At 35.4% G+C, this 72089-nt stretch overlaps 2 pseudogenes; both read right to left on the reverse strand.

Annotated features, from left to right (window-relative positions):
• Window positions 1–23069: 23069 nt before the first annotated feature.
• LOC145046900 (transcription factor DIVARICATA pseudogene) lies at window positions 23070–28097 on the reverse strand (annotated as a pseudogene).
• Window positions 28098–28139: 42 nt separating this feature from the next.
• LOC144998335 (transcription factor DIVARICATA-like) lies at window positions 28140–29151 on the reverse strand (annotated as a pseudogene).
• Between the last annotated feature and the right edge of the window lie 42938 nt (window positions 29152–72089).

Genomic DNA, 72089 nt, shown 5'->3' on the forward strand with positions numbered 1-72089 from the left:
AAGTAGTTTGACTCGTTTGCACCCCTAATCGTAGTGATGTAGTCGATCTTCATTCCATAGAGACATAATTGTCAACTTCTACCCCCCCCCCCCCCCCCCCCCCCCCCAACTCTATTCTAACGAGATTCTTGGGGCTTCTTGTTGTTGTTGAAAATTTAAATTTTAATCAAAATTAAATAAATTTTAAAAATTAAAAAAATTAAAGTGTGACATCACTCTTTTAATATGACAAGAAAATTTGGATAACCTCGTAGCTATAAAATGATAGTATGATAGACAAAACCCATGACAAAGAGTGACACCACTCACAGTGGTTTTACTTGTGTCAAATGCCATGTTATAAACTATTTGAGATTAAGTTTGTGTTTGTTATTTAAGGTTAGCAATTATGCTTATAGTGCTCATGGTCACTTTTGATGGGTAGGCCCGCCCGTTACACTAAGTTCTTGGGATATCAAATCTATTTTGATTCTACAAAATGTATAGGACCCGTCTTTGGTACGGGTGTATCATATCTTAACAATATGCATGTAACATCTCTATAAGAGAATCAAAAAAAAAAAAAAAAAAAAAAAAAATCCAAATCAAACAAACTTTTATACAAAGAATCCGAATGTTTACCAGGAATAGTCAGTGGAATTAAATAACAAGTAGACGTGCCGAAAGTTATAACTTGTGGTGCTACCTATATAGTATCAATCTAATGGTGGTGACTAGTGAAATCTAGAATAAAGTGTATATGTCCCCTTTTTGCTCTTGCTCCTTTCCACATATAGATCTTTATCATATAAAATACAAGTTATTATGAGTATTAATATTTCGTCGATGTAATTTGTATTGGATAAAAATATATCATTAGTTGTTTGGAATGTTGCTCCATTAAAAGATTCACCTTTTTGTAGATATCCCTAGCAAGTTGCAAGAGAAAACACAGCTGCTTTGATAAATTAGAAAGTAGTTATTTTGTCATTTTACCTTTCTTTGGGTTGTGGGTGGGAACTAAAAGTGAATAATGAACAATGAATATGCTATTAATATAGTGTGCAAGTGGCATCGTTTTGGTTAACGTGCTTCTGAATGACATCTGTTCTTTAATTGTGAATTTGATATTTGAGAAGTTATTTTGGTTTAATAAGTATAGAGGTAAATCAAAATGTCTCGTAAAGCATTGAGAAAATACGTTACGGAGAGTTTAAAGAAAGAATTGAATGAGATAGTAAACCTAATTGTTATTTTATGGATGAAAATTGATCATATGAAATATCATCTTGACATTCTATGAATTTGAAGTTCTATGATCGTGGAATCCTGCAATGCGAAAAATAAAACATTTCTAATTCTTAAATAAATATTTCAGTTTGTTCTATTGAATTTTGTAGAAAAATTTGATAAAAGTACATGGAATATAAAATGATCAATATGACAATATATTGAACTTTATATAGTTCAATGGATTATAAATGCACTGACATTGATATACAATTTGAACATCAGTATAAAATCAAAGATGGTAGCATTCCCGAACTCGAGATATCATTAATGGATGTCAACTTACCATAAAGTCACACATGCTTAAACTGATATAATTGATTATTAAGCGTACAATAGATAGTGTAAACAAAACACCCAAATTGTAAATTATATAGTATATGACATTAATGGAAGGCTTGTTTCTTGATATGTCATATTTTTTTTTTCACAAAAATGAAATCCACCTCTTGGGACCGTGAAAAGCTATCTAGAACAACGTATTTATAGGGTGTAAATGGATGTTGTAAACACATATTATGTTTGTATTAGATTATAATATTAGACTACAAGTGAGTTCAAACTTTAAAAGTTAATTCAAACTTTATTATGTTCAAACTTTATTATGGTGTTTTTCCTTTTTGACTTAATGTAACTAATGTATAAAAAACTTAATGGACATGGTTGCCCTTACAACGGTCTGGTCTATATTGTCGTTTCGCAATGCTTATATTTTCCAAGATTCCAAACTTTGTGATGAGCTTATTTTTGATACAATTGTTTCCAACTCATTTAAATGGATTTGAGAAGGTGTCGAACAAAAAAGTTAAAGTGAATTAGATGTCTTAAAGACCCATGTATGTATTATGATTCTTTGTATTTCTCTAGCACCTTGTTAACTTCTAATATATACCCGAACAGATTTGGAGATATAGGTTTTTGTGTTTTTAGTTATCTAAAGTTCTAAACATGATGGTATATTCGAATATTTACATAAAACGTTTTGGAAAAGGAAGATAAAAATAAAGGGACAACATAACTACAAAAACATGTGTGATGTGTACATTGCTTGTGGGGCCTATTTCAGGCATATAACTCAAATCACGTGTAAATCGCCCGAAATATATTGACGTACGACATTTGACTGGACATTCAAAGGTAAAAAAAATACTATTTTGGTATGAACAAGATATTAATATGAAATGAAGGGAAACTCTGAATACCATATATGACCTCAATATAACAGCAGTCAATGTGAGACTATATACGGGAGATAAGCTTCATTGATTGTAGTGAAGTTTATGATAAGGCAGTAATAAATGAGGTAGGTGTGCATGTATAACATAATTCTCTTATTAATGGGTCGTTTTATTGTATAGAAACGAATTTGTTTAGTCGATATATATATAAAATGTAACTTTCACTTGAACTTAGATTAATTATGATATATAAAATTAGGGTGTTGGTGGTGTGATATGGTATGGTACGGTTTAGATTCAAAATTGCAAACTGCACTGCATATGAATGTACTTAAACCACAATATATAATGCGATGCACACAGTTTTTGTGTGGTTGATAACCAAATTTTAATATTGTGTATTTCATTTTTATATGCATTAGGCTAAATTTATTTATTTATGTTTAAATATGTTAAATATAATATAAATATCATTAAGTTATTTTTTTTAGTTCAAGTACAGGTTGAACTAAAACTCAAAATGTACCATATAACGTTGTGTACAAAAATTATAAACAGTAAACCACACTATGAAAATCGAAAATTGTATTATGTGGTGTTGAGATGGGTAAGCAGAGTAGAAGAAGCCACCCTACACGCATCAATACTAAGATAGTGGAAGCACTTGAACTCTTACACATTGATTTGTGTGGACCTTCTGCTATAGAGAGTATCGGTGGAAGTAAGTACATTCTTGTTATTGTAGATGACTTTTCACGCTTCACTTGGGTTTTCTTTCTTAAACAGAAATCAGATGCAACTCCCAAGCTGAAGGTGTTCATCAAGTAAGTGGAAGTGCAATTAAGGAAGATGGTCAGAAACACCAGAAGTGATAATGGACTAGAATTCAAGAACAGGGATTTTGAAGACTTTCTGGCTGATAAGGGGATTACTCACAATTTTTCGGCCCCTTATACACCACAGCAGAATGGGATTGTTGAAAGACGAAACCGCTCGTTATGTGAAGCAGCCAGAACCATGCTTAGTTACGCTTCTCTACCTTTATACTTCTGGGCTGATGCCATTGCTGTTGCTTGCTATACTCAGAACCAGTCCTTGCTCAACAAGCGATTCTCCATAACTCCTTCTGAGATCTTAAACAATAGGAAACCGAACGTCAAATTTTTCCATATTTTCGGTTCAAGGTGCTTTATTTTTAATTCTAAAGAGAACCGAGATAAGTTTGATGTTAAAGCCAATGAGGGTATATTTATGGGTTACTCTCTGTCATCAAAAGCATACAGGGTGTTGAATAAGCGTTCTAGAAAAATTGAAGAGACTTATTATGTCACCTTTGATAACAATTATATGAAGAAGGTTTAAAGGACTGAAAGTGCTTCAGGAGACATATTCCAAGAATCTGAACAAGTCTCGGTTCCAATATCCAACCTGTTTGAGGAATACATTCGGCTATTCGATGAACCAGAAAAAGCAATTCATTCGGAGGCAACAGCAGCAGACAACAAAGTAGATAATCTCAAGAAGATCATAGACGAAGCTACAAAAGAGATGGAAAGCAAACCACCAAGTCCTAAGTCAACAACAGGCTCTCCAAACAAAGATTCAATGTTCCAGGGGGAGAGCTCTACCACTTCAAAGACAACCGAAGTTTCTATTGAGGGGGAGAATCCAAGTTCATCCCCCACAACTAAAAGTTAGAGAAACAACTGATTCAAAACTAACAAGTGAAAGTCCAATCAATGGGGAGACACCCACTTCCACAAGCAATGCAGACTCTGATGGTGACAAAGATTTCACTTCGCCAGTCGAGGGGGAGAAGGAGAAAGCAAGTGATAGTTCTACTGATGAAGGTGAAGGTGATCAGTCATATGTTGAAATAGAAGTAGAAGCTGAATTAAATCCAGAATATGATCCAAGCTATCCTCCATTAGTAAAATGGACAAAGGACTATCCCAAAGAGCAAATTATTAGTGAAACTTCCGAATGTGTTCTTACTCGATCTCAACTAAAGGCGAAACAAACTGCATTATTCTCTAAAGTGGAATTTTGTATGTTTAATTCGTTTATCTCCAAAATTGGGCCGAAAACTGTAAATGTTTCACTGGATCATTCTGATTGGGTTCAAGAAATGCAGGATGAGCTCCATGAGTTCGAACGCAACAGATTTTGGAGGTTGATTCCTACACCGAAAGATGCCTCTGTTGTCTGCCTGAAATGGGTTTTTAGAAATAAGCTGGACAAAGAGGAGAATGTCATTCGTAACAAGGCTCGGTTGGTAGTAAAAGGTTATTGTCAAGAAGAAGGGATAGATTATGAAGAAACCTTTGCTCCAGTAGCAAGGTTGGAATCTGTTAGAATCTTTCTTGCATATGCTGCTGACAAGAACTTCGAAGTTTTCCAAATGGATGTCAAATGCGCTTTCTTGAATGGAGAATTAGAAGAAAACGTCTATGTCGAGCAAACGCCTGGTTTTGTGAATGAAAAATACCTTGATCATTGCTATGTACTAGATAAAGTTGTCTATGGGCTAAAACAAGCACCGAGAGCCTGGTATGAAACGCTAACTCGCTTCTTAAAAATGTCAAAATTTAAACAAGATTCGGTTGACCCAACCTTCTTTCGTAAGAAGGAAGGCGAACATTTAGTGATTGTTCAGATTTATGTTGATGATATCATCTTCGGATCCACGAATCCTAGCTTTACAGCTAAATTCAGGAAGTTGATGGAGACTAAATTTGAAATGAACACAATTGGTCCAATTAACTTTTTCCTTGGTTTGAATATTAGATAGGGACCAGAAGGTATCTTTATAAACCAGGAGGCATACACCAAGAACTTACTGACAAAATTTGGAATGAATGGTGATTCAAAAGTGAAGGTTCCTATGAATATAAAGAACGTCGAAAACGGAGTTCGTATGAACGAGTTACAAATTATAATAGCATATTTACGTATTAAAATAAAGTATAAATCATATATACGTACACATGTATATACATATGTATATATCATTAGAAAGGTATCGACGATGCGGTCATTATAAGACTAATGTTGAGTTCTTTCGACATTAGTTTAGTACAAATATCATTAAATCCATTTAAAATAGTATTATAGAGGGGTGTTTAGTTGTTTATATAACTAAAAGGTCATTAATTAATTATGGAGAGTAGTTTTTGAAAATTCAATTAGTATAAATAAGAGCCTTGCGCTCTCATATTTCTTGCACCATTATCTTGATTCAAGAGTCTTTCTCTCCTTATCCCCCGAGCATTCGGTCCCTCGTGATTCGACTTCTCTTTCTATAGTTTTAGTATAGTAAGGTAAGCGTTGAAGCACTGCACGAATCTTTCTTAGAAAGATTCAGCAATGAAGTTCTGCCCCTGCAGAGCCCGACTCCTAGCTAAAATCCCCTTGTAAGTAAGTTATGCTTACCCTATTTTAAATATAGTTTATATTTAAAATTAATATTGTTATTATAAATTTATAATAAATATTTGAGCTATTATTATGACTTATATAAGTGTCGTTATAATATCTTTTTAACTACTCGCGGTACGGGGAATCTGGTTTAAAGGGCCGCATAGGGTTGTTTGATTTCAGAAGTGCTATACGCCAAAATGGTCCTGCCCTTCGGTGTTTTATGTATGGCCCCTATCTGTACATAGTGGTTGGAAAGTATTGTTTAGACGCTTATATAATAATAATAATAAGACTAATAATTAGTCACAGTAAATATTAGACTAAAATCTAGTGGTAATAATACTAGGTTTCGTCGAAGGAAATTATTTTAAAGTAAACGAAGCATTGTCCGAGTACCGAGTCACCACCTTCTCAGGTGAGTGCATAATTACTTTCATCTTACACATAAATATGAAGTATTTTATATAAACTACGTGCTATGTGTGCATATTATCTGAATACTTTCTGTCTATGCTGGATGAACGTTTTTTTATACAAGTTTTAAATGATTTGAACTGTATACGTATTTTAAATATACAAGTATGTTGGGTATGAGACGGGTAGATGAATGATGAGAGATAAAAGATGATGTGAGTAAACATTGGCAGCTATAGACTTAGTGCCTAACAAATAACATCAGCAGCTATGAAATTAGTGCCTATTGGACAAACACTGCTAGCTATGGACTTAGTACCTATTAGGAATTGGTAGCTATGGACTTAGTACCTATTAGATAAACACTGGTAGCTATGGATTTAGTACTCAGCAGCTATGTAATTAGTGATTTACGAATGAGCATTGACAGCTATGGATTTAGTGTCAGTCCTATAACTCTGGAAGCAAAGGACTTCAGAATGAACGAATGCGGGATAGATGACTCTTAGGATAGATCCTTAAGAGTAAAGAAGATAATGGGGATGGGTAATTGGGTCGATTGTTTGATTGTTTAAACATAATAATTATATTATTGTGGGTTGAAAACCCTATGTACTAACCAGGTTTCCCAACCCGACCCACTCAATTTATTTATATTACAGGTGTTGAGATGAAGTCACATTACACTGAGATATTAAAGAGATGTAGATCACTAGTGTAAATAAATGAAAGTTCTGTTTATGCTTATGTTTCTGTATTGATGATAACATCCCAAATGTTTTAAAACGAATTAAAAATACTTTTCTTCGGAAATGCTTAGATAACGTATTGATCATGTTTTACTGGGAACAAATTCCGCAACATTTTTATTAAAAGAGGTACTCTGATTTTTATAAAGCATAAACAAAATCGGTCTTTTCTGGCCGTGAAAATGGGGATGTCACATTATCTGAAAGTGTTTTTATGAGTCAACCTGAAGGGTATCATTCAAAGGGTGATATTAGAGTGTGTAGACTATTGAAATCTCTTTATGGACTTAAATAGGCCCCTAGAAAATGGAATGAGAAGTTGTGCTCTTCTCTTTCCAGTTTGAAAAGAAGTTGTGCTCTTCTCTTTCCAGTTTTGGATTCAAACAAAGTATAAATAATGATTATTCTTTGTTTGTTAGAAATTTCCAGGATACTTTTGTTGTTCTTCTTGTGTATGTGGATGATATCATCTTAACTAGAAACAATATAACTGAATTAAATAATGTTAATTTTTTTTCTTAAATCTCAGTTTTTAATAAAAGATCTTGGTGATCTAAAGTATTTTCTTGGTATAGAAGTTTTAAGAACTGATAATGGTATCTGTCTTAATCAAAAGAAATATTCTATGTAGTTACTTCTTGAGTTTGGAATGCTTGCATGCAAACATGTTAAAACTCCTCTAGAGTCCAATCTTGTTATTAAAAGAGAATCATATTTAGACATATCAGATTACTTGGTTAATATAACTGAGTATCAAAAGCTTATTGGAAAATTGATTTATCTAACTATTACAAGGCCTGATATTTCTTATGTTGTTCAGCTGTTAAGTCAGTACATGCATAGGCCCTACAAGTCACATGTTAATATTGCTTTTAGGTTATTGAGGTATTTGAAAAATGGTCCAGGTATGGGTGTTCATTTGTTTAAGTCAAATTCTTTTGATTTAGTTGGGTTTGTAGATGCAGATTGGGCTAAATGTTTATTTAGTCGTAGGTCTGTGACGGGTTATCTTGTGTATTTAGGAGGTTCATTAGTCTCTTGGAAGAGCAAGAAACAGAGTATTGTTTCTTGCTCCTCCACAGAGTCTGAATACAGGGCTCTAGGCAGCATAACTTTTGAAATAATATGGATTTTAAAATTACTTTATGATCTAAATATAAAACTAAAGTTAATTGTAAATATTTTATGTGATAATGAATCAGCAATTAAGCTAGCTTTAAATCCTATCTTTCATGAAAGGACAAAACATTTTGAAGTTGATCTGCATTTTGTAATAGAGAAGATTGAAAATGGAATATTAAAAGTTAACAAGATTGTATCTTCGGATCAAAATGCAGATATATTGACCAAATCACTTGGTAGTGGTTAACACGAATATATTGTATACATGCTTAATATGATTAATGTTTTTAAGAATAATTGAGAATATGTTTCCTCAACTTAATGTTTAGTTTGAGGGGGCATGTTGAGAAAAGTAAATGTTTTTAGTGTCAAACTTAAACATTAATTTATAAAGGGTTCAAGGTAAGAGATGTATTTTTTATATTTGTGTAGGGGTGTGTTATGTAATGTGTGTAGGTATTGTTGGGTTTGTATGCGGGTTATATTCCGGGTTATGGATGTATCCATGGATTGTATGACCCGAGTATATAGATGATAGCTGGTGACTCAAAGGGCTCATTCCGATCAAGATTTTTAGAGAACTCTTTACTTTTTCTCTTGTACTCTCACACATAGTCTAGGGTTCCATTATATTGTAGTTTTTGTTCATACATCTTAAAGTTTCTATATGATTCATAGTTCCATATGAGAGAGTGTGTATATGTAGTAAGGTTTTAATTGTAATTGTTGATGTATAAACCATCTGCTTCATATTTGAATGAAATGATGAAGTTGGAAAATCTTTGAGTTGTTTGGATTTTTGAGAATAGCAGGTTTGCAATGCTCGAGCCAACAGTTTTACAATTTGCCTAAGCAAAAATCATGTGTATGACAACTGTATTTCTATAAGTTTAATAAAAAATATATCTTTTTCTATCTCATTTTTGGATTAATCAATAGTTCTAATTGTGTGAACCACATTGGTTCCTCGTGTTTTTTATGTTTCTTCTTTATCTATATTTTGTATATATGTGTTTATTAATTTTTGATCAAAACATTTATGTGGAAGGCCTGCTACCTATACTAGAGCCCTTCCTCCCTCCACTTTGGGCTTTATATTAACATGCACATTTTAGGTCACAGATCGGTTTCAGGTTGGTCTCGAAACGGTCTGCTCTTTTGCGGTCAATCTCAGAGCAGTGCGATATTTTTTCGAATCGGCCCCTTTCGGTCTCATGCCGGTCTTTCTTCAGTCCAGTCTTTTTTCAGACCAGTTTCTTTCCGTCCGATCTTTTTTGAGACTGGTTTCGGACTTTTTCGGTCTGGTCTCATAGTCTTTTTATGTGTCTTTTTCGGTTCGGTTTTCAGGTTATTCCGGTCGGATTTTAGGTTTTTTTCGGACTAATTTCGATATTTGTTGGTTTTTTTAGTTTCGTTTTTGAGTTTTTTCTCTTAACAAATATGTGATTAATACCAAAACGATAGATTAAACTTTATTGAAAAAAATACACTAAAGTTTAATAATAAAAAAAGAAACAAAGTTACATAGTGTTATTTAAAATGATGACATCAACACAAAAATGATATATTTATAAACTTTGGTTTCCGGGTTTTTTTAGATCGGTCTCAGATGGGTCTCGCGTTGGTCTCGGACCGGTCTTGTGTTGGTCTCGAAATTGTTTGGGCTTTTTTGGGACCCGTCTTGGATGTTCTCAAACCTGTCTTTTTTAGCACCGATTTTTTTTTTTCGGTCCAATTTGATTTTACACAGGGTCAGTCTCGTTTTTTAAGGTTAGGTATGAGACGGATCCTTTTATTCAAGTCTAAGTCAAACTTATACAATAATTGGTTTAAATATGATAAACAATAATATACTATCATTGATTCTTTATTATATATTAATTTTTTTTAATCTAATTACAATAGTATTATTTTTATTCCGAAACTTGTTCAAAAATTTATTTTTATGTAGTTTTTTAATAAGGAAACATATTAGTATATTATTAATTTCTTGTTAATCTGATAAAATTTTGAAAATGTAATACCTTATTCAAAACATAAATTTGAATGCTATAACTCTCTCTTTCTCTCTTTCTTTCTTTCTCTCTCTCTCTCTCTCTCTCTATATATATATATATATATATATATATATATATATATATATATATATATATATATATATATATATATATATATATATATATATATATATATATATACTAATTTATAACTCGTGAGAACCACAATTATAAAATTAATTAAAAGTAAAAACTCAAAATTATTAATCAATTATTTTAAATAAATTATTAATTAAGAGATATTTTTTAGTTACATAAAACTTTAATAATTGATTTAAGTAAATACTAGAAATTATATCACGTTATAATTTGTATTAATTTTATTTATTATAGTGTTATTAATTTAATGTAATTAAAATAGAAAATTTAAAATTTGAAATTTAAATGGAGAATCAATAGGTTTACAAGTGATATAACATTAATTAGGACACTTCATATGGTGATACATAACAAAAACTTAATAAGGTGACACATTAATTAGGAGACTTAATTAAACTCTAAAAACTTAAAATTATTAATCAATTATTTTAAATAAATTATTAATTAAGAGATATTTATTAGTTATATGAAACTATAATCATTGATTTAAATAAATACGAGAAATTATATAAAATTATAATTTGTTTTAATTTTATTTTAATTTTTATTCTAATATTATTAATTTAATGTAATTAAAATAGGAAATTTAAAATTTAAAATTTTAATGGAAAGTCATTAGTTTGATTAGTGACATGACATTAATTAGAAAACTTAATAAGGTGATATATGACAAACAAAGAATAAAATTATTCTTTTATTAATATATATATATATATATATATATATATATATATATATATATATATATATATATATATTAATTACCTTATAAAGCATTTTTGGTCAAATGCTGAATTTTAAATCGTACAAACATACAATGTATTTGTACAATCAATTTATGCATTACAAAAAGAGTAGAGTACATATGGTCAACAGTTGAAAAGGTCAAATCTCTTATCCCCTATTCTTAGGCTATTTTCACCCGGTTCATTCCTTATCTCCGTATTTCCCCAAATCTCAAAATTTTTGTTCACAAATCTTGGATATATATCGCTGACGTTTCCATTTCTAGGGTTTAATTCATCTTTCAGCATTCAACCACTATTGTCACACCTGTCGCTTGGTGCGGGTAAACGAATAGTGTGTGTGTGTGTGTGTGTGTGTGTGTGTATATATATATATATATATATATATATATATATATATAGATATATATCATTTACCTATATGTGAAACCCTTTTCTCGAAGATTAACCGGTTTACGTCGATAAGCAGCTTCCTCACCGACCACTCATCATGCCTCCAGTGTAAGCTGGTTGATTGCCTGCTTAATCATGCCTCTGTCATCCAGTGGTAAGCTGTCTGCTTAAACTCCCTTGATCTATACATCAGTATGACAGGACACTGAGTTCTAGAAACGACGTCGTTTCGTTGTTGTTGAAGGTGCCTGTCTACTTGCTTCAGGTAAGCCTGACCTCACGATGAGGTAGAAGACTTGGTGGTGGGTTTTCCTTCTTGGCGGCAACGTTTCCCCCAAGCTTATTGCCACTCTTGGATCCCCTTTTACCGCCACCTCCCATTGATTACAACTGACTCGCCTTCTTGACTTCTTCTTCACACCGACTGCATGTATTTAAGGTTCGTATCATTTCATATGTTTGCTGTTACTTGCTTTTTTAGGATTTAATCTTTGTTTTTTTCTTTCCCATTTCAATAATTTCTTTGTTGTTGTTCCCTCTTAATTGTTTTTCTTGGCTCTCATATCTCCTTTGTTCCGGTAATGTTTCTATTACTGCTCAATACACCTCCATTCGTCTTTTTCTCTCTATGGTTTTGTTGCTTCAGGATTGATGTTGAAGAAGAAAAGGAAGGGCCTGGTGAAGTTAGAATTTATCCTAAAGACCATGACCAATGACAAATCTATTCCATGGAAGCTTAAATTAAGGTAATAAAATTTTCCATATCCCCTTTCTCGATTTCTAATTTGTTTGGTTTTGTGTTTTAAGAAATCAAAGAAGATAAATTGCAGAAGTGTATCATCGACTGTGTCTATTTATTGGCCTATGTGCTCACCTGCAAGAAGGTATTATCTCCATTTTTTTAATGTGTTTTTATTTTACTTTGGTTAAAATTGCAGCTTTTAAACACACGTTAATGGTGCCCTCTCGCTCTTGCTTATCAACTCTTTTCACAAAAATTATAATTTCGTTTAATTTTATTTTCTTTTTGCTTTCTAGAATTATTATTGCACTGGTCCTATTCTTTGTAATGGACAGATCCGAGTGATTCGACTTTAGAATCGGCAAGGGATGACTGTCTCTTGCTATGTATTACATTCTAATTGAAGAATCTGAATAGAACAAGGTCGGATATGAGGTAACCCTAATTTTTTATTCCCTTTTTGGTCTAATGTAATCTGATTTTGCAAATTTGGGTTCTAATCCTAATTTCTATGCATAATTCATAAACGTGTGTTTGGGTTCATCGGTTCGTGATAAAAAGAAAATCCAAATTCACCAACTTTGATGAGGTATTGATCTTTATAATCGATTTGGAAAGAAACTGCCAAATAGGGAGAGTTGCAGTTTAATAAAGAGTTTTAACTTTTATGCCGATACTTGATACATATACATATGTGATTGTATACAATATTAATATAAGGACTATGATAAATCTGCAATTAATGATCCGGATATCTATAAGTATGAATCTTTCTTAAGAATCAACTATGGTTTGATTTTAAAGAATGTGGTCTAGAGACAATGCATTATCAAAACTCGAAAAAAGGCCATCCGGTTATAGAAGCCATATCTTTCCATTTATTTAGTAATTTTAGTGATTAAGCTGAAAAAGATTCGAAAAAGGAAAAGACATAACTGTGGGAAATAACGATGCACTTCACTTTTTTTACCAATCTATACAAAATAGAATAATTTATACTCATAATAGCAATGTACTTTTGTATTTTCTACACAAAAATGTTTGATATAAAGAAACACTAACCAATTACTTTTTGGTTTTTTTGCATCAACTAAGGCATAAAAGAAGACTTCATCAACTTGGTTGCTTTTATCTCGTGATGTAAGTAATAATACCGTTCTCATATTTATCGTACTCTTAATAATCCACAAAACGATGAGTGAAATTTTTACTGAACTTGTCTCTTTAGTGAAGCTAAAGGGTAAAATTTACTCTTTCTCTATACATTTTGTATGTTCATTACTTCATCTATTCTTAACTGTCTCTTTGGTGAAGCTTAAAGAAATCATCCAAAGATGTCCACGTTTGTATTCGGTGACTAGCGTTACGAAAGTAGACATTGGCGGTGATGAGGATCGATTCATAACTTAGTAAAAAGGTATATTTTCGCACCTTGTACTTATTCACATCTTAATACCGATAGTTTTTGAATATTATTTAAGGGAACCATCTTCTACCATGAACTCTATTCCATGGTTTTAGGAGAACAATCAAGTTACAAATTCTAATTATTGTGATCATAATTTATATTACTATTTGCTTGGTCAGTGATACACTCAACATGAGTATAAGCTTTATAATCATCTTCAATGGTCTCTTTTTTCCAAACTTTTTAGAATTTCCTTGAATAATTTTGACAATTAGTCTCATGATTGACGACCTTGCCAAATACACAAAAGCTTAATGTATCTTAGTTTTGAAAAAAATAAGCGACATAACACCAAATTTGGTTGCACTAATGACTTAAGTTTATGGTTCTTTTTATTATTATCATTATTATATCAAGCCCTTAAAAGGCCTAAGCGCATGAAGGGATGGTATATACTCTGCATGAATTTTCAGAAGTAATCTACCAGTGACAAAAATCTTGACCTAGGAGAATTTTTTGAAATAATATTTGTCTATGACCATAGATCTCATGATCCTAAGTCCTAATTGAAGTTTCCTTGGTGTTACCCTCTCTCTCTCTCTCTCTCTCTCTCTCCATTGTATTGCCCCATCTCACCAATCTACTTCAGTTGTTGATGTTGTTGGTAATTGTTACATGAGTTGTTTGATATAAAATTACAAATTTAATGGATTTTAATAAAAACCGAGTTCATGGGAATGACTAGATTGTTTGGAAAATATTTTTAATCATTGTTTTTTCCTGACAACACTAAATAAAAGGAATGGGCTCTTTGTTCTCTTTCATAATGTTCAATTATTTACAAATTTTTATTGTATATTATTTTCAAAAGTCTTATTATGAAATTTATTATTTGAAAACAGATTGCATGAACATTTTGTTATTGCACTTCTTGGTAATATATTTCGAGTTTCACGATGTAATTGGAAAGATGAGTTTTGCTGACTTTTCTACTTTTAATTATTTTACCTCATTTTTTCCATATTTGGTATTTTTTATCTTTTACTTTAACCATCTATGTTTTTCTTGTTTTGAATACAGAAACTGAAGTGGTGGACACATACCACTCAAAGAATCTAAGCTAACCCACATATTACCAACATTTTGAGGAGTTAATTCAAGAAATGTATTAATTTGTACCATGAGCTCTCAAGAAGTCATGTTGTCCTACTTGATAAAAAACCCTAAAGAATTTAGCTAAAATTTAAGAAAAAACAATGTACATCCTTTTATCTGTGTACTTGAGCATCTGCTTTCATTTCTTTGTACTGAAACATTATACTTTCTAAATCATCACAACTATAATCTCATAATTTCATGTTTCCCTTCTTATAACAATTAATTTTAATTTTTGGTAATAAATACCAAAATTACGCTTTGTGGGTCGTGCTCAGCACGACCCTTAAAACGTCACTAGTATATATATATATATATTTCAAAACTAAATGTATGCACATGTAAAATGACAGCAACAAATAATTTTGTTGATGAATAGTTTTACACCAAAAAATTTTCAAAAGTTTATTTTCTATATAGTTTTTAATAAGGAAACATATTAGAACTATATTATTAATTTATTATTTATTGATTAAAAGTTTGAAAGTGTAATATTTTATAGAAAACATAAATTTGAATGTTATAACTAAAAATACATAATATTATAATATACAAATACTTAAAAATATATTGTTATTTCTTGTATAGAATTGTATACTTTCTTTTCCCTAATCAGTATGGTATCATAGTCCATTGTAACATAACACTAGAGTTTACTTTTACACTATTTGACCATTTTTTTTGTTTATGAAAATCATACATAAAAGATTAATAAAAAATCTGACGTGTTTTGGTTAACGTACTTCTGATCTCTCACCAAATGAAACCCGTTCAAAACTTTTAAATTAGAGTAAATTACCAGACACATCCTTCTGGTGCTCAATTTGCTTGTTTAGTCCCTACGTTTCAATTTTTATTCGGACAATCTTTCCCAAATCAATCCATTCATTGGTTGATTAGAGAGTAGAAAACAAGATGTTCCTCCATAAAATTCATTTTCTATACACCAATAAAGGGAGTTGAGAAAAATGGTAGTGTGTGTCGCCGGAAACACTAAAGAAATGGAGATGTGAAAGATGTTGGTGTGTGTTCACCGAAAACAACCAAGAAAGGGGGTTAAGAGAGATAGTGTTGTGTGCTCATCAGAAACAACTAAGGCGGCAACAAGATGTAGGGTTTATGAACCTTCTTGGTTATGGTTTTCGTATGTTGGAAACAACAAAGGCATCATTGGTGTCCGATCTAGGTTTAAGAAGAGGGAAGATAGTGGTGCTGACAGATCTAATACAATGATGGCATCGAATCTTGTTTTCATTCTCCGGAAGCAACCAAGGCATCAACAATGTCAAATCTACAGTTTAGGGAAGACAACGAGTAGCAGCGGTGATAGATCTAAGACAGCGGTGACATATAATCTAGTTTCAGTTTCATCAGAAATGACCATGGCAGCGAAGACGTTAGAACTATGGTTCTTGGTTGAGCTTTTTGTTGAGCTCTTGGTTGAGTTTAGAGAAGAGTGAAAAATGAGATATATCAGATAAAGAGAAATGTGAGACGAGGGTAGCCGGTTAGGGGGTGAGGCCATGGTGGTTAAGGTGAGATTTTAGATTTTTTTTCCCTAAAATGTAACACTCGTGTTCCAAATTAGCTAAGCTTACTTTCTCAGGGACTAAAAATGAAGTTTTTTGGAAGGAGACCTTGTGCCACGACTTGGTGCAAGGATGCCTACGACATGACACTTGCTTGGAGGATCGCGTGTGTATTGTGCCGCCACAGTGTGGCCTAGTATTGCCACGACGTGGCAGCTGTTCTAGCCCAAACCCATGACTCTTCTAGGGTTCCATTCATATTTAAACCTTACTAATTCATTTTTAGGGTTCTTTATCGGCCTCCATCACCCTATAAAACCCAGAAACCCTAACCATGGCATCCATTTCAATTATGAACTCATTCTTGGAGCTTTTTTGTGATTTTTGAAGAAGAAGGAAGCATTTGGTGTGATAGTTTACTTGGTAAGGATCATCCATTTCAGCTAACACATCTTCTGGACCTTGGTGAGTGTCCAAGATCCAACCTTTTCCTTGCTAAGTTGTTAGATATCTTGATGGTGTCCCTTTTCTTCATGTCTTGATGGATTTTATTAGTGCAACTTTATAAATCTCAAGACCACTTAGAGTAATTTGTGCCTTGGATCTGATTTTTAAGTGAGCCTTGGTGTCATGCATGCAATCTTGGTCATAAACCCTTAGTTTTGATCTAATAAGATTTCAAGACATGCATTGGACATGCATGTCTGAAAAGCATGGATTTTTATTGTAATTTAGTATTAGAAACCCTTCTTGAATTATGGGTCTTGAGATATTCAAGGTTAAGTGCTTAAAGATTAAGTCATGATGTGTTTTCACCCCTTTTTCGGACCTAGGATGAGATCTTCACCACTTGGAAGGTTTTAAGGGATAAAGTTGGAAACTTTATCTATTTAGACCATAGTGTGGACCAGATATAGGCTTTGGAGCCCTTTGGATCGAAGAATTCGACTTATTCTATTAAGTTGTTTGGGAAACAATGATCACGACATGGCCTAGGCTGCCACTTCATGGCGACTAGGCTAAGGCCAGTTTGGTTTTGGCGATTTGTGGCCACGACGTGGCCAAGGAAGGCCACAATGTGGTGACCAGTTGGAGTTGACTTTGACTTTGATCGTTGATTGTTGACTTTGACAAAGTTTGACTTTAGGTCATTTTGGATGTATTTTGAATAGTAGATTGAAGTTTAAATCCGTGTTACTTTATAGGTGACCAGTAGAGGTAGTATCTGGAGCAGTGATTAGCTCAACTATCATTTCAGATTGTGAGGTGGGCTCTCCTCACTGTACTTGTGGGTCGAAGGCAGCAATGCCGACCTGCTAGGTCATGTATCCGGCTATATAGGATGCTGCTATGATGTAGTTATCTGTTAGATCTACATGATTATCTATTTGATGGTTATATGTTTATCGGTTACATATGGTGACATAGTGTGGTAGGGTTGAGGCAATACTGCTCTTTGCGGAAGCCAACAAACCTGGGAGCAATCTAGTCATAAATCGTTGGCCAGGTAGGGCAAGCTTGACTTATGTTGAGGGCTCGAAAGCAAGCCAGACATAAGCTGAGGGGTGGTAAGGCAAGCCAGACTTATGTTGTGAGCTCAGGAGCAATCTAGACGTGGCATGTAGGCTGGGAAGGCAAGCCAGACTCGTGCTGTGGGCTTAGGGGTATGGCTGTGGACCCAACATGCATGTTGTTATCTGTTTAGTGCGATGGTACCTTGGGGAAACTCAATAATTTTTGGCTTATAGTTTGATTTATGGTTTTAGGTACCTCAGAGGATAGGGGCAAGACAAAGACTTGATCGTACACATCCTTCTGATTTTATGAGACTTGATTTTAGGATACTCTAATTTTTTATTTGACATTTGGAAAGCAAGTTTTGAAAACAATTATGGCTTTGGTTTTTTTTTTTTTTAATTTGAAAATTTTTACCATAATTTTTAAGATGCTACATAAAATTATAATTATAAAAAATAAATGATAAGAACATCAAAAAATAAATAAGTAAGGATGATATAGACATTTCAGGTTGAAGAGAGACCAAAATTATAACAAAAAAGATGCCATATGAATGGTCCTACCGCCTTAGTGAAAAACAAAACATAAGGATAAAACTAGTGAATCTGGCCGAACCATAAGGACAATTCACGTAGTTTCCTCTTTAGTTTTTCATAAAAAAAGTCTTGAGGAAGCGTTTTTGCCATCTTCTAGAGGGATCAATAGGTCAAACTCTTGAAAGAGAAAAGCTTTAATCTCATGATCCAAGGCACTACTACCATAGTAGTCTTTCCATAGAGAGAAAGGACATGTCACACCTCGCTAAAGTGGAAACATGAGGTGTGGCAGTACAAAGGGTTTCATAGCAAAAGTTAAAAGACAACACGAACCATAGTATTAAAATAATTACAAATTTACAATGAGTTTAAACAAATTTTAAATGAAATTACAATGTAAACTGAAATACAACACATGCGAATACTCCTATAAGTGAATTGTCCCTAAGTACCACTTACTCGATGATTTCTGAAAAAACATGTAAAACAAGCGTCAACTATAAAAATAGTTGGTGAGTACTCACAAGTTTATAACATAATATAGTTTGAAATTCATGATAATCTGAATATTGATAACAGTTTCCTTAAACAAATATTCATTGCTAAAATAAGTAAATAATTTTTCGTGAATAAAAGTTCGTTGCTAAAGCGAGTAATAAAGTTTCCATAAATAGAAATTATTGCAAAAATGAGTAATAACTTTGCATAAACAAAGTTCGTTGTCATCATGAGAGATAAAGTATGTTGCCAAATGAGATGCAACGTTCATATGCTTATGGGAAATAAAGTTTCCATAAATAGAAATGTATTGCAAAAATTAGTAAATAAGTTTGCATAAACAAAGTTCATTGTCATCATGAGAGATAAAATATGTTGCCCAATGAGGTGCAATGTTTATACTCTCATGGGAAATAAAGTTTCAATAAATAGAATTTTATTTCAAAAATTATTAAATAAGTTTGCATAAACAAAGTTCATTGTCATCATGAGAGATAAAGTATGTTGCCCAAATGAGATGCAACGTTCATATTCTCATGGAAATAAAGTTTGTTGCTAAAACGAGATACCAAGTTCGTATGTGAATAATTATTATACCATGAGTTCACAACCTAAGCTTAATGACCGAGGGTGCCCTCTTCTATATCTATCGCTAACATAGGGAAATATGGTAAAATTCACTCAAGCGAATCGCGCGAGTGAGGAGTTGTCTACCTCCTAATAGCGTTATCTATAATAGCCATGGGCTCAAATGAGTTAAAGAGTTATGTGAATTGATTTCAGGGACTTAAACGCGATAAGGCCTCATAAATTAACAATAGCATACACATACATAGCAAAATGTAGCAACCAAGTTTGATACAAGTCAAATTCAAAGACAATGAATAATAAACAGTTTTTGGACATGCTTTTCCACCCCCAAAACGTAAAAACCGAAAATATGGGAGTTGTAAATACTCACAATGCATTGAGATGATACAAGTGTTGCCTTGAACTATGTTTCACTCGTACAAATATTGTTTTCCTACAAGGATGTTACACATTAATGAGTCTCTGATTGAAATCTAATACTAGTATACTTACGACTACAATAGAATTATGTCAATAATGTGTCAAAATTTAATATTGTTAAGTTACAAAAGTTTTTCTGAAATGGTGAAATTTTATAACATATATGATTAATATAATTTTTGGATATTATTTTAAAGAATTTTGTAATATTAATTGAGGGTATTTCAATACATTTAAAAGTGTTTTAAACTCCTAAAATCCAAAAATATTATCAATCAGTTTCCAAAATTCATCAAATTTTACTTTTTTGTTCCAAATACAGTATAGGTCTTCCAGAAAATATTCCTTGAATTTTTGATGTGATTAACTGTTTTTCCAAAATGTTAATCCTTCATATCAATATAAATTCGTGAAAAATATTATCTAGATAATAAAAATTCCCAAACTTTTATAATACTTCAATTAAACATTCTTAAGCTGAAAAAAATATAAAAATGAGTTTCTAAATAGTTTAACCCGATTTTATGATTTTTTTTGCATTTGTTATAACAAAAATGGAAATAAATAGAGACAGTTTCCAAAGTTGCCAAAAAATTTTGTAACACTATTATTATACATATAGAAACTTTGAAGAATATAAAAGATATTTTTCAATCAATTTTGGTATTTTTCTTTGTGTTATTCTCTTGAATAATCATTAATCAGTGAATAATTAACAAATAGCTCATTTAAATTACCAAAAAAAATTTAAACTTCATTTACAGTGCCCCCAATCCAAGAAAAATACCAATGGTGATTTTTATATAGTGTAATCTGATTTTGTGGATTTAAGTGTATTTAATCTTATAAAATAGAAGAAAAACAACATACTGATTAAAAAAATCATGCAAATTTTTATTTAGCGTTCTAATATACTGTAAGGTCTTCTGGTAAATTTTCATGAATTTTGGATGAGTAGAAATATTTTTCCCATTATTAGTCCATTATAAATACAAAAATAGGGGAAAAATAGTAATGCATTATGAAAAATTCTGAAAATATGTTTTCTGAGTACTCTACATGAGGTAGGATATGCGAAAAATATTATATACCCTTTTTACATTCCTTAACATGGTTTTATGATTTATTAGAATTAAACAAAAATAAAATTCAAAACCATACTAAATAGTAACAAAAATCAATGAAACTCACTGAAATGTTATCATTTACTTTAGGGGTCATCGACGAAATTACCTAGGATTTATAGACCTCATAAAGTATTTTATATGAATTATTTCCCTATTTTCTTGCAATAAATATAATAATTCGAGAAAAATGAATTATTTTATGAAAATTTGTAGAATATCTCATCATTTTGTTGGTGGAATTCTGGGAAAAAATGGATTTGATCAGAAAAGAAGTTTTAGATATTTATTTGGGAATAAATTCTTTATGAACCTATTTGAAAGCTTTTAACAACAAACTTTGATAATCAAGCCTATAAGCTTGAAGATCATCACATGTGTGTTGGTTTTTAGGGGAAATACTACCTCCAACATCATAAAAATCATGGTTATGAAAATATGATTCATAATCCATCCATAGAATGGTGTAGAAGAAGAAGAAGATATGTATGAAAACTTGAGATTTTGAAGGAATAATGAAGTAGAAATCGAGTTTACCTTCAAGAACACCACAAGATGATGAAGATTTAGAGTTCAAGGTGTGTTCTTGGACTCATTTTATGGAATAAAATTCAAGGTTGAAGGAGTGAGGAAGAGATAATAGAGAGAAAATGAAGTGGAGGTGTTGGAAAAATGAGAGAGAATGAGGGATATGGAGTGTGAGGTTTGTGTAAATGTTTTAGGAAGGAAAATATTGAAGGATGAGAGAGGGTGGCCGACTTTTGAGGGTATAATGCCCTCCCTCTCTTTTAAGTTTCTAAAAATTTCAATTATTTTATAAAAGTTTCAAAGTTTTTATAAAATATACACCCAAACCAAGATTTTTTTCATGAAACCTTGATTTTTGACCTATAAATTATAGGTAACTGTTAATAAATTAATTTTTATTATCCTTTAGGATATTTTCCTGAATTGAATTATTTTGAAGTGATATTATAAGGTTCATAGCAAACTTTATGGTGTTTTAGGTGTAAAAGTTTGTAAATTTGAGTTTACGGCTTTTTAGGGTTTTTCGGATTTTGCTACTTTGAATATCAAATAAATTGAATCTTTGAGACTTCAAATTAATTTTGTGTTTTCTAAATCTTATTCTAGTTAGAAATAATGTTTGTAATTTATTTTTATCGGTTTATTGGCATTTTATGTAGTGATTATGAAATCCAACGAAATTGAGGAATCAAGTATACTAGCCCTAGTCTTCAACTTTGACTTAGGTTTCTATGAGACTTTGACCTAATTTCTAATACTAGGTCAAGTGCAAGAAGGGTGTATATGATTAATGAAATGGTGCTCAAGTCAAGAAATGACCCGAATATGGATAATCATTACAGTTAAGTAGTTGTAGAATTCACAATCAATGTGAAATCCAAGTACACTATCCATTGTTTCTAATCGTTTCCAAGTTTCTATTAGGTTATAACTTAGCTTTTAATTACTAAGTGTAGTATGTCTTGTGCCTACACATGAAACTAAGGTTATCAAATCTAGATCTGACTCGAATTTTAACGGTTGTCACAGGACATCTCCTTTTGACCCAAAAGAGAGGTTTATAACAAAAATTAAGAACATAAAGAGATGTCTAAGAATCTTGATTTCTACAAGGAAAATCAAGAATAACTAGGATTGAAGGATGCTTAATGTTGGTGGAATTTTTGTTCAAACATGATATTTAGTCAACGCAAGCTTGTGTAACGAATAGATTCTTGGATTAGGTGCTAAAAAGATAGACACGATACGACTACCGGTTATATCATACATGTCACTTCGTTTTTGTGGAATTAGTTTTGAGCACCACATAATTAAATCATTGATAAAAGTCCATTAGTTTGTTGAGCTAAAAATTACATCTTAATCAAACTCTTATCCATTCTCAAAGAGCTAAAACCGAACACAACTGTCACACTAAACAACTAAATTATTCACATTGTAGATAAACGCGACAAGAGAATACTGAAAACACCATGGAAACAAACAATAAAGCTACCCAAATCAATGCAAAAAGAAAGGAAAAAAGCTTTTCAGGTTAGGCTCATCCATGAGGGTAGTGCATCGCAGGTTGCATCTAGAAAACCATGTTCTGAGATGCACACAAAGATTCATGTAGACCACCACCACCACCCCCACCACCACCATCACCACCACCACTGCCACCAAAAGCACAAAATGAGTTCCCACCATATCTTGGAGACATGAAATAGCTCCATGTGTTTGATTGAAAGCCATTGCGGTGTTTTCGTTATTTGGTTGATTCCATGGGACTTTACATTGCTCCGGTGAAGCTGTTGTTTTGTACTTCGGTGAAGTGATGTGGTTTTCATTAAGATTTACAATTGTTATATCATGAATACTTGATATTCTCTTATCTTTCCCTTCGGAAAGTTGCTGGATAAAGTACTTATGAGCATGGATTCTGACTTGAGTAGGTGTTCTTATACCACGAAATTTTGAGAAATATTTCTCCACTCTCCTTTTCCGTAGTTCTTTAGGCCCAATAGAAACAACCTATGATTGTGTTTCCTAAATATCGATGTCAAATTTAATCCACTTAATATGGGATCTCGAATCAATACAAAAAATATCGCTTGCTAAAAGAACAGAGTGAGTAAAGAAACTTACTTATGTTCTTCTTCTGTCCAAGGAACACCCTCTTTCCTTTCTTGTTCTAAAGGCCGACCAGCGGCCACCACAGCCACGGTGGTTGTTGGGTCAAAAATATTGGTTTATACTTTAATTTTCTAGGCTTTAATGGTTTACAGTCCATGTGGTGTTTGCAGATGGGTGTGTTCACAGCCGTGAACCTGTTCACAGCCGTGAACCTGTTCACAGCTGGTTGTTCCATATATATAGTTTGTTAGTGAGTCATAGAGAGTGTACAGTCAAGAGAGATAGAGAGAGAGAGAGAGAGAGAACTGAGCATAAGTATGTGTAAGTGTGTGAATCTTGTGTAAGGAACTTCATTCTAATCAAATCATACAAGATTCATATTCTTCTTCTTCTTCTTCTCTTCTATTTTGATTTGACATCATCCGTTTGATTGGGATTCCGCACCATCAAACGGATCTGATTGATACATAAGCAGATTTGGGACTTACAATTGGTATCAGAGCTTGGATTGTATCAATCATTTTGCCAGATCTGAAGCGTATTTGATCTTATTTTTGAAGGATTTTTGCGTTTTTGGATAGATCTCTGAAAATTGGGGGGGGGGGGGGGTTGTTCTTCGTGTTTTTGTTAAAAACAAGTTCTTGATCGAGTTTTGGAGCAAAAAGGGTAAAAAAAACGTCTATTTTTTCGTAACTGTTGAAAGGTTTACGACACTTGAAGGGTTCACAACCATTGAAGGGTTTACGTTCAGGGTTTCTCGGCGGCGGCCGTAATCACGAATTAGGGTTTCTTGGACGTTTACGGCTCAGAGTTTTCGGTCAGCCTTGTTCTTGGTCCAGCATTTTCGGCCCAGCGACAAGTGTTCGGCCCAACTCATATTCGGATCCCAACTTCGAATACACGGACCTGCAGTAAATAAATCAAAAAATTCTTGGGCTTGCTAAGATTCAAACTCGCGCCACCCCCTTCCTCAACCAAGCACCTTACCAGTTGATCTAACATGCCACATGCTTCATTACTTCGAAATTTAATTCAAAAGGACTCTCTTTCGCACCTAATTTCACATTTTTAACATTTTCAGCCCAAAAATCAATTTCCTTTTATTTTTAAATTCCATTTTCTTCCAAAAACTTTAGTTTTTAATTTTTGACTTTCTAAATTGACTTTTGACCTCAAATTTTGACTTTGACTTTTCAAGTTTGACCTTTGACTTTAAACATTGACTTTCTCGTTTAACTTTCAAATATTCAAATTTAGTTTTTAGGTTTGACTTTTCAAGTTTGACTTTTTAAGGTTGACTTTCTTAGTTTATAGTCAAAGGGCATATTTTTAAAACAATGAGTTCCTCACAAATTCTAGTCAATGAAGTTTCATGCTGTCAAACTTGCATTAAAACTGTTAATTTTGTACGTGAACAAATTGAATTGATAAAGAGTGAAAACGAGGACCTAAAATATGAGAAGTATGAACTTAAGAAAGACTAGAGACCATTAAAAGAGAAATTAGAGGCCAAAATCAAGGACTTTAGAACACTTCAAGAAGAATATTACAACAAATGTGAAAATTCTAACTATATTAAGATACAACTTGCCTCTGTGACTGCCGAGCTTGACACATTGAAAAACAAATTTGAAAAATGCAAATTTTAATTTTAGAAAATATGATGTGTCAAGTGAGGTAGTTGCCTCGATGATTGAGAAGAAATTAAAATTTAAAGATAATCAATCTAAGGGGCTAGGGTATCACAGTGTTCCACCTTCCTTTAATGAAAACTATACCGCACTCTTTGAAACTAATAAGGAAGAGACACCTACTCAATTTGTCCCATTCCCTGAACCAGTTCCAGTCAATACTGAACAATCAGGGCCAACTGAGGGTGTTGAGGTGAAGAATACTGATGTTTCTACTTCCTGTGCAGGTAAAGTAGCGGAAGATGAGAACAAAGAGAACACTATTGAACAAACCAATGAATTCCTGAACTTTGAATATGTTGCTTCTAATTTTGTTGCCTCTAATACACCCACTGTTGACAAATACATGCCACCAAAATAAGCGAAGTAGACTACTTGTTGCAAGTGTGCATGTGGGAACAACCAAAAACAAGTCAAGGGCACGCCACCAGGAGCAGGAAGAAACAACTTCCCAGTGAAGAAAAAGACTTGCTTTCATTGTGGAACACCTGGACACATTGCTAGAAATTGTCCTAATCGCACATACGTTCCCTGCTACGCACAAGGCTGGAAGAACGCACCAAGAGGGAGGTTTTCCAAAAGAAACCCTTCGAGGCCACATTCAAACCATGGCGACTAGAATGCCATGAAGGGCGAGAGTTCAACTCCCAAGGCCATGAAATCAACTCTCAACAAACAAGAAGGGTATGCCGACCAAGAATTCCAATGCAAGAGATGCTTCGGCAAAATCAAGATTAGTCAAATCAAAGTCATCTCAACGATTGGCTTCCAATTCAAAAGCAAGTACCGAGGCACCCATCGGATTGAAAAAGAAATGGGTTAAACCCAACTACAGATGGGTACCAAAGGTTCAATCTCCTAAATATCCTAATGCTTCTAATATCTCTACATATTCTGTTTGAGATAAGCAGCATATGTCGTGGGAGAGAGTTTCTTGCGTAGATGACAAAGGTCAACCCAGTTTCAAAATGGACTGGTTTCCAAAGACCAACTGATTCCACTCTCTGTCGGAGCAGCAATGTAGGCATATCATCAGACTTCGGTTTGTTGGTAGTGATTATTCCAGGCACATGATAGGAGGCATCTGCAACTGTGCAACACTCAGAACTTTGTTTGAGAGTATGTGTCCTTTGCGGGAAAGGAAGAAAGGAAGGGGTCACTCATTGGGATTGTGCTTAACGATGTGAAGAATTTTCACATATGTTCTGAGATTATATGTGATGTTCTTAGACCTTCTGGATGCAAATTCTATCGATAACTTACGGTTTGAGTTTTCTTCTTGATACTCATGAGTTATCTTACACTGATTCATTTTGAAGATAATTATTTTCTCTCTTATAGTTTTTCTTTAGTAGGTATTGTTTGGGAAGTGATATCAAGAGAGTGATAACGGGCAGTCGAAACCAATGTAAGGTATTGAATCTGAATTGTCTAGACTCTATGTTCAATGTGCTAGTTTATTTCTGTTTTATTTCTTTTTTAGAAAAATCAAAAATCCAAAAATATTGTGTGCTAAGTTTTCTTTTAGTTTTTTTTTTTGTCTTGAAAAGTAAATTCAGATATAGATGAGACTTATGGAGACTGTATCGATATTTTATGATCTGAAGCTTCATCCATGAACATCGAAGAATTCTCATTCGAAGGAGCAAGAAATGAAGACTATTCTTTCAGCATTCTATCCTTCAACCTGAGAAGCAAGGTGACACTGCATTTGAAGATTATGTGATAGATTGCATTGAAGCCTCCCTAATCAATTTGTTGTTATTCTTGTACCTGTTGAAGTGATCCAGAAGATTAGTTCTCTCTATTATTCTTTCTGAAGATTCTGAAGCTGAATGCGCCATCTTTCAAGAATCTTTTCAAGAAGCCTCCTCACCCAATGTGTGTTTAGAGCCAAATTATGAAGGAAATCCCAACTACTCAAGATGAAGTCATTCATTGAAGATTCATCAAGTTCATCTTGAAGCTGTGAAGAATTTGAAGATTAATGCTGAAGCCAAGCTCCCAATGAAGATTGACAAGAAAAGCCAAATACTTTTTAGGGGGAGCTTGTTGGGTTAGTTAGAAAAGAAAGCTATAAACCAAGGGGGAGATTGTTGGGTCAAAAATATTGGTTTATACTTTACTTTTCTAGGCTTTAATAGTTTACAATCCATGTAGTGTTTACGACTGGGTGTTTTCACGGCCAGGTGGTGTTCACGGCTAGTTGTTCCATATATATATAGTGTGTTAGTGAGTCATAGAGAGTGTACGGCCAAGAGAGAGAGAGAAAGGAGCATAGGTATGTGTAAGTGTGTGAATCTTGTGTAAGGAACTTCATTCTAATCAAATCATACAAGATCGATATTATTCTTCTTCTCCTTTTCTCCTATTTTGATCTAGCATCATCCGTTTGATTGGGATTCCGCACCATCAAACGTATCTGATTGATACACAAGCAGATTTGGGACTTACAACGATGATAGATGATCTATTCCCTTGTGCACCATATGGCGGTGGTGAGAGAAACACATTAGCGCTATTGTTTTTTTCCCCATTCTAAAGTGAAAGGAGAAGTGATATTGTTATACCCATATTTTGGATAATACCCTGCTTCGATACTACTAACATCATCCTCCAACTCCTTATACAGCCGCATAACATCCGTGACCGTCTTCCTCGGAACCATCTACGCCACTCGCTGCCACCGATCAGGGGTATCCTTATCAAACTTGGCAAGAGCGTTCTCAAATAATTTGTTCTCAACAGGAGTCCAAATTGTGCTCATCCATGAAAACAACCAATAAAACTACCCAAATCAGTGCAAAAAGAAAGGAAAAAAGCTTTTCAGGTTGCGCTCATCCATGAGGGTAGTGCATTGCAGGATGCATCTGGAAAACCATGTTCTGTGATGCATTGTAAGATACATGTAGACCACCGTCGCCACCCCCAACACCACCACCACCGCCACCACCAAAAGCACCAAACGAGTTCCCACCTTATCTTGGAGACATGAAAATAGCCCCATGTGTTTAGTTGAAATCCATGGTGGTGTTTTCGTTATTTGGTTGATTCCATGGGACTTTACATTGCTCCGGTGAAGCTGTTGTTTTGTACTCCGGTGAAGTGATGTGCTTTTCATTAAGATTTACAGTTGTTATATCGTGAATACTCGCTCTTCTCTTATCTTTCCCTCCAGAAATTTATTGGATAAAGTACTTTTGAGCATGGATTACGAATTGATTAGGTATTCTTGTACCATGAAATTTCGAGAAATATTTTTCCAGTCTCCTTTTCCGTACTTCTTTAGGCCCAATAGAAACAACTTGTGATTGAGTTTCCCAAATATCGATGCCAGATTTAATCCACTCAATGTGGGATATCAAATCAATACAAAAAATATTGCTAAACATAGTGAATAAAGAAACTTACTTATGTTCTTCTTCTGTCTAAGGAACACCCTTTTTCCTTTCTTGTTCTAGAGGCCAACCAGCGGCCACCACAGCCACGACGACGATATATGATCTTTTCCCTCGGGCACCATATGGCGGCGGTGAGAGAAACCCATCAACCTTATTGTTGTTTCCCCATTCTAAAGTGAAAGGAGAAGTGTTACTGTTATACCCATATTTTAGATAAAACCCTGCTTCGATACTACTAACATCATCCTCCAACTCCTTATACTGTCGCATAACATCCATTGCCGTCTACCCCGGAACCATCTCCGCCACTCACTGTCACCGATCAGGGGTATCCTTATCAAACTTGGCAAGAACACTCTCAAATAATTTGTTCTCAACATGAGTCCAAATTGTGCTCATCCATGAAAATGACCAATAAAACTACCCAAATCAATGCAAAAAGAAAGGAAAAAAGCTTTTTAGGTTGGGCTCATCCATAAGGGTAGTGCATTGCAGGTTGCATCTGGAAAACCATGTTCTGAGATGCATTGTAAAATTCATGTAGACCACCGCCGCCACCCGCACCACCACCCCCACCACCGCCGCCACCAAAAGCACCAAATGAATTCCTACCATATCTTGGAGACATGAAAATAGCCCCATGTGTGGTTGAAATCCATGGTGGTGTTTTCATTATTTGGTTGATTCCATGGGACTTTACATTGCTCTGGTGAAGCTATTGTTTTGTACTCCGGCGAAGTGATGTGGTTTTCATTAAGATTTACAGCTGTTATATCGTGAATACTCGCTCTTCTCTTATTTTTCCCGCCATAAAGTTGTTGGATAAAGTACTTTTGAGCATGGATTGAGACTTGAGTAGGTGTTCTTATACCACGAAATTTCGAGAAATATTTCTCCAGTCTCCTTTTCTGTACTTCTTTAGCCCCAATAGAAATATCCTGTGATTGGATTTCCTGAATATCGATGTCAAATTTAATCTTCTCAATGTGGTATCTCGAATCAATACAACAAATATCGATGAAGATGGTGAAAGGATTATAGTTTCCAACTTCATTGAAATCCAATTAAAAAACCCAGAATCAAGATCAAAATTTTAAAGGTTTTTCTTCAAGGGGGGGATCGAAATGTGAAAGGGCTTTACAATGGAAATATGAGGGTTAAAGCAAGAACCATATATTTTTTGTGAATTGAATCAAAATAGCTATTCTTCTTTTGTTTGCCTCCACAGCCAACCACCCTGTGGAATCTTTAAAAGACCAACTTTTCGAAATTAAATGATACCCCAAACATAGAGGGGTATGAGAGGTATCAAGAAAAGCAAATCCACTCTCTTTCTCTCTCTTCCCTCTCTTTTTAGGAAGAGATGAACAAAAACCTAGAAATGTTGAACAAGATCTAAACCCATTATTGCCAAGAACGCAGTGTTGGTTGCTTCAAGATTGGAAAATATCGACATCCCAATTAGGAAAGTTGGCTGGTTGAATGATTGAGAGTATGAGAAAAGGGATTTTAATTCCTCAAAAGCTGGAAATGGAAAAGAGTTGCAGAGAGGTAGAGAGGAGAATCTTGAGATGAATCCTTGGATTCTGTGAAGTGAGTAAAGATTGGTGCTTTTCCCCTATTTTTCTTTAGGCCTATGAAGCTACAAAGGGGGTAAGGAGAAACAACCATACCCCTCTTGAACGAGTGAATCTAAAGTCTCTTTAGAGAAAGAACAAGAGTACAACACATGTGGGAGGATAAGGTGGTGGAAGATGATTGGATGAGATGGGGTTTAGTAGACAATGCCAATTTAGTATTTTAATAGGCACTCCCTCTACAATGTTATATGGATTTTGTTGGTAATTTCATTTTAATAATGCTTTTTTTTTTTATTGTAAACAACAATTAACATAGCCATAATATTGTAATCTTTTTTATGTGGAACTTATTTCATTTTTTCTTATTTGCTTATTGTTTTTTTCCTTTTATTTACATATATTAAACATAGATTTATAACTTTGTTTATTGTTTAAAATCATTGTATGTTTGGTTATCATTTTTTAAACCATGTTCTTTTATATATCATATATTTGCAAAAATAAATAAATAAATACGTCTTTTCTTTAAACCACTAAACCACCTACATTGTCATGTTAATAAAGAGTATCTTGTGAAAAATATACAATGACACAATTAAACCACCTACAATTCTTAATATATCTCAAATTTATAAAAGTAAATGTAAAAAATAATATAACAATAAATCATTTTTAATCATTTACATTATTTTTTAAAACTAAAAATATTAATACTTTAAGTATATTTTATTTTTTTATTTTTTCAAACTTTTCAGAAAAACACACATATTTGCAGGTTATACAATCTTCACTTATATAAATTTATTATAATAATTTTTTAAATCCAAATATTCAAAAATTAAAATAGGTTTTAATAGTATGATTTTTAATCAGATCATGTAATTGCTTTATATGCCGATTATGTGTTTTTTGCAAATATATTTTGTGTTTTATATTATTAATAAATGAATATTGATCAACTACAATAAATTCAATTAAATGACCGTGTTATTCAAATTATAATATTATACTAGTTTAGAACCCGTGAGAATCACAGTTATACAAGTAATTAAAGTTTCATATTAAAAAATCAAAATTATTAATCAATTATTTTAAATAAATTATTATTTAAAAGATTTTTTTAATTATATAAAATTATAATCATTAATTTAAATAAATACGTGAATTTATACCACCTTATAATTTATATTAATTTTATTTATTTGTTAATCTAAGGTTATTAATTTAATACAATTAAAGTGAAATTAAAATTTGAAATTAAAATTTAATGTAATTAGGTGGGAAATTTAAAATTTGAAATGAATAATTAATATGCTGGCAAATGATATTATATGAGACATATAATATTAATAAGATGTTCTAATATAATGATACTTATTAATACAAGAATAAACATATTCATTTATTAGAATATAGATTTAGTGTTGCTAAATAAATAGTATAATTTCAAATTAATATTATATTATTTATCAACATAAATTGATATAATATGTGTTGTTAGATTAAGCAATTTTAAACCAAATTTGGTGTAAAAGTTATGTTTTATTGTTAAGTCGAAGATACGGTTAACATAAACCTAGTATAAAGTTTAAGTTTTCTTATTGATCGGAGATGCTCTTAGTTAGGGGCGAGTATTTTGACTGAATTGTATTAGACCAATACTTGTACAAAATTGATTTTGCTAAAATTGGTAGACTTTGGAACAGACCTATTGATGTTTATTAAGTCCATGTCTAGGGTTAGTTCCTAGTTCTTAGAGATAACAATGAGTATTTGGACCGGATTGGACCTGATCGACTTTTAGACCAGACTGATTTTGCAGAAATTAATGGATCTTGGACCGGACCTGTTGAGACTTATCGAGTCCAGGTCCAGGTCCGATTCCCCATCAGATCAAGTTCAGAGATCCAAATGCTCACCCCTACTCTTAGTATAATAATAATAATAATTTTATAGTTAATTACAATAAGGTAGCTATCTTTAACAACACATATTTATCAAATATTTTAGCTATATGATTATATTATTCATAATAATAAAGGCATAACAAGTAGGCATTCACTTAGCATGGTACAATCCTCAATCTTAAAAGGTTGAGTTCGCATTAAACCGGTTGAACTTGGTGTCTATTGAATTTCTTTTGTTTAGATTTGAGATTTCACAAATGTAACAAATTTATTTGAAGAGGAATATGCAGAAAAAAACCCTTAAAATTTGGCTCTATTGAAAAAAAGTTACCCACAATTTTTATTTTTTTATTTTTTCAATTTAAGCATTGAATCCAACTATTACTTGTAATTTGGCTAAATTTACAAGTTATCATAAACAATAGCATGTTTCGATCGTTAAGTTATAAACAAAATATCAATAGTGACTTTTTTGTCGATTGATCAAAATATAAGTATTTTTTTTCAATGCATTGAAAAAAATTTACTTATATTTTGACCTACCGACAAAAAAGACATCTTTGATATTTTGTTTATAATTTAACCATCGAAACGTGCTATTGTTTGCGGTAACTTGCAAATTGAATTAAATTAATAACATATTACAATGGTTAAATTGCAAAAAATTAAAAAAAATTAAAAAATAAATCAATGTTGAAATTTTTATCAATAAAGCCAAAATAGAAATATTAAGACTTTTTAAGCGTATTTCTTTTATTTGAATATCTATAAAAACTTGAATATCCTAAGATTCTTTAAGTTTATTTTATATAAATATATAAACAACTCATATAAAGAAATGTGGAATATGATACTTACCCACCGCAGCACATTCACAATGAGATTGATGTGACAAAGTGTCTCCACTATTCTAAGGTTATTTCATTTTCTACTTATTGACCTCCAATCGGTATTTGGTTTACAACTTGACCTCGTAGGGCCTCCCTCATCCTACGAACAAACTCCTACAAATTGATTCTCAAAACAACGAACATCTATTCGGTTTACGAATGAAAGAAGTTTTACATAAGATTGGAAATTGGCGAATTTAATGTTTTTAAAGTTTAGTATTAAGTTCGTGATTTTTTTGAGAAAAAAAAATGGTAAATTGCATTGTTTGAAGTGTAAACTTACCTCAATGTTTATCTTAAAGGGTCAATTATTGAACTGTATCATCCCAAAATTCAATGCAAAAGATTTCATTTTTAATTAAGTTATTATAAAACCATAAGTATAAAATCATCAATAATAACATTCCATATTAAAACCCAACTGTCAATAATTAAAGCATGTTGTCATAAAATAATTTCAGAGTGCAATTCCAAAGATATCAAGTGCGAAAAATATAGTGTGGTGCGTTGTGATTGAGCCGACTCCTTTCCTTTGAAAATGAAGTACCTGAAACCAAAACTGTAAACCGTAAGCACAATATTTAGTGAGTTCCCCAAAGCATATCCCACACACAATCCACATATCATATTAGCTATAAAAACTATCTCTACCACATAACACATATCACCTTAACCATAGAAGTTATCTCTACCATATAACACATATTACATTAGCTGTAAAATCTATCTCTACCACATACCACATATCATATTAGCTATAAAGGTTATCTCCACCATTAGCCATAAAGGCTATCTATTCCATTAGCCATAAAGGTTATCTCTACCTTTAGTCATAAATGTTATCTCTTCCATTAGCCATAAAGGCTATCTTTACAATTAGCCATAAAGACTATCTCTACCATTAGCAATAAAGGTTATCTCTACCATTAGCAATACAGGCTGTCTCTACCATTAGCCATACAGGCTGTCTCTACCACATATCACAACATAAATATCCTACACCTCTACTCAACAAGTATACCAACTATCATAAAATGGGCCGGCCTTGGTGCCTTAGACCCAATGGTATGGTGAGAAGACTCACCTGGCACTGCCGAAGTCCCGTGGATGAACTCTAACTGCTGGTTGACAGATTCCCTAACTACCAACATCAAACAATACCCAATTAATAATTGGGTTCCAACTCAAAATCATACATCCATGCTTCGGGGGTAAAAGACTACTCTACCCCTAACTTGGCTTGATTTAAGCCGAAGGCCCAATCCAAAGGCCCAAAAGTCCAACTATGGCTCAAGGCCCAACACATGGCCCAATTTTCCAAATTGGGCCCAAACCTTTACATGACCTCATTCTAAAGCCCAACCAAAAGTCCAGTCCAATATTTGGTATTTCTAATGCCACCATATCTCGTAATCATATAGGCCCAAACTATGGCCCATCTATGGCCCAATTTCCAAATTGGGCCCAAACCCCTTACATAGGCCTTGCCCTAGGTCCATTAAATTATTCTAGCCCAATTGTTTGTTCTTGGATGGCCCATTATTATCCCAATCATCAAAACCCAATAGAAAGGCCCAACTTAAGGCCCAAGTGAAATTAGGGTTTCACATAAAATGATGATAAGGGTTAAGTGTCCCTACTTAAGCCCTTAAGGACTTAATCCATTAAGTACCACATGGTCTTAGGTTAATTTGCAATGATTATTAATTAATATTTTAAGTTCATTAAATAATCCCGATGCGGTCCAGATAAATCCCAAATTAGGGTTTCATGACATTAGGGTTTTCCAAACCCTAATTAGGGTTTCCAACTCATCTTAGCCCAATAGGCCCAATAACTAGGTCCTTTAGTCAATTAGGATTCATTAGGCCCATTAGGGTTTCAAGCATCCTAACCGAATCAAACATGACAAGGCAAAGCACACCGCCACCCGAAACGACGGTCGGTGGCGGTAGCCACCACTTCACGGTGGTGGTTAGGGTTTCTTTCCATTATTCCATTATATTTTACACTATACAATGCCAATCTCTAAAATAAACACACACACACACACACTAATGCTAAATACACACACACACACACACACCGGATGTTGTTACAACTCTCCCCAACTTAAATTAGATTTCATCCTCAAAATCATTCCTTACCATCCCTTACACGCCCGACAACTTGGACGACATGGTCACAATCCTGGGCACACCCTAGCCTTCCCAGGGTAACTGTGACCAACCTTCGTAAGGTTCTAGAACCCGAAGAAGAACGAATCTCCTTCAACAAGATCACATCTACTCTGTCCGAATTCCGAATTCTCGAGAGGGTATGTCTCCTTGACAGACCGCCCGCACTGAATCATTGTCGAATTCATTACATGTATCTCCTAACTGGCTACGAAAATTTTGATAACCCGAGGTTCCCACTAGAAAATAGAGTCACATACCAAATTTCCCTTCCATACACTTATATCTGACCGAAGCCGAAATAATCCCTCGAAACAACGGGCATTTGACCGATTGCTGATCCAAAACACACTCAGCAGTCCCACGTGGCCCTTGAAGGATACCTTGTCCGATAATAATCGCCCTAACTATACTGCCACTCATGGCTCATCTAATCCTTCTAATCCATCCGATCATGATAGGTTGGCTACCCATCGCCACTGAATCCACCGCAAAGAAGTGAATGCTACCAGAATAATTCTAGTCTTACATCATACCCAGTCCCCTTCGACCTACTGTTTCCTGATTCTAGTTATGTTGCAACCTACTCACAACCTTGCAAAATGATCCACACTAGCCTAAATTATCTGAACGAATTTGCGAAATTCGCCGCTACCCTCCAGTCTGTCTGCATCTCCTACACTATCTAGCTGTTGTGAATGCTACGGCTCCCTCGTAGTCTTACAACACTTTCCACACTACCTGACTACTAGTGAATGCTACAGCTCCCCCGTAGTCTTACAACACTTTCACCCTATTGACCATGAGTGAATGCTACGACTCCCCCGTAGTCTTACAACACTTCCATAGCAACTGACCATTAGTGAATGCTACGAATCCCCCGTAGTCTTACAACACTTTCATCCTAACACAACCGTAACCCAGTACCTTACCCCTAATCTATTGATTCAAAATGCATATAGGGCCGAGCATGCAATCCAACGAAACCCGAAATGAACTCCATTCATGACTGGAGCCCCAACCTCTCTCCTTAAATTCTATTATCAACCCCACCAAGAAGACTCAATTCACACGACGGGGAGTCTTACCGGACTCCAAACCCGCACAACCCTCAAACCAAATAGCCACTTGGGTCGTCATTTTCCCTTCGGCAAGAATGGGAAACCCATCTTGGTCTCATACCAGCTCCTATCCTGAATACTAACGTGATTCTCTTCCACTTAGATTCGACTAAGTCTTCACAATACATGGGATCTGAAGGATTCCCAATCCTTCTTACTCTTTAATAACAAACTGCTGACAACCTGTTTCTTGTCCGTGCGAGTGTTCTATTATTGGACCAAACCCCCAAGGACCATGCAACTCCTAAAGATCAGATAAACACTTCCCGAGTCCCAACGAGACTAATAATCTTAGACACCATGAAATGATGCCCCACCTATATCTTAAAGTCCGAATAACCGATGTATAGGCCAAGCCTCAACTGTAAACCACTTCCCCTAGTGCTTACAAAAGCCGACTTGAGCACATTGTCTAAGTTACCAATCCTATCCGTAGACCTTCCGCATCACATATCTGAACCGATCTCGACTACCGACCCAAATAAGGTTGGATGCTCCAAACTATTAGAAAGAGAAACCACTATTCACTAACCACCCCGTAACTTACGATATGCAAACAACATAAGACAATGTTTGAAGGTATAACCCCAAACACAAGAGGGGAAACAAATCGAGGGATACACTTACGAAAACCCTTGAAACGAAAACCCTCGTGCAGTTTCCCATAAGAACTGCACTGAATCCTCTCCTGCTGGCCTCTCAAAAGTCGACCCAAACTCTTGGGTCTCTTCCCGAAATGAACTCCATTCATGACTGGAGCCCCAACCTCTCTCCCTAAATTCTATATCAACCCCACCAAGAAGACTCAATTCACACGACGGGGAGTCTTACCGGACTCCAAACCCGCACAACCCTCAAACCAAATAGCCACTTGGGTCGCCATTTTCCCTTCGGCAAGAATGGGAAACCCATCTTGGTCTCATACCAGCTCCTATCCTGAATACTAACGTGATTCTCTTCCACTTAGATTCGACTAAGTCTTCACAATACATGGGATCTGAAGGATTCCCAATCCTTCTTACTCTTTAATAACAAACTGCTGACAACCTGTTTCTTGTCCGTGCGAGTGTTCTATTATTGGACCAAACCCCCAAGGACCATGCAACTCCTAAAGATCAGACAAACACTTCCCGAGTCCCAACGAGACTAATAATCTTAGACACCATGAAATGATGCCCCACCTATATCTTAAAGTCCGAATAACCGATGTATAGGCCAAGCCTCAACTGTAAACCACTTCCCCTAGTGCTTACAAAAGCCGACTTGAGCACATTGTCTAAGTTACCAATCCTATCCGTAGACCTTCCGCATCACATATCTGAACCGATCTCGACTACCGACCCAAATAAGGTTGGATGCTCCAAACTATCAGAAAGAGAAACCACTATTCACTAACCACCCCGTAACTTACGATATGCAAACAACATAAGACAATGTTTGAAGGTATAACCCCAAACACAAGAGGGGAAACAAATCGAGGGATACACTTACGAAAACCCTTGAAACGAAAACCCTCGTGCAGTTTCCCATAAGAACTGCACTGAATCCTCTCCTGCTGGCCTCTCAAAAGTCGACCCAAACTCTTGGGTCTCTTCCCGAAATGAACTCCATTCATGACTGGAGCCCCAACCTCTCTCCCTAAATTCTATTATCAACCCCACCAAGAAGACTCAATTCACACGACGGGGAGTCTTACCGGACTCCAAACCCGCACAACCCTCAAACCAAATAGCCACTTGGGTCGCCATTTTCCCTTCGGCAAGAATGGGAAACCCATCTTGGTCTCATACCAGCTCCTATCCTGAATACTAACGTGATTCTCTTCCACTTAGATTCGACTAAGTCTTCACAATACATGGGATCTGAAGGATTCCCAATCCTTCTTACTCTTTAATAACAAACTGCCGACAACCTGTTTCTTGTCCGTGCGAGTGTTCTATTATTGGACCAAACCCCCAAGGACCATGCAACTCCTAAAGATCAGACAAACACTTCCCGAGTCCCAACGAGACTAATAATCTTAGACACCATGAAATGATGCCCCACCTATATCTTAAAGTCCGAATAACCGATGTATAGGCCAAGCCTCAACTGTAAACCACTTCCCCTAGTGCTTACAAAAGCCGACTTGAGCACATTGTCTAAGTTACCAATCCTATCCGTAGACCTTCCGCATCACATATCTGAACCGATCTCGACTACCGACCCAAATAAGGTTGGATGCTCCAAACTATCAGAAAGAGAAACCACTATTCACTAACCACCCCGTAACTTACGATATGCAAACAACATAAGACAATGTTTGAAGGTATAACCCCAAACACAAGAGGGGAAACAAATCGAGGGATAAACTTACCAAAACCCTTGAAACGAAAACCCTCGTGCAGTTTCCCATAAGAACTGCACTGAATCCTCTCCTGCTGGCCTCTCAAAAGTCGACCCAAACTCTTGGGTCTCTTCCCGAGACCCTCCAATATAGGCACCCGATCTGTTCCCCTCTTCCTAACATGCTCCAAACTAATCCCTGCTCTTGAGCTCTAAAAATCATATCATTTAGGGTCTCGCACCCTGACCCAGTCACCAGCTCAATCTTCAACAGTGGAACTGCAATAGTTGGAGCAACCTCTACTCTACACAGGGCTACTAACTATCCCCAAGACATAGCCTCTAATCCTGAAAGTGCAATAGATCGCATAATCAAATCCTTTCCGCCTGATCCAAGAGATCCAAGGCGAACTCAAAATCCTGGCAGCCCTTCCACTATCTTGCTCACCACCGGAGCCGGGACCAAGCCCTGATCCTTCTCCTTGCATGCTTATCCACATTCTGCATAGCAACTATACCCACGGTTCAATCATAATCAAGAATTCTCCTTCCCAGGCTTCTTAGATTCTCCAAAACATTCCCTGAGTCGAGTATGGATCATGTGCTTTCAGTAGTACGGGCCCAATACTACCTTCCAAACCTATCCATACTTTCCTCCGGAATCATCTCAGATCCTCTAAGTCACATACTCCCATGATGTACTAAATGTCTGCTAGACATCAACACAATATCCACTGGAGCACATCCTAATCCTAGACTCCCCTAGGTTCTCAACCTCACTGAAACGCACCACTAACTTACTGGAGCATACCCTTGGCTTTCGTAGGTTCCCAACATCACCCTGCCATTAGCTGATGCAGAACTCCCCATGATGCTAGCCATCCACTTCTTGGATATCGTTATATCCACTTAGTAGCTGACTCCCATCACTTAAGAGTTCCACAAGCACGACGCAAGCAACATTCGTGAAGAAGCACTCCGATCCAAAGAACTGCCATAGAACATTTCGCCCACATATCGCAACTCGTGTTATCCACATCCATCCATCCTCACTGTCGGCTGCCTCATGCATGCAAATTATACACTAAATAGGATTTGGTAGACTGTCAAATAATAGACTCTACCTTAGGACCACAAACAAACAAGGAACTAGAAATAAGGCCAAATCTATTATTCTAAGGCTATAATATCCTAACCGTATACAATTTTAAAAACATACACATAGCAGTTACAAATACCAATTATCATTCTCATTCTAGCATGGCATCCAATATTCTCACGGCTACAAGCATCATAGCATGCAAGTCTACCGGCTCATACAACATATACATGCATCTCCTCTAGCCCTAACTAGCATTCGATTCACAAATTCATAATAAAATCATAACATGTAACAAATGTGGGTATTACACCCTTTCTGGTCTTAGAAAACCTTTTCCTTAAAAACCCTTTTCTTTTGCAAAATTTTGAAGACTTTACAGATCCTCAGTTTGAGTCCAGACACACCCGAAGGTTGTTGGATTAGTTTCTAAGTCCATAACTATTTTGGTATGTACTTGACCCGATGGTGCATGGTCCTTTTGGGTTGCCTTCACCAAAGCAACTTGATTGGAGAAATGAATAAAGAGAGAGAGAGAGAGAGAGGATAATATGATTTATTAATATGTTATAAGAATAATATATTAAAGGAGAAATCATATTTGTTTAATTAATATTGGTCAATAATTAATTAAGAATTAGTTTTGTGATCAAATGTAATTAATTAAACTAGAGGGGCTGATTTGTAATTATGTGATAGTTACAAAATAAGGTAAGGATTATCTTATTTATATGGTGGACGAATTTAAGGTTGGAAAGCCTTAGAATTCGAGTATGATAAGGATTCAAGGATTATCTTATTGGTTGCTTAATGGATAATCAACTAGATAAGGATAATGACTGAAACCCTATCTCTACACCTATATAAACACCCCTAGGGTCATGAATTCGAGTATCCCTTCCCAAGAAGTCCTAGATACGAATTCTAACCTCTCACCTCTCTCTTTATACCTTCTCCACTTGCTTATGGTGTTTGTAAGCCATTAGAGGAGTGACACTTGTGACTCTAAGCCTTTCAAAGCAAATTCAAGGAGGAATTAGGATTGTTATTGCTAAATAACAATCAAGGTATGATCTTAAACCTAATTACATATTAATATGATTACTTGTATGCTAGAATTAGGGTTTATAGTCTTGGATTCAAAGCATGTACAATAGAGAAACCTAGATCCAAGCATTAGGGTTTGTATGAGCACATAGGATGTCTTATGACCAAAACCCATCAGTGGTATCAGAGCCTAGCTTGGTTTCAATTGTATTGATGCATTGTATAACTGAAAAATTCGATTTTTTGGATTGTGGAGGCTGGACTCGCCGAGTCCATGGCTGAACTCACCGAGTCCATGCAGACTCGACGAGTCCATGCCTGACTCGACGAGTCAACTCGTCAGATAATGCTTATCTCGGGATTTCTTGCTGTTTTTGCATATGGATAGTTACCTTATCATGTTAGATCAATATAAATCCGATTTTATGATATATATGACTATATTCTTGATCTAATTAAAGATAATTATCAATTAACAAGATAATTGTTTCCTTATAAGATAATTGATTAATTATTTTGAGTAAATTGATAAATTGTTTTGCAAGAAATCATTAAATAAATAAAATATGGATAATTATGTGATTAAATGTTAATTTAAAATTATTTGTTATTTGATCCTTGTTGTTATGAAAGGTTTCATATTTTCCCCTTTAGGTTTTATAGTTTAAATTTGAACCCAAAGGTTTTGGAGTTTTGAAATTTAAATAGTTAAAACCCTAATGTTTTGAAAAAGGTTTCAAAATTTGCCCTCAAGTTTTGGAATTTAAAAGTTGATTAAAGGTTTAATTAGAAATGTTAAATTCTAAAACCCTAGTAATGTTTTGAAAAGTTCAAATCACACCCTTATGGTTTTATTAATTAATTAAGGAGTATAATTAAAAGAGGTTTAATAAATCCATAAAAGTTTAGGTTAACCTTTTAATTTAATTAAAAGTGTAATTGTTAAAGTTAACCATATAGTATTTTAAAAGTGTAAAATACACCCTATACTACATATATAACATTAAAGGTTTAACATTATATATATGTATGAGTAAAAGTCAGTCTTACCGTTAGTAGGCCTCATTCACGAAGCTGGTCTATAAGGGGTGTTTAAGGAAATTGCCTATAAAATGGCGATTGAATGGGTATCCACTCTTACCCACCACACTTTTGACTAGTGGAGGGTCGTTAGCCGAACGGGTAGGATAGGACGAAACCTTCCATTGTAAGTATAATGAAATACAAAGTAACTAAATGTTTTTCAAATTCCCAATCTTAGTTACTTAGGCAAAAGTGAATTGATGCAATTCCATGAAATTACACTTTGTGCCCTTGCGAAGACGTTAGTGGAGCGTGTGTGGTTTACCAGCACACTAAATGGTTCTGAGCAAAGGTAGCAAAGGGTAACTCAATGTTTGTCATAGTTCGGTGGAGCGTGTGTGGTTTACCGGCACATCGAATAGGTGATTGTAGCATGTGAGGGCACCATGTAGTTTGCATGGTTATTCACACCCGCTTTGTGATCCTCGGCATCCCAGTCACAAACAAGAGGGGCATATCGAGATTTAAACATGCCATTGAAATGTTCAATGAATCTCAAAGGATCTAGGAGTTTTCATAGATTTAAAACTTAAATTTCTTTTTCGTTTTTCATGGTGGAAATTAGTGAATCGTCATTCACTTACCTTAAAATGTTCTGCAATTTGGGTTACGGCATCCCTCTCCCGAGTTGTAAGATATTGTGTTGGGTCCTAGCCTTGGAATTTCATTTGGGTGATTTACCAAGGACTCAATCAATCAACTAATTTGAATTCGTTTTTCTCCCGATGTCAAAGTTCGACAACTATGGTCTTCTCAAATCCCGTGGAACAAGCATTCCACATGAAGATGATATTCCACGATTCGATCGAGGAACAAGGAATCATGCTTCACTTCCTCCTCCTCCTCCAATTATTCTCCCTAACCCACAAGATTGTAAAATTGAAAGGTTCAAGATCAATCAAGCCTTTTTGGCAAGTAAACATAAAGAGGGCAAGTCGGTGTGTGCACACGTCTTAGGGATGAAGTCACACATTGATAGATTAAGAATGATGGGATCCGTTGTCGGTGAAGAGATGGCTGTTGATTGGGTTCTTCGGTCACTTCCTAACTCGTATGGTGAGTTCGTAAGAGAGTACTATATGATGAACCACGACGTGACACTTATAGATCTCACCTACATGCTTATTGCTGCTGAATCAACAATGGTTTGGCGCAATAGAAAAGAAAAGTTGATTGGTGAATCTGCCTTCAAGACCTCTATGGATATAGACACTGGCAATGAAAAACATGCAATGATCGAAAAGTTTGATCATAAGAGAGAGGCGATGTCTGAAGTAGTTCCATATGTTGTTCCATAGGAGTCAATTTGCTTTTATTGCCAAGAGAGGGGGCATTGGAGACGAAGTTGCCCTATTTACCTAAGAGATCTAAGAGATGGGAGAGTCAAAAGTATGACTACGCTTTAGGTAAGAATCCACTATCTAACTTCATTAAGTTCCTATTCATTGATTCTTAATACATGATGTGATAAGATTGCATTTGAATGTTTTGAAGGATCGGTGAAAAGAAAGGAAGCTTGATAAGAGAGCAAGATGAATCTAATCACAAGAAATGGATCTTGATCGCATGGACTTGAAGATTGGATTTTGAGCTTAGATAGTTATGATAGAGTTGTTAGAAATTTTCTTTTTACATAGTTTTCAATAGATTTTGCATTGTAAGGACAAATGTTTTTCCGCTGCTTTTATATAAATAAAATAAATTTTGTTTGACTTATTTATTTATTTGTTTACTTCCTTGCAATGAAATCGTTATGAAAAATGGATGTTTACATATTTCTACAACGAATGGATATGATTCTTAGTTATGTTATTTATGGAAATGTCAAGAATTTACCAAATAGGGAGAGTTTCTCATCGCCCAAGTTTCAATTGGATAGAAACTTGGAATCATGCAACGTGGATGCACGATGAATGAGAAATTTCGTATTTGGAAATTGGACTAATTCATTGACAAAGTGTCAAGTGAAGGACTAGGAGATCGAGTACACAAAGTTGTGTGTTGATCAAATCCACCATAAGAGTAACAAAGATATTCGTCATGATTTACTAAAGGCTTGGTAAATATGATTATACTTATAAGATTAAGTGTAATTCTGAATTGATTAAAGGGTTTAGATCAATAGTAGAACGAATAACAAGAATCATGTAGGCAGAGAGATAAAAGTTTCTCCATTCTAAGAAGAAAGGAGAGTAGCTTTTATGCTTTATGATAGGTCTTAATGATTAAGAACCATATCTCAATTGATCCTCTAAGTGAGTCTTGGTACAATTGTATGTCCAAGAAGAGGAATCAAAGATTGAAGAAATGGTCAAATCAAGAAGTCAATCATACTTCGTTCCAAAACAAGTCTTAAAGTCAAGATTGTGACATTGAGTGAATAGTATTAAGAAGGTTTATAACATTCATCAATTGTGGAAAGTTGTGATGTTTTGAATAAGATAAAGACCAACTAAGACCAAAATTATGAAGTGTTTTGTTTTGATAAAAGCTACACTAACTCTTGAATATTTGTTTGTCAAGAAATGTTTTGATAAGAGAATCGTATATGTCAAGGAGTCAGTGGGAGTCTTAATAGTCTTGAAAAGTTTCAAGAACAAATCAAATAAACCTTATCGATCATCACTAGCACACGAGTTGAGGTTTACAACCTATCGTGAAGACATTATCTTGTTTCTGTGCCAATCCAATCGAGTTAATTATGCATGTGAGTCCTATGAGTTCTCATTTGAATGCATAAAAGACAAGAACCTTGATCAATGGAAAGTACATTGATAGGAAAAGGTGAGCTGCTTAACTACTTGGAAGACGTGGTGGGCAGCTGTGCTACCATAAGGCAAGAAATCAAGATTAAGAAAGTTCGATCCATATGAGTTTGAATTTGTCGTAAACTTTGGTTTTTAACAAATTCACATGGATAGGAACACATACACCGTTTAAATCTAAGTGTCATAAGATTTCCTCATTCATGAAAATGATTGTGAGGAAATGCTTTCACTAAGAAAGATTTTAAAAGATAGTGATTGTAAAATTGCATTCTCGAATTCGATCATGGTTACGGCATCCCTTTCCATAATCTGAATTGTGAGGTTTGGCAATTAGTCTTAATTGTTAAGACACACATATGAACTATCTAAGGTAAAAGTGTATAAGTTCAAGAAGCCTTGATAAAAGATTATCAAAGCACTAAGTATTAAAAACATGGACTTAAGAAATTCAATAGGTATTGTTTTTCTGAAAGTTAAGATGTTTATGAATACATGTCGAAGCTAGTGGGAGCATAAGTGTTATGTTTTATAATAATCATCATGATAGTGGGAGCATAAAAGTTATGATTGTATGATTATTATGGAAAGTTTTGCAAGTTGGCAATATTAATTATAGAAAAAACAAGAGTTATACCTTGCAAAGTCGTAAGGGTTGTATAGTTGTTTTGCTATAATTAAGGGAGAGAATATTATGCTTCATTTCAAATCTAAAGGATTAGGTTGTGGAATGTTAATAAATTTAGTCAAAGGTACATAGTGTGTTCTTTAAATTTCGATTATGATTACGGCATTCCTTTTCACAATTCGAATTTTGAGAACATAGCAAATAAAACATTATGCATCGTGTCCCATACGCTTCGGGTAAAGGATCGATTGCAAGTGCTTTGATATTTGACCATTCTAAAATTTTCCAAATGTCTAGCGCATTTAGAGGGAAAAAGGGACTAGAATTGGTTTTGACTAAAATAATTAAACAACTATCAAAGGACAATCCAAAGTTCGACGAGGATTAGTCGCTTGTGAGTAGTTGGAAGTATAGTATTGGAAATTATGGAAATGTTTCCATATTGGATGGACAATATCGACATAATTACGAATAGATAAGATTCTATTAAGAATTAGTTTTCATATGGAAAATATGGAAGCGTGTCCATATTGGGAAGTAAATATTGAAAATCTATGTCTAGATTAGAAACCTTTATGCAAAAGGATGTTCAAAGGAATGTACTTTGAGTGAGAGACATCGTATCTAAGGAATTGTCTTGTAACAATCTCCGTTAGAGGACTTTGTAATATCATTGGCAATAGTCTTGGAGACTTTGGTGCAGTGACATTACAAAAGGATCGTTGCATAAAGTGTTAGAATCTAGTATATTCTATAAGTAACAAGAATTTGATATTCTTACACTTAAGAAAATGGATTTGGAGTTGTAAAATGAGAATGATTGGAAATGTGTTCAATTTGTCTATTTCACAAAAGTAAGAACCATAGGTAAACATTGTGTGCATGCTAGGAGCATGGGACAAGTGTTGGAATTCAAGTAAGAAGTTGATTACCCGAAACGACAAATAATGAGTAATCGGTATGGTGATAAATAAAACGTGTTTTGTTTATACTCAAAGGTTTGAGGCCATATGGGATTAGTATTATTCTTGTGTTTCACCTTGCATGTTTTGACTTCCAGAATAATTGAGTTTATTAAGTATAATCGAATTATTCAAACGGGCCACAGTCGTTCATATGTTGGAAGTAGATATGAATGAAGAATGTCATGAATTGGTGTGTGGATTCTCTAAAAGAGTATTAGACATAAGCAAATGTTTGCTGCAACGTTCATGAGTGCTTATGAATATGATTTGAGCATTGGATTAAACCCACGCTCACTTGGATCACTATCTCGAGTGATTAGTGAGACGATAACATCTTATATTCTTGAAACCGAGATGTGTGAGTTGTATCTTGCGAATCGGTTGCACATTGATAATATGTAAACGCACCAGTAACTTGGTGTTATAAAACATATTGTTGTGTGTAATTCGGTGAGTGAGTGCAAGCAAGCATTGTATCAAAGTTTATCCATTCCTTTTATTCAAAGAATAAAAGCGATATCTTTGGGCCACTCGATGGTTTAGTGATGATATACGTAAATGCTCGGTCGGGCTAGGACTAATTTGATTTGTTCAGTTAGTCTGTCATCATAAATCGGAAATCGAGATATAGTACAAAGAGAATGATTTGAAATCATATCTCATACGATATCTAGAATGGAGGAATATATGATCCCTTATCTAAGGACACGGTATCTGATATGATCAGAGTTGACAGCGGCTTTGGAAAGCTACGATTGCAGATCAGGATCTGAAGTCGTACGCAGAATAGTTGTTAGACTTATCCAAGTGGGAGACTGTTGGATTAGTGTCTAAGTCCATAACTATTTTGGTATGTACTTGACCCGATGGTGCATGGTCCTTTTGGGTTGCCTTCACCAAAGCAACTTGATTGGAGAAATGAATAAAGAGAGAGAGGATAATATGATTTATTAATATGTTATAAGAATAATATATTAAAGGAGAAATCATATTTGTTTAATTAATATTGGTCAATAATTAATTAAGAATTAGTTTTGTGATCAAATGTAATTAATTAAACTAGAGGGGCTGATTTGTAATTATGTTATAGTTACAAAATAAGGTAAGGATTATCTTATTTATATGGTGGACGAATTTAAGGTTGGAAAGCCTTAGAATTCGAGTATGATAAGGATTCAAGGATTATCTTATTGGTTGCTTAATGGATAATCAACTAGATAAGGATAATGACTGAAACTCTATCTCTACACCTATATAAACACCCCTAGGGTCATGAATTCGAGTATCCCTTCCCAAGAAGTCCTAGATACGAATTCTAACCTCTCACCTCTCTCTTTATACCTTCTCCACTTGCTTATGGTGTTTGTAAGCCATTAGAGGAGTGACACTTGTGACTCTAAGCCTTTCAAAGCAAATTCAAGGAGGAATTGAGATTGTTATTGCTACATAACAATCAAGGTATGATCTTAAACCTAGTTACATATTAATATGATTACTTGTATGCTAGAATTAGGGTTTATAGTCTTGGATTCAAAGCATGTACAATAGAGAAACCTAGATCCAAGCATTAGGGTTTGTATGAGCACATAGGATGTCTTATGACCAAAACCCATCAAAGGTATCCCCGAATCCCTCAAACCAAGGCTTTAATACCAACTTGTAACATCCCAAAATTCAAGGAAAAAAAATTCATTTTTAATTAAGTTATTATAAAACCATAAGTATAAAATCATCAATAATAACATTCCATATTAAAACCCAAGTGTCAATAGTTAAAGCATGTTGTCATAAAATAATTTCAGACTACAATCCCAAATATCTCAAGTGAGGAAAATATAGTGTGGTGCGCTGCGATCGAGCCGACTCCTCTCCTTTGAAAATGAATTACCTAAAACCAAAACAGTAAACCGTAAGCACAATGTTTAGTGAGTTCCCCAGAGCATACCCCACACACAACCCACATATCATATTAGCTATAAAAACTATCTCTACCACATAACAAATATCACCTTAACCATAGAAATTATCTCTACCACATAACACATATTACATTTGCTGTAAAAGCTATCTCTACCATATACCACATATCATATTAGCTATAAAGGTTATCTCTACCATTAGCCATAAAGGTTATCTCTTCCGTTAGCCATAAAGGTTATCTCTACCTTTAGCCATAAATGTTATCTCTTCCATTAGCCATAAAGGCTATCTTTACCTTTAGCCATACAGGCTATCTCTACCATTAGCCATAAAGGCTATCTCTACCATTAGCCATAAAGACTATCTCTACCATTAGCCATAAAGGTTATCTTTATCATTAGCCATACAGGGTGACTCTACCATTAGCCATACAAGTTGTCTCTACCACATATCACAACATAAATATACTACACACCTCTACTCAGCAAGTATACCAACTATCATAAAATGGTCCGGCCTTGGTGCCTTAGACCCATTGGTATGGTGAGAAGACTCACCTGGCACTGCCGAAGTCCCGTGGATGAGCTCCAACTGCTGGTTGACAGATTCCCGAACTGCCAACATCAAACAATACCCAATTAATAATTGGGTTCCAACTCATAGTCATAAATCCATGCTTGGGGTAAAAGACTACTCTACCCCTAACTTGGCTTGATTCAAACTCAAGGCCCAATCCAAAAGCCCAAAAGTCCAACTATGGCTCGAGGCCCAACACATGGCCTGATTTTCCAAACTGGGCCCAAACCTTTACATGCCTCATTCTAAAGCCCAACCAAAAGTCGAGTCCAGCATTTGGTATATCCAATGGCCCAATATCTCGTAATCATATAGGCCCAAACTATGGCCCATCTATGGCCCAATTTTCTAAATTTGGCCCAAACCCCTTACATGGGCCTTGCCCTTGGCCCATTAAATTATTCTAGCCTAATTATTTGTTCTTAGATGGCCCATATTATCCCAAATATCAAAGCCTAATAGAAAGGCCCAACTTAAGTCCCAAGTGAAATTAGGGTTTCACATAAAATGATGATTAGGGTTAAGTGTCCCTACTTAACCCCTTAAGGACTTAATCCATTAAGTCCCACATGGTATTAGGTTAATTTGCAATGATTATTAATTAATATTTTAAGTTCATTAGATACTCCCGATGCGGTCCCGATAAATCCTAATATAGGGTTTCATGACATTATGATTTTCAAAACCCTAATTAGGGTTTCCAACCCATCTTAGCCCAATAGGCCCAATAGCTAGGTACTTTGATCAATTAGGGTTTATTAGGCACATTAGGGTTTCAAGCATCCCAACCGAATCAAACACGACAAGGCAAAGCACACCGCCACCCGACATAGCAGCCGGTGGCGGCAGCCACCACCTTACGGTGGTGGTCAGGGTTTCTTTTCATTATTCCATTTTTGTTACACTATACAATGCCAATATCCATAATAAACACACACACTAATGCTAAATACACCCTATGGTGGTGATGATGCCTTTTCCGAGAACTTCAGCCATACACACAAACTTACCAACTGAAACACGCACATATTTACTTGTTTGCTCGGAAAGGGAAGCCAACCACCCGCCTGGTGGTGTATGGTAGCAACAACAAGGTTTTCGGATGGCAGCCACCACCTCATGGTGGTGGCAGTGGTTTCCTTTTTTTCCCCAGTCGAGCATTCACACGCACGTAAACACGATCTGGAGAACAAAACTTTCCCAACTCAACCATCACGGGTGGTAATGACGACCAGAACCCAGAAACGACGACCAAATACCATTTCTGGTGGCAACAGCAGCATATGGGGCGTTGAAAACCTCGAGAAGGATGAAGATGCGTGATGAGGTTGGCCTAACCGAAAGGTTCTAGTCGTTCGTGGACTATCATTCTTCTTAGTTCATGGCCCATGCTTTGGTTTTGGTGGGGTTTCCGGACAACCACGACATTGCAAGCGGTGTCAGGTGGCGGAACGACAATGTTCGTGGATGAGGTGGCAGGCGGAATAGGGCTGTCAGACTCGATGCAGCAACCGGTGGCCGATGAGGGTTTCAATGGTGGTGACGGCTATCAGAAGTGAAGATGGAGAGGGTTGCGGCTGCTTATGATTTAGTGTTAGGGTTAGGAAGAACAACGTAACAGTTAAATACTATGCCTTATCGAACTACCTTCCATAATGACAGGAATGGCCCCTCTCCATAACATTTTCTTTCAATCTTAATCCAATATCTACCCTTTAGCCCATGAGTCCACAAATCGTTACCATATAAGTCCATAATTTACAATTTATCCCTTGCTTCCATAATTCCTTTCATATTTACTACCAATAATACCAAACACACCCTAACTTCTAAAATCCTTTACGAAACAAGTCCTGAAATTACACTTTAACCCGCGAATAATTCAATTTATAATGTTCGGTTCCCCAAAACCAACAATCCACTAAATAATATAGGTTTAGGGCGCTATTCATTCATCAGTGTTTATCTATTTATTTATTAAATAAACAGAATTTTACATGAACATTCACAATTATTTAAGTGTGATTGAACTTAAACATTGGACACCCTTTGTAAAACTATACATCTTAGTCACTAGATCAGTTAATCATTGAACACTAATAATATTTTAAGTGTGATTGAATTTGAACATTGGATATTCTATGCAAAATTATACATCTTAGTAATGATATATACCAACATGTATGAGGGTTTTGTGAATATGGATTTCCATGTACTTGAGCATTGTGAAACGTGAATGAGGGTTTTACGTAAGAGTTTTGTAACTATTGGGTTTGAAAAATTGATATAAAAAGATGTTATTAATTTCAACCATAAGTTTAAATGTTAAAAAAACGAAGGAACATGGGACATGCCGACATGAATTTAAAATTTAAACCTTACTAACACGGTAAATGCTAATACGAAAACTCTTTAAATCTTTAACAACAAACATGCATACTAAAAATTATATATGTATATATGTATATATATATATATATATATATATATATATATATATATATATATATATATATACGTACACACACACACGAAAATTGAACTGGTTGGTATGGTATTACCGTAGTATTGAAAAATTTATACCACTACTATATCGTATATACTTAATTGGTATAGTACTACCAAAAAAGAATGTGGACAACTTAACATATTGGCTACCGGTATTTTTGGTTTGTTTTCAGTTGACAGCAGTCGAGGCTCGATCAACACTAGATGCTGTTACTTGGAAGAACCCAAAATTTTGAGAGATTGACTTTGGGTGAATAATTGACCAAAAGGGCAATTTGGTCATTTTTAGGAATTTCATGAGATAAGAAGATTTAACTTCATGAAATTGGTGAAGATAAATTAATGTCACTTTTATAAGATGAGATAAGGGTGTTCAGGAGAAGAAATACAAGAGATGGTGCATTTCGACCATAAAGGGTAAATGGGATTTTTATGCTTTTTAGGCTAAGTTTGTGACTTAATAGATTAAGATCGTTGTATGTCATAAATTACTTAATGGGGTTGTAGAACTCATCCCCATCTTCGCGTAGATATAAACATCAGTGGAAAATGGGTTTGAAACGAAGAAGCTATGCGTGTTAGAAGATTGAAAGAAAGTTATCCCCAAAGCTGGAATAGAATTTGGTAAGGGTCTGTTGTAATGCGGTCATTGCGACGTGGTAAGGTCTTTACCACGATGCAGTAGCAAAGAGGTAAAAAGGGATGAAAGCTTTGTCGTAAGTCGAGGGAAATATACTTTACATTGCGACATGGTATTTAGGTACCACAGTGTGGTGGTGAAAGCAGGAGGTTATAAGGGAAAGGCATCGTGGCTCAGTCAGAGGGTGACTACAATCAATAGTGTGTACCAAAACGCAGTAGAAAGACTACAGTGGCACAGTTTCGCAATTTATGAAATATATTTAAATATGTTTAACCCTATTCTCAATCATCTTCCTCACAAATTCGATAGAAGTCTAAGGAATGACGATTTTGAAGTTAAGAATGTGCCAATATGAGCTCGAGATGGTGGATTTCAAGGATTAACATCCTTTCCCTCTTAAGGTAAATATTTCTCTCTTAGATGAAGCTTTGAGCTTTAATAGTGAAAATGTTAGATTGACTAGAATGGTTGAATTAATCAACATATGTCATGATTATGATGTTATTGAGAGTGTTTACAAATTTTAATCAAGCTTTGGAAGTGATTTCTATAGTGAAATCCATCCATAGAGAGTTAGGGTTAGAAACCCTAACCTGTGTGGAAGATTAATTGATGGAATAGAGGTTAAAGTGTAATGAATTAGGTAGTATGTGATGCTCAATTCCTAGGATAATTTAGATTTAGAGGTAGAAGATGAAATGTTATAATTATGATCAATTAAGTGAACATTTTGATATTGAGAGTGATTAAGCTTTTAATAGATGAAGACAAGTTATAAGGGACTTGACATGTTATATAAAATAGGCCTTGAGCAAAGAAGATGGATCAATATGCATCAATTGAGGAAGGAAAGCTAGGGGTAATTAGTTTTTATTAACTAACAAGGTGTGTTATCACTCTCTCTCACTAGATTATGTGTGCATGTTATATATGTTTATGTTTTTATTTATGAATATTTATATGATAATGGTATTTTGTTAAATATCCATAACTCATTAGATGAAGACAGTTCCTGGTTATATGAAATACAACTTTATAGATGATTATGTGTGTGTAAGTAGATGTTAGTGGTATTGTGTTAAATACGCGTGATGTATTATATGAAAGATAGAGTATGAAAGTGTGATTAGATATGATGGATTTATGTTGAATACTTATGATATATAGATAGAGATATATTGTGATTATATGTTTATAATCATGTAAACGAGTATGTATATATGGTTAAAGATATAGTATGTATGAATGCTTAAAGTATGTATGTGTGGTCAAACATAGAGTATGTATATGTTTTTAAAAGTAGAGTATGTATGTGTGGTTAGATATTGATGGTATTGTGTTAGATAACCATCACCGATTAGAGGAAGATAGATTATGGATGTATGGCTAGATGTCAAGAGTATTGAATGAAATACCTATATTTTAGTAGATGAAGATTTAGATTAAGTACTTAATGATTTAAGTACTAGAGTGGTAATAGAAGATCATTTAAGGAGATATGAGATGGAATGATATGAGACATGTGATGTGTAAGACTATGGTGAGACCAGAGCATTTACATGAAATATTATTAGAATGAAGAAATATGATTTCTTCGGGAATGTGATTATGATTCCGTAGGGAATGGAGATAGATGATTCCTTCGAGAATAAGATTATGTGTGGCTATAGAGGATTAAGAAAGGGTTCCATAAGTGGAACAAGGTAAGAAGTTTCTTTAGAGAATCTTGTTATACTTTATGAGTGATTAAGTGTAGAGGATCCATAAGGGGTTATCGGAATCCGTGAGGGATTCAAGAAAAGTGAAGTGGTTAAAGGATCTGTGTGGGATAAAATTGAGGGGACTTAGTTTGTATGGTTATACTCCGGTAAGTTAGAGTTATGCTCTCTCCTTTTATGATAGGTAAAGCTATCATAGATGATTAGACTGGTTGGGTCTAAATGAGAATAGAGAGGCAACAGGAAATAAGAGATGGGAGAAAGATGAGATGGGACGAAGAGCAAGCATAAAGTATGCCCTAGATTGAAAAAAGAGTAAGAGGTGAGAGAGAAGGGCAAAAGAAGATATATAGATAGATTGGAACAAGAGGAAAGCGATGAGGTAAGAAAGAGGAACAAGAGAAGTCGGGAAGTGGCTAAGATAGAGTATGAATAGAGTATGTGATGAGCGCGAGAAGAGATGAGAAAGCATGGGTTGAGATAGAGTAAGAGTAATGAACGAAAGAACATAGTAGTAATGTATGAATCCATGAAAACATATTTAAGGATAACCCACCAGACCCGTGGTATGATATTGTAGATTCTTTCATGTGTTCCAAGTATAGGTAGTAGCCATTGTACGAGAGGAGGTCGGAGCTCAAAGATATGTATTATAAGTTGTTTTTATTTTTAGTGTACCTTGTTGCTTTAAATTATGTTTATGATTTTATTGCAAACCAGAAATAGCTTGGGATGTAATGTGTTTTTGAGTTACAGAATTTCGCATTTGCTTAGAAAACTCTAATAATCCCTAGAATGTAAAGAGAGAAAAATCCAGGTTGTTATAATTGATATAAAAGCCATAGTTTAAGCATGGAAGATGTAATGAACCAGAGTGTTTAGGAGCACTATTAGTGATAGGCACTTAGGTCCTTTAGGTTTATAGTCGGTGTTCTTGTACATTACTAAGATATAGAGTACGGATTGGTTTCTTAATAAACCATGTTATGAAATTTTAGGTACATGGATGCAATTATGTGTAGATAAAGAACCAAAGAGTTAAGGTTAGTAGATGGACCAAACTATAAAGTCTGGGTCAAGTAGTTAAGAAGAAAGAATAAATGGTTATTTTGTGAAATGACATACGTGTTTGACTCTCTATGTAAAGAGATGTTATATATGTAAAGATAATGATATCATTGTTACCATGATAAAGATGTAATAAATATGACGTATCCTAGTGAGTGATCCATAGTTAGGGCATGTGTCCTCATGAGAAAGAGATAAAGATAGAGATGTGGAGATAGAGGTAGAAAGAGGAGAAAAGGAGTGGAGGAAAGTTTCAAAGAAAGGGAAAGATTGAGTGAAAAGGGTAAGAGGGTTGGTATTGTTAACATATCCTTCTAGGAATACGTCAAAGATAACGTAGCAGTTATCTAAAGAATGATCTAGCTAACGGTCGCTACTCAACATAAGTGCTAGGCTTGGGCCCTCGCCATCATGACCTCGCACTTAGACTGGCGTTCTAGCGCCAAGGTCCAACTCAGAATGAGAAACTCCAATCTATAGCAATCCAAAATAGTACTAAACTCTTCGCAGAGCAACAAGTGTAGTGCTCAAAGCATTCCCCTTCAGTAGTTCTGCATCAATAGCAAATAACCGCTAGTGGTGTACGATCAGCCAATATCATGCCTCCATGTCTCGTCGGCATAGATAAGACAAAAGGTACTGTCGGGGACATGCTCCATTGACAACATGTATAAAAAAACCCTTTTTCTCCAGAAGAAGGGATTGCCTTATTTTCTACCTAGGAACCTAACAACAATAAAGAGTACCCTCTCAATCTACACTCTAAAATCCTTAAATTGACCAAAAATCAACGATGGTCGAATTCAACAGTCAAAGTCAATCTCAACATGTGTCAATTCTATGGCCACTCATAGGTCATTCGTACTCCTCAGTGTAGTTGTAGCGGGATCCCTCGTCGTTCCACCTGATAATCTTGGGATATCGGCCTTCTTATGGTTTGTTTGATTACAATGGAAACATATTAGTGCTCCCCAAGTGAATTCCCTGTTATAATAACCCGTCTTGCTACAATTAAAGCAACTCCCTCAATTCTCACGATAGCTACCCTCATGTGGCCTCCCACACTTAGCACAATAGCCTCGACCCTATTGGCCTCTCAGTATCGAATCGAAAGTCTTGGGCCTCTTCGTCGGACCCACAACAGTCTGAACCTACATTGGCTTGCGCTTCGTCTAAAGCTCCAACTCAATCTCCTGTTCCCGAACTCTAGAAATCGTATCCTCTAAGGTCCTGCAAATCAAAATGTTAACAAACACCCGAATCTCATCTATCAGCATGTCGTGATATATCGTCTTCTTCATCTCCTCATATGTAACATATTGCGGAACCAACAAATACTTTTCCCAAAACATGACACTGATCTATGGCACATACTTTCTTGTCCGGCAAAGGTCTTGGAACTCTCTTGCCAACTACAACACCTCAATAGCAAGTCTAAACTTTGATATGAACATGTCAACAAAATCGGGCCAGGTCATAGCCTCAACTGCCTCCGCCCCCAATGCATGACCAACCTCCTCCCACCAATCGTGAACCATGTCCCTCATAAGGCATGCTATAAATCTCACTCTCGACCCCTTGAGGGAGAAGATTTTCCGATAAACACTCTCCATGTTTGTAATACACTATCTACTGGTAATAGGTTCCTTCTTCCCGAAGAACTCTAGGGCTCCACAAGCCTTGAACTCCCGGAAGATGAGAGTTCATGCCTCAAACTGACCATTTGCAACCTTTGCACGAAAGGCCCCTAAGCACTTATCCAACAAATGCATAATCCCCTCCTTGATGGTATCAAATATAACAAGAGTTGAAAGAAAGATATCACCAGTGATCTCTGACGTAATGAACTTGTGTATCCTCTCATCAATCGACTCAACATCAATGCCAGAACTAGAACTAGAGCTAGAACCTCAGGTAATCACCAGCATACCGAAAGGTAACAATGAAAAGGATTATAACATACCCTAAAATTTCCTCGTAATACAAGCTCCTTATAATCTCTGTGACTTTCCTTGATTCGAGTATGGTTCCTGTGCTTCTAGTAGTATTGGCCAAATACTACCTTCCACACCTATCCATACATTCCCCAAGAATCATCTTGAATCCTCTAAGTCACTTGACTATGGATACTCTCATGAAACCCATGTTAAACAACATACATATCTTACTACAACACTCCCTAGCCTCTCTTGGGAATCATCATCTCACTTGCTTTTGCATTACTAGGAACCTCTACCAAAACCGATGGTTGCCTTATGCATGCAAATTATACACAATACCGGATCTTATAGACTATCGAATGAATGATTCTACCCTAAACCCATAACCAAACAAGGAACTAGAGATAAGGCTAAATCAATCATTCTAAGGCTATATAATCCAAACCGCGTACAATTCTAAAACATACACTTTACAATTAACAATGTTAATATATACCCCAAGTAGCAAATAACATTCATTTCCCTAGGCTAAAAGGCATCACACATATTAGGAAATTCTATCATGCAATTCCAAAAGGAATCCTTAGCTCTATTCTAGCATGAAACTCACATAATAGCATACTAAAGCGTAATATACACGTATGAGTATTTGGCGAAACACTTTCTTGAGCTCTACTGATTGCACACATCGCATCACTTTCTTTGTAGTAATCTTTTTAGAAAATTTTGTTTTACTTACAAAAACATTTATCAATTCCTCAATTTGAGTTTAGACATAACCTAGAGTGCCCCTGAATCACTTAAACCGATGATCTGATACCAACTTGTAACGTCCCAAAAATAATAGTAAAAATTTCATTTTTAAAACACCCAAAATGATAGAACCATTTGTTTTTCCAAAACCATCCAAATTATAAATATTCTCAACATCACAGTAAATAAAATAAACAGTGCAGAATAAAATCTAGGGGATGTTGGGCGATCATGTCAGGCCCTTCTCTTTGGAACCAGGAGTACCTGAAACATTTAAACCACTAAACCATAAGCACAAAGCTTAGTAACATCCCCAAAATACCACATACGATACATAACATCGGGCCTTGCCTACATAATGATCCCCAACTAGCATATCGGGTTGCGCCCAACCTAATAGACTCTATCCAACATAAATGTAAGAGTCATAAAGACATCTAGCATCCTACATAGTATATTGAGAAAACTCACCTCACACTCAAATAAGATCAACCACATCTCAAACTAATCAAGGAACCAATGCTACAACCCACTTATAAAAGTATCCAAGATTAGTTTCTAGTCTACCTTCTACACTAACCATTTGTCTAAAAGTCAACCAGGTCCAAAAGTCATCGATCAAATTCAACCACGGTGATCCTGACATTGTGACCACCCATTGGTCACATCGTAGGATCCTTACAACAAAACAATCATGACCAAGCTAACCACCATGTTGTGGCAAGTATGCTACCACATTGTGGAAACTGGGCAACAACAACTTAATGGATTTAGATCTTATCACTTTACTCCAAGAGCTCTAAAGCTCATATCTGAATCTCCTTAACGTATTGATGGATAAAGTTTCCAACTATATTGATTAATACATTTTAATAAGTCAAGATCTGCAATGCTAAGTTCTTCATGGTTGCACCAATTGTATGGACACCACCTTAGGTCATGCAAGGGTAGTTGCCAACCAACACCATGGTCTAGAAGCTAGATAATGCACTCTTCTATGCTCTCGAGTTCACCCAAACTCAAAAAACAAGTAGATAGGGAATAAAAGGCTCAAAAAATTACCTAACACAAGATCTAAAGATATAATGAACAAGGTTGAGATGTTATACCTCCACAAGGTCAGACATGAGATAAAGATGCTAGATCCAAGACAAAACCAAGCTGCGAAACAAAAAGATGGACTCATTCTTCTTCCAAGCTTCATAAAAATGGTTTCACACTCTTAGAACACACAAAAAGAGACCAGGGTTTGGATATGGATCTTTTTCAGAGGATGGAGGATTCTAATTTATGCATCCCTAGAAGTTTGTTCCTTTAAATAGGGCACTAATCCCGAAATCTAGGGTTTTGAACCTTACCATTGTCACGTCGTGGACAAGACCCTGCCGCATCATGGAGGTTCATGAATGTGTGTTTTTCTGAACCGGGCTACCAAGTTGTGGTTCTTCCATCACTATGATGTGGCCTAGACGAAATCCTAAAACTTAATTAATGAAATTAATTTTAGAAGAACCATACCAAGAAATGGGTGTTACATTTCCATTGTGAAATCCATCCATAGAGATTTAGGGATTGAAATCCTCACTAGTGAGGAATATGAATTCATGCCATACGGATAAGAGATTAATGAATTAGGTAGTATGGGATGTTTAATTCATTGGATAAACACATTTTTTATTTGGTATATGAAATGTTAGAATTAAGATCAATTAAGTGATCATTTTGATGTAGAGAATGATTAAGCTCTTAAGAGCCCAATACAAGTTCTAAGGGACTTGATATGTTGTATGAATAGGTCTTGAGAAAAGAAGATACATGAATTGCGAGTTTGTGGTGATGGCCTTTTGGCTCACTAATGTATTGATGATGTTCATGGACCTTATGACCCTGGTGTGCATATCGATGTTGGACTGGTCAATGATTATGTTTATTGATGACATCTTAGTATATACTAAGACCTAGGAGCAACACAAGGTATACTTGCAATAGTTTATTAAGACTTTTAGGAAGGATATGCTTTATGCCAAATTCTCCAAGTGTAAGTTTTGGTTGCACGAGGTTCAGTTTCTATGGCACCCTGTCAACCAGGATGGTATCTTAGGAAATCGGGCTAAGATTAAGGTTGTGATGCGGTGGAGGTTTCGAGGTCTACATTTCAGATTCGGAGCGTCCTTGGTTCGGATGGGTAGTATCAGAGGTTTATCCGAGATTTCTAGAAGATGGTAGTACCTTTCACTAGGTTGACAATGAAAACAGTTGCTTTCCATTAGGTTCCTGAGCAACAAGAGACATTTGTGGACCCGAGATAAATATAGTGTGTGGCACCATTTTTGACACTTCCTGAGGGTGTTAAAGATTTTGTGGTCTACTATGGTGCATCTATCATAGGGTTAGGAGTTGTACATATGTAGCGGAGGTGAGTTATTATGTAAGCTTCAAGGTAGTTAAAACGTCATGAAGCGAATAATCCATTGCGTGGTTTGGAGCTGGGGTAGTGGTCTTTGGTGTCACAACCCCAAATAGGAATGACGGAAACGTTCGGGAGAGAAGGACGTCATATACAATATCATAACAATTGAATAATAGTAATCAAAGCAACAAATGCCATTATATTAATAATTAAGTGTTTACACTGTGTTCGAATCATAGTTGGATTTACTCCAAAAGTACAAAGCAAAAACTAAGATGTGATGCTACTGTGCTCCGTCTCCACAAAATCTATGTGTGTACCTGTCTACTGACTTCCTGAGAATACAAGTGGTTTTGAAAAAATGTCAACATTTAAGTTGGAGAGTTCCTAAGCATTTTTGTTTTTGAAAGTATGTTCATTGTTCTTTGAAAATGTTAGTGTGTTCCTCCAGAAACTTCGATATTTTCTTTAGTAAAATGAGATGCAGTCTTAGGCCTTAAGACCAAAATATATAAGTTTCTTATATTTAAAAATATGAAGTATGACGCTTTAAATTCATATAATTAATGTGACCAATTCATATAAGTAATGTGACCCATACTAATTTATCCTACGATCACTTAGTGTATACAAGTTATATGTACTCAAAGATTAAACAGACAGTCGAATGTATGCTTCTGCCCTAAGCCCACAACCACACAAGGAACAGAAAGTAAGATGCAAATCATACATTCCACTGCCTCTCATATCTTCATTATATATAACCCAAACATATTCACTAGGTAATCATAGAGTTAACAATAATGGTCTTAACCAAAGAGTAAGTAATCGTATTTGTTTCCAGAAAATCCTATATTTTCCATAGACGTGATTTGTAGTCTTTGATGCTCTAAGACCGAAAGTACAAGTATTTTTCCATACTTAAATTAATGATACACAGTTTTATTCATATATAAAACCATTTGAAAAGGTGTGTTTTTACGTAAAAATAAACGTATTGTCGATTTCCCCATGTGAGTTTTCATAAGCATGCTATTAATGATTGTCTGTCTCGACGTTCTTTAGGAGTCGAAAGATATGACATGTGTCACCCATAACGTACCGGTCTGGCTAGCTGTAGCTATTAGCTAGGGTGCGAGATCATCAGTCCCATATAGAATTATACACAAGTATCACACTCTCCAGAAGGAGACTCTGGTTATAAAACAGGACTTCCGTGTATACCTTGGTAGGTATGACAAAGATGATGACTCACAATTTATCCAACGAGATACATGTTTTTGTAATGAAAAAATGTTCGTACATGTAATTGTTACTCCTTTCGTTATGTTGATAATATATAAAAATAATCTTATTTTTATATAATCGTTTCTTTTCACCGAAAGGGTAAAATAATGTGAATGTTCCAAAACTATACCTATTATAGTTTAAAATGTATGTTTCATTGAAAATGACAACCATTGTGTTTTAACATGTTTTGTATGTAAACGTTTGCAAATTTGGTAACAAAGTTGTTTTGCATATTTGATGTTTATGCGTAATAGATACATAAAATGTAAGAAAACATAAACAATGGTTTGTATTTTAACACAAGTTTTCTTGTGTTTTACTTGTATTCCACACCCCCCCCCCTAAAACATAGAATAAATTATGAAAATGTAGGGGGGGGGGGTATGAACTCACCTTAAATGTAGTCGTGGTTTGATAACTAGATAAAAATGGTGACTTTGAGCTAGAATATGGGAAGGCTTTCGTAATCCTAATGGTTTTAAACACATAATAATTTGTGAATATAATAACTTGTAAGAGAATGTTTGTAAGAATCATAGATGGATGATGAACTTACCAAAACAACTATTGAAGAAGAATGGTCTCATGAAGCTTGAATTGAAAGGATGAAGGAAATGGGTTTGATAATTGAGAGAGTTTGTGAGTGAATTTGTTTACTGATGAATTAAGTTTAAATGGTATCCATTCCGTTGCTTAAGTAGGAAGTAAAGGATAAGAGGTTGATGGGAGGTTTCCTTTGAATGTGTATTCTATTACATTGGGAACTTAATCTGCCAATCAAGTGACACCTTATCTAAACGAGTTTTCGGCCAAATCTAGACCAAAACCACAAGTGTTTTCAGCCTAGGTAGCAAACCTAAGGAGATTTCAATCCTAACATGATCCAAGAGTGATTTTTCAGCCTTAATGGGCCTTAGGCTAAGCGATTTCGGTCTTGGCAAGTTCCTTGAAGGTGATTTCGGTTCTAGCTTTCATAAATAAATTGATTTCGGTCCTATACTGTTCCAAGGATCTAAAACTCAAAATCCTTTTAGTAATTTACCATAACATGCTTATAGACATATTACTTGGACTTGTGTTGACTGCTTTGAGTCCTTGATGACTTGTTGACTTCATTTGCCTTTCAAAGGTTCATTACAACTTGGCTTTCAAAGTGTGTATACATATGAACTTGTATAAGCATGCTCTCTTGGTTTTCAAAGTTCCATTGCATCAAGTGTGTTGTGAATTTACTTGTACCTGGTTAGAGTTTATACTTTGCTTGCTCTGAAACTTTATAGTTGTGACATTTTCCCTCAAGATTTAGCATCACTATTTGTATGGGGTTCAGTGTACCATTTTCATAGACCACAAGAGTTTAAGGTACTTAATGGATCAACCAAATTTAAATATGAGGCAACGATGGTGGCTCGATGTGGTAAATGTAAATGATCATGAGAGTTTGTATCATTTAGGAAGGCCAATGTAGTGGCTGATGCTTTGAGTCGTAAAGTGACTAGTGCACCGATTCAAGACATGTGTTTGAGGTTGACTGTGGTTTTCCATTTATAGAATTAAATAAGGGATCTCAGAATGAGGCACTAAGAAAATAAAATTGGAAGAGTGAGAGGATCTTAGGGAGGATTTCTTATTTTGATTATGATAGTCGGGGGTTACTAACCCTGCATGGCAGGGTGTGGATGCCATATTCAAGCGGGGAACAACTAGTTTGGTTGGATGAGGCTCATAAATCAAAGTTTTCGATTCATCCTGGTGCTATATAAGATGTATAGGGATTTGAAGCATAATTATTGGTGGGCCTACATCAATAGGGATGTTGCTTGGTATGTTTACATGTGCTTGATTTGCTGGAGGGTCAAGGCTGGACATCAGAGCCATCATGACATGTTGCAACTGTTAGATATCCTGATGTACAAGTGAGAGCATATTACCATGGATTTCATCACCAAGTTACTGAAGATAGCAAGAGGGGTTGATGCAATTTGGGTTGTTGTTGATATATTAACCAAGAGTGCTCATTTTATCCCCATTCAGGAGAGTTCTTTAGTGAGAAGTAAGCTGACATCTATATCAAGGAGGCTGTAGCTCATCATGGTGTGCCAATTTAGTTGGTTTCCGATAGGGATGTTCATTTCACTTCCAGGTTTTGGAAGACGTTCCATGATAAATTGGGTACACAACTACATTTTAGCACTACTTATCATCTATAGACTAATGGCCAGAGAGAGCAGACCATCCAGACCATTAAGGATATTCTTCAGGCATGTATATTATTCTTTGGTAGGAGTTGGGATACTTACCTTCCTTTATCAGAGTTATCATTCCAATATTGGCAAACATCCTTTCAAGATGCTTTATAGGAGGAAATTTCAGACCCCAATTTCCAAGGGTGAGGTTGTCTAGAGATAAATAATGAGCATTTAGGTGGTTCTTTATACAGCGACGCTAATTCAGCAGGCGTATGTGTAACGCCCGTAGATCCGGGCTAGTCAATTTAGAGAAAATAGGGGTCGAAAATGACTTTTTGACAAAATATTATTTAGAATAAATAATCTTAAACAAGTTTTATAATATGTCTCAAGGGTTCCGTACATATAAAGAAGGCCGAAATCCGAGTTATAACAAAGAAGTTATGGCCCGTCAAAGTTTTCCGGCAAAACCGGCACGACACCGGGAGACGTAAATAGTAAGTTTATGATAGAGAGACTTTTAACCATAGTAATCTAAATGAAATTCGTAGAATATTTTAACCTGAGAGTATCCATAAAAAGAACGCCCAAATCTGACTTCTTATGAGGAAGTTATGATTTTTTGAAGATTCAGCTTAGCAATGTACAACCCGAAACACAAATTTTAGTTCGAGTGGTTTTTGGCTTACGTGACCTAAATGAGAGTTGAAGATATCATTAATAGGAACTCAACGGTAAAAAGACAGACGAAAACAGAGTCCGTATGAAGGAGTTACGAATTCTTCGCGGTCATTTAGCAATTTAATCTCGTCCTACTGTTAAATTTAAGATCGGTCGAGAATTAGTCTAAACGAAAGTTGTAGATATTGATTTTACTTACGTGTGGATATAAAGAATGTCGAAAACGGAGCTCGTATGCGATAGTTATGATTTTTCTAAGTCGGGAGGCTGATATGCGATATTGGGTGACGTGGCACCACCAAAATTGGACACTTGGCACCACCAGAAGGCTGCCACATGCACCAACTCGGCGAGTTTTTGGTCAAAACTCGGCGAGTCCATAAGAAAGTTCACTATAAATAGAAGTGTCGGGTCTTGCCATTTCTTCACACCTCTGAAACCTTCTTTCTCTCTCTATACTCTCTCTCTCTAAGCTCCCTTAAGCCCCTAAAGTCTAGGCAAACCCCCTAGCACCCGAAGGAAGCCCCGAGGCTCCCGGAGTCCCGAGAAAAGAGTCTTTCGGCTCGGAAACGCTGCTCCAGCGAAGCCCAGTTTTGCGAAAAACCTGCTGTAAGTGAGTTATGGCTACCCTATCTTTAGTATAGCTTATGTTTTAATATAGTAACGTTATTAGGAACTTATAATGAGTATTTGGGCTATTATTATGAGTTATATAAGAGTGTTTCTTAATGCTTATATACTAGTAATAATATCTAGACTATTAATTAGTCGCGGTTAACATTAGACTAAACTCTAGTGGTAATGATACTAGGTTTTGTCTGAGGGAAACTGTTTTAACAATAACGAAGTGCTGTCCGAGTACCAAGTTATCACCTTATCAAGTGAGTGCATAGTTACTTTCATCTTACACATAGATATGAAGTATTTTATAAAACTACGTGCTATGTGTGAATATTATTTGTATAATTGCTATCTATGCTAGATGAACGATTTTATACATGTTTTAAATGATTTAAACTTTATATGTATTTTATATCTACAATAATGTTGGGGTAAAACATGGGTAGATGTAATAGATGGAGTATGAGTTGGATGATGAGTTGAGAGGTGAAATAGACCGTGAGGTGAGGGTGAGAGGTGGACGATGTGAGAAGCCTTTTTCCCAAATGATGGCCCCGTCATTCAGCAGAGTATGGATGACAACCATGGACTATTCTAGATAGTCCAGTGGAACACTAGCAGGCTCGCAACCTGTAGGTGTTGTGAACGATGTGTTCACCGGTGTACTCTAAAAACCCAATGACATGTATTGCGAGTGGATACTATCGATAAACGGAATAGCCCTGGCAGTTATGGATTTATTGCATGTTGAGTAAATCCTGGCAACGATGGATTTCATGCCGATTCCTTAGGATGATCCTTAGGAATGAATGAACGAGGAGTAGCTGATTCTTAGGGTAGACCCTTAAGAGTAAAAAGAAGGTAATGAGGATGGGTAATTGGGTTAACCGTTTGACGATTAAACATAAAAATTATATTATTGTGCGTTAAAAACCCTATGTACTCACCAGGTTTCCAAACCTGACCCACTCAGTTTATTTATATCGTAGGTATTGATATGAAGTCACATTACACTGAGAGATTAAGGAGATATAGATCACTAGTGATAATGAATGTAAGCTCTATTTATGCTTATGTTTCTGTATTAACAATAAGATCTCAAATGTTTTAAAATGAATAAAAATACTTTTCTTCGGAAATGCTTTGATAACGTATTTTACTGGGAACAAATTCCTCAATATTTTGATTAAAATACATACTCTGATTTTTATAAAGCATAAACAAAATCAGTCTTTTCTGACCGTGAAAATGGGGATGTCACAGTTGGTATCAGAGCATTAGTTTAAGCGAACTAGAAATATGGATTTATTTCTAGACTTAAACTTAGAATGCTAAGCAATGATTATGAGGAGTGTGTGTTAGGTAATACACATGAATAGACACAAGCACTAGCTTATTTAGGGAAAATGTCTAACATGCTTTTATGTGCGAAATGATTTATGATGCTTTATGATGATAAATGTATAATCGGATCTATGGTCTGTTGCCGACCGGCTTTAGAAACTTTGTGTGTTCAAATTTCTAAACACTTAAACAATTTTCTAAACACTTAATTACGGTATTAGAACTGGCATGTAACTTTTCGGAGTAATAGGGAAATTTACATGTCGATCGTAAATAAAATTTTTCCTATCTTAATTCTCGCCACTACACACTGAACATCCGACTTGGTGTATAGATCGACATGGTGAGCACTCGAAGCGGAATTGGAAGTAGAAACCCACAGCCCAAACCACAAGTGATTGAGCACGCACCAAAAGTAGCAACTGCACCTGGGCCAATCACGATGGCAGGGGTACAGACAATGGTGCGGATAATGTTGGATCAACAGATGGAAGAAACAAGGTGTTTACTTCAACAAAGTAAAAACAAACTTACTTTGCCAGTATGCCAGGCACCTACTCTTGAGGTAGCCATCAAGGTTAAGATTGGCAAGAAGAGGAAATTTGAGGGATCTTCAAGGTCCAACAGTAAAAGCTTACTCTCACAGTCTTGAGAAGGAAGAGGTGAAGCAAAATGGTGTAACAGGAGATGCCTAAGGAAGTGACCTGCTTCAAATGCAGGAATATTGGTCATTATACCCATAAATGCTCAACCATGAAGGAAGTTTTCCTTAAATGTAGTGGAGAAGGACACTTCAAGCAAGATTGTCTACTGAGAGCGACAACACCAAATGCACCGCTGAAGCACTATGAGACATGCGATGAAGAGGTGACTTGGTTCAAATGTGGAAGGACAGGGCATTACGTCGGCAAGTGCACGTCTAATAGGAGGGTGTGCTAAGAATATAACAAAGAAGGACATTTACTTAGGGACTGCCCGAAGAAACATGAAGCAGCAAGAGCAAATGCACCTCCAAAGCCAAGAAGCATCCTTGACAAAGCATCTGACAAGGTAATCAAAAGTGAGTATTGATATCCAGAGATCAAGCTATAAAGTAACCATAGTGTGGTAGGGGTATCCTAATAGAGGCACGGTCTAGGATGAACTTGAACACCTATGTAATCGTTTCAAGAAATAATATAAAGCCTTCCTTTTGTTATCTGGTGTGTTAAACTGTTATGTGATCTTCTTGCATGATGACTTGGAAAACTGCGAGACAATACTTGGGACGAGTATGAGTTGGTGTGAAAGGTAGTAAATGCATATACTACCAGAAGCACAGGATTCACGCTTGTATCAGGGAAAGTCACAAGGTTACGAAGAAGTCAATAATTGATTCCATTTTATTCGAGCATGTCGTTACCATAGTTTCGATAATGACTAAGAAGATTGTTGTTATTCCGACCCTAGTGGTCATGTCGAATTGAGTCCGACTGCGATGAGTATGTTACGTCGTTCAGAGAACCAAGTTTGATGTAGCATCTGACTTAAGCAAGAAGATTGAAGTGAGAGATAATCACAGTGATTAATAGAAGTATCGCGCTTGTTGTTAAAGAAGTTAGTAGCTAGAAATACTACATGTTAAAATGTGATTCTATCACAATAGAACATGAAAGAAAGTATATTCCATTATGGAATTTGACTCTAAGAGACCTGAGTCTAAACGTGCATCATATGATGATAGGTCATAATTTGGAGTCTAACCTGAGATGGAGAGCAGGTGCACGATCGAGTACTGCTTGCAGTCAATAAGTCTAGGAGATAGACTCGAAGGAATATAGAAGTTATAATTATTACCTAATGAAGATATGACATATGGAGTCATTATATGAGCCCCGTTTTGTTGATGATTCCGGGACGTAATCATCCTAAGGGGGAGATAACTGTAACGCCCGTAGATCCGGGATAGTTAATTTAGAGATAATAGGGGTCGAAAACGACTTTTTGACAAAAGATTATTTAGAATAAATAATCTTAAACAATTTTTATAATATGTCTCAAGGGTTCCATACATATAAAGAACGCCGAAATCCGAGTTATAACGAAGAAATTATGGCCCGTCGAAGTTTTCTGGCAAAACCAACACCACATCGGGAGACGTAAATAGTGAGTTTATGATAGAGCGAATTTTAGCCTTAGTAATCTAAATGAAATTCATAGAATATGATAACTTGAGAGCATCCATAAAAAGAACGCCCAAATCTGACTTCATATGAGGAAGTTATGATTTTTCGAAGTTTCAGCTTAGCAATGTACGACTCGAAACTCGAATTTTAGTTCGAGCGGTTTTTTTCTTATGTGACCTAAATGAGAGTTGAGGATCTCATTAATAGGAACTCAATAGTAAAAAGACAGACAAAAACGGAGTCCGTATGAAGGAGTTATGAATTCTTCACGGTCATTTAGCAGTCTAATCTCCTCCTATTGTTATATTTAAGATCGGTCGAGAATTAGCTGATGGAGTCTAAATGAAAGTTGTAGATCTTGATTTTACCTACGCGTGGATATAAAGAACGTCGAAAACGGAGCTCGTACTCTAGAGTTATGATTTTTTAAGTCGGGAGGCTGATACATGATATTGGGTGACGTGACACCACCATTATTGGACACTTGGCACCACCAGAAGGCTGCCACATGCACCAACTTGGCGAGTTTTTGGTCAAAAATCGACGAATCCATCAGAAGTTTCACTATAAATAGAGGTTCCGATTCTTTCCATTTCTTCACACCTCTCAAACCTTCTTTCTCTCTCTACACACTCTCTCTCTAAGCTCCCTTAAGCCCCTTAAAGTGAGCTATGCCTACCCTATCTTAAGTATAGATTATGTTTTAATATAGTAACATTATTAGGAACTTATAATGAGTATTTGGGCTATTATTATGAGTTATATAAGATTGTTTCTTAATGCTTATATACTAGTAATAATATATAGACTATTAATTAGTCGCGGTTAACGTTAGACTAAACTCTAGTGGTAATGATACTAGGTTTTCTCCGAGGGAAACTGTTTTAACAATAACAAAGTGTTGTCCGAGTACCAAGTCATCACCTTATCAAGTGAGTGCATGGTTACTTTCATCTTACACATAGATATGAAGTATTTTATATAAACTATGTGCTATGTGTGGATATTATCTGTATAATTGCTATCTATGCTAGATGAACGATTTTATACATGTTTTAAATGATTTAAGCTTTACATGTATTTTATATCTACGATAATGTTGGGGTAAAACATGGGTAGATGTAATAGATGGAGTATGAGTTGGATGATGAGTTGAGAGGCCAAATAGACCGTGAGGTTAGGGTGAGAGGTGGACGATGTGAGAAGCCTTTTTCCCAAATGATGGCCCCGTCATTCAGCAGAGTATGGATGACAACCACAGACTATTCTAAACAGTCCAGTGGAACACTAGTAGACTCGCAACCTGTAGGTGTTGTGAACGATGTGTTCACCGGTGTACTCTAAAAACCCATTGACATGTATTGCGAGTGAATACTATCGATAAACGGAATAGCCCTGACAGTTGTGGATTTAGTGCATGTTAAGTAAATCCTGGGAACAATGGATTTCGTGCCAATTCCTTAGGATGATCCTTAGGAATGAATGAACGAGGAGTAGCTGATTCTTAGGGTAGACCCTTAAGAGTAAAGAAGGTAATGGGGATGGGTAATTGGGTTAACTGTTTGACGATTAAACATAAAAATTATATTATTGTGGGTTGAAAACCCTATGTACTCACCAGGTTTCCCAACCTGACCCACTCAGTTTATTTATATCATAGGTATTAATATGAAATCACATTACACTGAGAGATTAAGGAGATATAGATCACTAGTGATAATGAATGTAAGCTCTGTTTATGCTTATGTTTCTGTATTAACAATGAGATCTCAAATGTTTTAAAATTAATAAAAATACTTTTCTTCGTAAATGATTTGATAACGTATTTTACTGGGAACAAATTCCGCAACATTTTGATTAAAAGAGATACTCTGATTTTTATAAAGCATAAACAAAATCGGTCTTTTCTGGCCGTGAAAATGGGGATGTCACAGTACGGTGGGTTGTATACTGAACATAGCCATTTGAAGAGTTATGCAGATCATCAAGGATCCAATCTTGTGTTCCAGGTTGAGAACTTTGCACTGCTGAAGGTGTCACCATGGAAGCATGTAATTCAATTCTGGAATCAGGGCAAGCTAGGCCTCTAGTATATTGGACCATTCAGAATGATTGCTTGGGTGGGCACGGTTACATACTGATTAGATATGCTTGAGGAACTGAATTAGATCCATAACACCTTCCATGTTTTTTAGCTGAGAAAGTATTTAGCAGATGATTCAGTAGTGTTTCCTTTGGTGTAAGGATCATTACTAGACCAACAATGCTCAACATAAAACAAAAATTAGGTTCTATTTTCTAAAACCAATTGGTGATAAAAGATATTACTCATTTCCTTATATGTTAGCATGTAGTTTCTCTTTCCTCCGATGTAGGATTGGGTTTTCATCCCAAAAATCCTCCCCTCAAACCTAAGTTACGCCCTTGGCATCCCTTTCAACAACTGTTCATCAATTCCAATCCTTTTTCATACCGACAATACTATCGGGACATGTTCACTTGACTTGGGGCGATTAGGAAGACTTTCAATATATACAAGGCTTCAGGATCAACTTTGTTTGATCAGGAAGTACCAAGGATTGCATCACCTACGGTGGCCATCAGGAGGACTTTCGATACAAGGCTTCAGGATATACTTCGTTAGTCTAGGAATTATTGGGGATTACACCACATGCGCTGACCACAACATTTAGGCTACAAATTTAGCTCTGATTCCATTTTTTAGGATCACTACTAGCCCTATCATGCTCAACATAGAAGAATAATAAGGTTCTATTTTCTAAAACAAATTGGTGATAACAGGGATTACTCATTGCCTTATATGTTAGCATGTGGTTTCTTTCTACAAACGTGGGATTGGGTTTGCATCTAAACATTTGTACGATATTTATTTTGACAAGCATCTGAATTATATGGAGAGATCGGTAACCATTTTGGCTGTAAAGACAAAGACCCTACGTAAGAAGGTAGTGGAGTTGGTGAAAGTTTAATGGTTGCACCAGAATGGCTTACAGTCGAATTAGGCGCCTGGTGAAGAGATACGGGAGCACTGGCCAATGTTGTTAATTGTGATAGATTTCAAGGATGAAATCTAATTCACGTGGGGATAATTGTAACATTCATTTTCTGGTATTAATTATTTAGCATCTAATATTTCAAGTGTTGATTGAGGATTTATGGCTGATTGCGACGTGATGGTGGAAGCCCACTATGGCACGACCACATTATTTAAGTGGTAGTGCAGTCAGGTGCCTACTGTGGCATGCTGGCGGATGGGCTCAAAACCGTAGATCTCAGGCCTTGATCCTTATTTAAAGAACATGGGGCTAGGTTTTCTCCAATCCTCAGCCTCCACCCTCCATAAAGTGAAACCCAAACCCTAAATTATTTTTTGTGTGTTTTCTTGGTGTTTGAAGCTTAGAGAATGATTTTGAAAAAAGAACAAGAGGTGTGTTAGTGAACTAAGGGTCAGAAAGCAAACCAAATCTAGTCTCTTGAGCATTTTTTGGACTTTGTAAGTCTTCAACGGTCTACTTTGTGGTTTATCTTTTTAAATCTGGGATTTTAGGTTAGTTCTATTCCTTTTTGATGAGGTTGGATGAAATGATGGAATAAATGTTGCTAATTTATTTATTTCCAAGGTCCTATGGGTATTGTTGATGTTAGAACTGGTCTTTACACTTCAAATGATGCCATGCATGGAGTTAGAACCCGCTTTTCACCAGTTTTAACCTAAAATGTGTGAGCCTTCCTATACATCTCTTAAATTTCCAACTTTTACGTACCTTTAGAGAGTATCAAAGCCTTATGCAAAGTATGAGGCTTGGACTTAATAAATTAAGAACTTAATGAGGGAGTTGATTTGCTAGAGGAATCACGATGCGGTCAGGGGCTGACCACAATAAGATAGACAAAAGGTCTCGTATTTGTATTGTCCATAGACAAAATTGAGGATGTGGGTGGCTGTCTCTAA

This window comes from Lactuca saligna, chromosome 5 (assembly GCF_052625555.1).
Source record: "Lactuca saligna cultivar CGN05327 chromosome 5, ASM5262555v1, whole genome shotgun sequence".
In the NCBI taxonomy this organism is placed as follows: Eukaryota; Viridiplantae; Streptophyta; class Magnoliopsida; order Asterales; family Asteraceae; genus Lactuca; species Lactuca saligna.